At 42.3% G+C, this 71,610-nt stretch overlaps 5 protein-coding genes across 10 annotated transcripts in view; 2 read left to right on the top strand and 3 right to left on the bottom strand.

Moving 5' to 3' along the window:
- The window catches only part of LOC123766446 (phosphatidylinositol 3,4,5-trisphosphate 3-phosphatase TPTE2), a 98,236-nt gene extending 88,295 nt beyond the window's left edge, over window positions 1-9,941 (top strand). For 3 of the 4 annotated variants that reach the window (XM_045755557.2, XM_045755555.2, XM_069308220.1), the window contains exons 10-13: window positions 2,842-3,045; window positions 3,874-3,969; window positions 7,713-7,786; window positions 8,096-8,359. In XM_045755557.2, coding sequence (XP_045611513.2) covers window positions 2,842-3,045; window positions 3,874-3,969; window positions 7,713-7,786; window positions 8,096-8,216 — 495 coding nt within the window. In that variant the 3' untranslated portion in view covers window positions 8,217-8,359. Of the gene's footprint in view, window positions 1-2,841; window positions 3,046-3,873; window positions 3,970-7,712; window positions 7,787-8,095 lie in introns of all 4 variants that reach the window. The other variant, XM_045755556.2, reaches the window with a different exon arrangement.
- Window positions 9,942-16,656: 6,715 nt separating this feature from the next.
- LOC138354330 (piggyBac transposable element-derived protein 4-like) lies at window positions 16,657-27,204 on the bottom strand. Its single transcript, XM_069308481.1, has 3 exons — window positions 27,183-27,204; window positions 21,646-23,193; window positions 16,657-16,670 (listed from the first exon to the last, which is right to left on the bottom strand). Exons 1-3 carry the CDS (start codon window positions 27,202-27,204, stop codon window positions 16,657-16,659), a joined length of 1,584 nt encoding a protein of 527 aa, XP_069164582.1.
- Window positions 24,801-50,777, bottom strand: LOC123766445 (serine-rich adhesin for platelets). Its single transcript, XM_045755554.2, has 6 exons — window positions 50,587-50,777; window positions 46,328-46,515; window positions 42,687-42,824; window positions 34,024-41,750; window positions 31,395-31,625; window positions 24,801-27,992 (listed from the first exon to the last, which is right to left on the bottom strand). Exons 1-6 carry the CDS (start codon window positions 50,679-50,681, stop codon window positions 27,912-27,914), a joined length of 8,460 nt encoding a protein of 2,819 aa, XP_045611510.2. The 5' UTR covers window positions 50,682-50,777; the 3' UTR covers window positions 24,801-27,911.
- A 7,303-nt stretch (window positions 50,778-58,080) lies between these two features.
- Window positions 58,081-65,773, bottom strand: LOC123766356 (uncharacterized). The gene is made up of 4 exons (XM_069308480.1): window positions 65,758-65,773; window positions 63,547-64,125; window positions 63,131-63,225; window positions 58,081-60,799 (listed from the first exon to the last, which is right to left on the bottom strand). The coding sequence occupies exons 1-4, from the start codon at window positions 65,771-65,773 to the stop codon at window positions 58,655-58,657; spliced, it is 2,835 nt and encodes a 944-aa protein (XP_069164581.1). The 3' UTR covers window positions 58,081-58,654.
- A 2,641-nt stretch (window positions 65,774-68,414) lies between these two features.
- Window positions 68,415-71,610, top strand: part of LOC123766444 (mite group 2 allergen Tyr p 2) — a 9,542-nt gene continuing 6,346 nt past the window's right edge. Inside the window, exon 1 of one of the 3 annotated variants that reach the window (XM_069308216.1) lies at window positions 68,415-68,486. In XM_069308216.1, coding sequence (XP_069164317.1) covers window positions 68,430-68,486 — 57 coding nt within the window. In that variant the 5' untranslated portion in view covers window positions 68,415-68,429. Of the gene's footprint in view, window positions 68,487-70,867; window positions 70,940-71,088; window positions 71,320-71,610 lie in introns of those variants that run through there. The other 2 variants (XM_045755553.2, XM_069308218.1) reach the window with 2 other exon arrangements.

Raw genomic sequence — 71,610 nt, 5'->3', positions numbered from 1 at the left:
AAGTTCTGGTTCGTGGTTCCCAGTAGGCAAGAACTCCAATCGACTGACGTCACAGTCAATACATGCATATCAGCCCGGTAAGCTCCAGGGAGCCGTAGGGGCTCCCCACAGAAAATTATATAATTATTACATGATGTTTATTCTTCATAACTATGTGGTTGATTTTACTGAGCATATCTTAAATGATAAATGGAAATTTATCACCTCAGATATGCTCATTTATCATCACCAAATTAACGAAGGTAAACAAGGTCAAAGATTACCCATGTTTACTCCTTACCTTTTCTACAAAATCTGCTGATAAATAGGAATTATTGTAATGTTACATAATAAGGGCTTTCAGATGGATGCATGGACACTCAAAACAAACTCGGCACCTTATTCACCTTCCTCTATTTGATAATAAAAAATGACGGGAAACAAAAATAAAGACTACATACTTTCCATTTAATTGTTTGTGAGCTTCTCTCCAATGGGGACTAAAATGTGTGACCAACATCATATAGATTTATTAGAAGTCAACTGTGAAGAAAATCAAAATAATTTAAGTTACAAAAAAAATTCTAAGTGAAGTACTGTACAGAAAATATCATTAGACTTAGAAATGTTTTTGAATATACAGTATTTGTAAATTGACAAGTGGTAATAAGTACAGTATGTCTACAGAAATGAATGTAGAGAATAACATCTTACTGTGCTGACAACAGAGCTTCTCAGGGAATACATTTCAATATATTGGTACAGTAATTTACTTATTATCCAACAGCTTGGGACTAAAAACTAAGAAATTTGACTATTTGTGGATATTTGCCAAATAAGTATTGACTAATATTTGTTTTTTGTTAGTTCCATATACAGTAGTTTGCCATTGGAAGTTGGAATTTATGAACCACTCTCAGACACATTATTCACTGTGGTGGAGACTGTGAGAGCTACTGTATCAATTAAGAAGGATAATGTGGTTATACAGGGTACTGTTTCATGTTTCTATCCCCCCGGCACTAAGAAAAAAATTTGTTTTCACCCAAATTAATTTTTTAGTTCTATATGACTTGACCCTTAGACAGTGGTTACCATTATATGATTATTTAAACAATAATTATCTAGGTTTTACATGTATGATGTAAATAAGGATATAATAGCTCTATGTGGATATAATGGAGTTTACCTTGACTCGTGAAAAAATCCTGCTACTGTTTCATGGTTATGTTACTGTCTTAATGTGGCTATTATCACAATTGTTTCTCTGTGCATGCGGTACTTGACATTGCATAAAATTCCTTCCTAAGGTGTCAGGTGATTTGAATGTGGCGGCCATTTTAACAGCATTGTCTTCATCACCATCACCATTGCCTTCATCACCGTGTTCATCAGCCCGATCCATCTTCCTGGCAGATTCTCAAGGAGATAAGCCTGCACAGTGAACTTCCAGTGAGGTGGAACCCTATCCTGTTGAAAAATGAAGTGTTCATGTTCATTTGTAATGAGCTCTTCAATTAGCCAATTCTGAAGAATGTGCAGATGAATATCGCCGGTCACATTTCCTTCAAAGAAAAACGGGCCATGAAGATGGTTCTTGGAGATGACGCAGAAAACATTCACTTTTGGAGAGTCCCTTGTGTGCTCAACTGTGGCACTGGGGAGGGGGGGATTTTATTCACCCCCAAATGTGAACATTATGTTTGTTGACTTTGCCATTTGTATGAAATGTGGTCTCGTCACTGAACACAAGACGTTGTTCAAACTCTTCTTCTTCAAGTTTCTCATGCATATCAACACAGAATTACTTGAGCTTTTAATTGTCATCTGTCTGTAAGGCGTGATCGAGCTGCAGCTTGTAGGGTGTCATTAGCAAGCGTTTCCTTGCGACACGCCAAACTGTCATTGGAGGAATCCTGGGTTCCAGACCTGCTCTTCTTATGGATTTCCTGGGGCTCTGCAAAAAATGTTTCCCAAACCCCACTTGACAATCTCTTCCAATACTGGTTGTTGTCCAAATCCTTTTGCCCTGCACAGACAGCCTTCCTCTTTGAACTTTTTTTGTGGCATATCCAAATCTGCAATGCACTTGGTGCATTTTAAGCAAATCTCTCACAAATGCAAACTGCACAGACTTGCTTGACTGTATTCGAGCATACTCTTAACACACACAACAACTTTTCTTTTCCAGTGAATGGCATTTCTATATCTGACAAGAAAAAAACATTAATATAGAATTTTTAGTTATTTCTTCACTTACTATTAAAATTTCAGATCATTTGAATGAGAATTGGTCAAGTTATTAGATTACAAAATTATATGAATTTTTCTGAAACCTTGTATAGTAATAAATAAAAAAAGAAATGCACATTTTATTAATGTGAAACCAAGAAATATCTTTGAAACCTTTCATTTGGTGTGAACAGCTCTTAGCGTAGATACTGGGAGTTAGGCTAAACCAAGTATTTCTCACTTGCCTGGGGAAATACTTGCATGAAAATACGCTGTTACTTTTTGTAGAATTTGAATTGTTTAATAGAGGGATCAGTTCGTTATCAAAATTCAGATGATCCAACCCCTGGTGTTTAATCCAGAGAATCAGAGAATCCAGATATTTATCAATCTGTCTGATCAAGGTTCTCACCACTATTTATTTCATTATGATCTTCCATTGATTTGGCCTATGGATTTGACAACTAACTTGGAGACTGTATTTGAACTGGACAAGTTGCTTTATCCAATGATTCGGATAATTGTGGCCCAGTTAATCTAGAAATCTCTGTACTGTTTAAGTACAGTAAACCAACTATCCTGTAATAAATAATATTTACAAGCAACTGCATTCACATATTTTTATACCAGAGTCGGTATGTTGGCTACTATGAACATGTGGTGCGGGCCGGAGGGCAGCTTCCTCCAGAGATACCAATGGTTGTTACCAGAATAACCTTACATGGTATGCATTCTGTGGGTGCCGGTGATGGATCAGAGTTCTACTTTACTCTTCAGAGTCGATGCCACACCATTCCCTTCCAGGCTAATCTTGCTACTCAAAGAAACTGCAAGGTAAGAAATGTAACATTTATTTTTCGCTTGAAATCTCTTTGCTCTTTAGAGCAGTCTGGCTTCATCATAAAGGATAAAATATAATATTTAACTCGATATAAATTAACACGCTTTTATGTTATTGATAAAGTATTCAATTTCTGTGTCTAGTTGGTGACTATGATGTTATATAATGTGTACCTCATAGATTTTGTACACCCATTAAATGCTTGTGGGTTGTCTGTTTCACGATTCTTTGTCTGCTTCTTGACTTATTTTTCCCACTGTTTACCCATTATTCCCTCAAGTGAAAATCAAATTTTTGGAGAATCCTTGGGAGGAGTTTCTTTTGATTTGATCATGCTTCTGGATGGATGGGTCTTGTAAGCTTTGATTCTGTTTTATTCATGCAGTCTTGATTCATTATCTTGCTATATATATGTAGTATTAGATGAGTCAGGAATTGTCATAACCCACAATTAATTTTAGATTCAATTATGTATGACAGTAACGATGATACTGCAAGTGCCTGATATTGATGTAGTTTTTAAGATTGATAAAATAATGCTAAGCTTTTAGTGTAGTATACACATTTATTTTTTTATTTCATTTCATTTGTATTTAATTATGGTGATGCCATTAGGTGTAATGCTGGAACACCTTTATCATCTTTGAAATAACTGTTACTTTTAACAATAAACTTAGTTACTGTAGTTTTAGATTCACAATTTAATCTGTTAATATCTAGGCTCATAGTGTTCTTGTATATGTAATACATAATAATGTGTATGTATGTATGTATGTATGTATAATATATATGAAACAGTTACGTTTCTTGCATGCTTGCAGGTAACAGTAGAGAAGCTGAATGCTGTAGTGCACATCCAGTTGGTCAATGCCCCGGTTATCCGTGGTGACACTAGAATTATGTTCTTCACTGATAGTGTAAGTAGTTAAAAGAATTATGGTAGAAAAGGTTTAGTACTGTATATAGTGACCTCAAGAACTGAATCCCAAAATTGTTTAACTAAGCAAGTTACAGCATTGTTGAGCCAAGGGTACCCAAGAGATTTCACAAGAAATGCCAGTGAAATTGCTTGAGTAATCATAGGTCAGATTGCACTAGCACACTGGGAAAACACTCCAAAGCATATAAAGCCTCAAGGCATACAAATATTTCAAGCAAACTTATTTTGTATTATAGTACTGTACAGTACAAGTTTAGGTAAACATTTCTAAAATATAAATTTTGAGTAATATAAAAAAAAAATCTTTCTGGAGGAGCCAAATGGTGACTTCCTGTAGCTAGTATTACTGAGATGGCTGCACACGTGAGTCACAACAGCCCTAGCAGTTTACAATAACCTACCTGAGACCAGAGCCAGAGTCTAGCTCCCCTCACAGAGGCACAGGGAGCAGGGAACCAATACAGTCATCCTCACCAAGGAAACCTCCAGAAAGAAAGCTAAGCAAAACAGACAACTGCAAGGTTCACAAAGAAAAGAAATGAAGCAGCAAATGACTGCAAAGGATCCATCCAGTAGGTAGTTCAAACCCTTTAGTTATAGCAGATCACTGATGGGCGGGTATTAGCACTCTGACCTACTGGCTTACCATGTCAACATTACTCAGTCTCACAAAGAAATCATCAATATATATTAATGTGAAAATCATTTGGAGCAATGTTGGGATTTGAACCAGCATTTTAGTGAATCCCAGATGCTTGCCCCAACCCATTCCGCATGTTAGGACATAAGCTATTCAACCCATAACTCTACCGAGTCTACTGGGAGAGTCTGGAGGCCCCAGTCTGATGCCACAACCAGGTGTTTACCAATAGCTCACCTACACTCTGGTCCGTGGGTACTGGTGTTCTCCACTATGCGCCTCTCCTTCTGAAGGAGCAGCATATGATGGAAGTCATTACAATATTCATTCAAATCTCCACGTTGCTCCAAAGGATTTTCACGTTCCTTAGTTGGCATCTATTGTCCAACTGTTTGGATCACTCCTTTTGTTGCAGGCCTTTTGGATCACAATTATTTCTACATTAATGTTACCATCCTTTGGATTCTGTTCTGTGGAGGGGGGGGGGGGTGGAAAGGGAAAAGGGGCATTTGCTTGTGTATTCTATGCTTTAGTGTTAGCTTCACATGCACATGTTTACTAGCCTCACCTGTTTTGTGCATGCTAGAAACTGTTCACTTTCAACTTGCATGTGCTTAGGGAAGTTCTTCACTTAGTACTCACATAGTTGTGGTTGCAGGGGGAAATCTGGAGTCCACCACATCACTGCCTAATGCATTCCATCTGTTAACTACTAGCCTTAACACTACACACGACTTAACTACTAGCCTAACTAGGGTGGCCTTGGGAGCCGCACCCAATTGCTGTGGGACAGGAGAAAGCGGATGAACGGCGGGGTCAACACCCACAGCCAGAGTATGTTATGTAAGTCAGTCCGACCGGCGCAAGTCACAGTCTTAGCACCGTATACTGCATTAAAATCTCTGTGGCGCTCGCGACACCCGTCCCCGACATCTTTCTTTCTTGTCCCCGGTTGCTCAGTGGCTTCCGGCACCCACACCATAGAGAGAGGGAGAGAGCTGGCAAAGACACTGCTCTTCTTGTTGACAGGGCCAGCGCCTGCTACTCTGGCGGCGTCTTGTGCTGGGTTTTCCTTGACACGCTTACCAGTGGGACCTCCCTCCCCTTCACTCTACTGTAAACGTAAATGTACGTGTATGGCAGAGATTGAAAGGGAAGGAAAAACTAAGAGAGATTGAGAGAGAGAAAAAAGCATATCTGTGTCTTCTAACCCAAGTCTAAAAGGAGGCCTGGTCAAGGACCGAGCCGTGGGGACACTAAGCTCTGAAATCATCTCAAGATAACTTCAAAATACTCTGACATTGAAAAAGTTCTTTCTAATATACCATAATTCATTTGGGTACTCAGTTTCAACCTGTGTCCCCTTGTTCACATACCACCCATGTTAAACAGTTTATGCACAAGATGAGTCACAATAACGTAGCTGAAGAATGGTCTTTTATCTACCCTGTCAATTCCTCTGAGAATTTTGTAGGTAGTGATCATGTCCCCCCCTAACTCTTCTGTCTTCCGGTGTCTTGAGGTTCAGTTCCAGTAATGTTCCTTCATAGCTCATTCCTCACAGCTCAGGGAAAGGTGTGCCTGGTGGCACACCTCTGGACCTTTTCTAACTTTGTTTTGTGTTTAACTAGATGTGGACTCCATACTGGAGCCATATATTCCAGTATTGGTCTAACATATGTGGTACAGTATAAAAGGTTCTGATTCTTTACACAAGTTTCTGAAGGCAGTTCATATGTTCACCAGCCTTGCATACACCGCTGATGTTATTCTTTTGATGTGGGCTTTGGGGGACAGATTTAGTGTCCCCCAGATCTTTCTCTCATTCTGACTCCTGAAGGATTTCCTTTCTCAGTTGGTACCTTGTGTTTGGCCTCCCGCTCCCTATCTTCATAACCTTGCACTTGCTCAAGTTAAACTTGAGTAGCCATTTGTTGGACTTGTGCTCATCTAGTTATGCCTTTGCCCTGATGGTAACTTCCTTGGTGAGTTCAGGAATTCATTCCTACTGTGTTCATCTAGAGTAATACAAGAGACATTGACTCCTCTGTGAGGCTCTAAGGATGAGAAAGTTCTAGGGTTCAGGTTCTTGGACATATGGTACACTGCTGACACCCCTTCTTTGTTTCTACTGTTTTGGCTTTGGCAACTTTGCCCAAGTTTCTCACTCCCCCTCCTTCAGGAAGAAGTGGAGACTTATTCCTAACCCTGTTTTTTTACCTCCCCCTTTTCGTCCTTCCTTTTTACTGAGGTGGCCATTTCTCCGGTGCTTTGTGCTGAGGTTGTGCATCATGGCCCTTCAGTCAGGTTCTTTCATAAAGATGTCCTTTCTCTGCTGCTCAAAGAATTTTTTCCTAGGTTAGGGCCTTTCCAGTGATAGGTTGGGGTAGGCTTCTGGTGAAGTGTGAATCTTGGGCTTTAGTGCTTCCCAAAGTGTGTGTCTTCTAGCCAGTGCTGTAGGCTATTATGGACTCCTAGGTCTGATGTGACTCGTGTGTGGTACTACCTCCGTTTGCTAGCTACATGAAGCCACTGAGGCCCAACAGAGTTAATTTAGTTCATTTATTATGCACACCATACCCATCTTGTGGGCGGTAGTGGAAATAGGTTACAGAGGCACATAATGGGCTCAGGGACTGAACCCCAAAATTCATTTAGATAAGCAAGTGGTAGTCTTGATAAGCTAGTTACAGAATTTAATCTATATTGTTACATTATCAATGGGTTGAGACTAACCACAAGTACAGTCTCTAACCTAAGCAACTTACATATCAATTGTGACACTTGCTCACAAGATATGTATATCCTGCACACCACCCTCCCCCCATCCAGTGGGCAGCGATGGATAGGTGTTTCATTACATTTAATACATTTTTATCTTTTAGCAAACATAAAAAAAATGACCTGATGGTAATTATACGACGAACCCGTGATTTCATTGCATATTCCTCCATATTGCTGATTTTTTTTTTTTTTTGTAATCCAACTTCTGGTGAAGCTTGGATTTGGAAGGTTACACAGTAACTTGCTCCACATTGTTTATTTTTCGTACTTTTCTAATTTAATTCTTTATATGACAGAGAAAGATTCCACGTGGGTATGAGAAGAGTCCTTTCTTCTTTTGGTTCCATACTGGATTCATTAGCAATGGCAAGTGAGTATTTTGATGAGTTGAGCTGATTATTTTAAGGCTTTCATAGACCAATGGTACTTTAAATGGTTAGAAAGGTTAATGAAAGTTTTGATACACTGGTAATTGCCTTGCCAAATTTCTTTAATAATGGTCCTATGAGTGAAAATTATTTTTTGGAGCTTTCTTATGAACATATAATACAGTATATTCAATATGTGATAATTTTATCTACAACTATTTTTCACTAGAGCCAGCTCCAAAGCTTTGTAAGGTAAAGTGTCTATGATTATTATGATAAGACACACTGAAAGGCTGTCTTTACACTTTCAGGCTTGAGCTGAGTCGGCAAGAGTTAGACAACCCTCACAAAAGTAAAACGTGGAATGTATTTCAAGAAGACTTTAGTGTTACAGTTGAGCTTGAGCGAGACTCCATGACAAAAGCTTATTAAGAACATTTATGTGGTCTGGATATTAGTGTCAGATTACCTTTGTGTACAAGTCTTGCATAATAGTAAGCTCAGATTGGTAACCATAATGGAAAATGATGGAGTGGCAAGAGTATTTGGGCCTTGAGTATATATGACTTGTGCAACTGATATTTTCAAGTCTTATTATAGGCTGATAATTATTAGTTTTTTAAAGTTTGTTGAGCACTGTATGCTGTTGTTATTACTACTTCCACTAACTTATCCCAACTATGATGATTTTTATGGAATTTTGATGACATAATGCAGGGAAAGAATAAAGCCTAAAAAACTGCTTTTATGAACTGTATTGTATTTTACATAATGTACAACTAAATGGTTAAATTATCATGGATGTCATGGCAGGTGTTGCCATCAGTGTTATAGTAGGTATTGTAATGAATATCAGAGCAGCTGTAGAATATGTTGTACTGTTATCATTCAACTTGATTTCAAAATAGTTACAAATTTGACTATAAAATATAAAGATGATTGCTACTAAAGCTTGCTGATGCTATTTAATTGTGGACAACAATTTGAATATTTCCCACGTTTGAAAACAAATTTATCTGATGGAGTGCATTAGTCTGATGAAGTAATTATCAAAAGAAGGCAACAAGCCAGGAAGGCTATGTAGCACGTAGCATCATCAAAGTTGTAGGGGATTCTATTTCAGAACAAGAGGAGGGGCAAAAGTCTCTTATCACATAGGTCAAAGACTTTCAAAACTTCACAAGTGGGACTTGCCAAGGAGGTAAGGATGGAATGACATGAGGAGATATATTGCCAACACAAACTAAAAGGGAGGCTTGTAAGAGAGACATCTGAATAGAAAAAGGAAGGTGGTGAAAGGGAACAGCCAAAGCACGGAAAAAGCGAGCGAGATTGATTGATGAAGATTAAGCCACCCAAAAGGTGGCATGGGCATGAATAGCCCGTAAGTGGTGGCCCTTTGGAGCCATTACCAGTATCATTAGTTGATACTGGAGATCTGTGGAGGTGTGACTGCACCTTACAGAGAGGTCATGACCTCTCGGAAAGTGAGATAATAGCAAGAACTTTTTTATTGCCAAAAAATATCAATCGTGTACCCAATGAATTTGTGTATACTGTACTGTATTTTGATGATCAAATTGCTTCAACCAGATGATGATAATAGTCTTGGCATATATGTGAAGAGTATGTACATAGTAGTTTGTTTATATTTTTTTTTAATTAGGTAATGTAAAAAATTATTATATACTATGCAGGGTACTATATAAAATATCAGATACTGACTTTTGTATTAATTTTGAAGGAATAAACGTATTTTTTTCATGTATGTTAGAAATATGAAACATTACAAAATAATAGTTTGTAATTTGTATCTGTTGATAAGTAATATGATGCAATTATAGACTCTGCTATTCTGTGAAGTTGATTTACTGTATTTGTACATGTCAATCTTTCACTTCCATCTGTCTTAATAATTTATTAATTTTGTATTAATGTTTTTAAGAATATCTTGGTTTTAGACTTAAGTGTACAACTCTTTTGTAAAAAATTTAGCCCAATTTTTTTTGTAGTTTGCACAATTATGTACTGTACTGTGCTATATATTTATAAATTCTGCTGCTGACTGAACTATTACTGTTTAAATTTGAGTTTATTTATATGTTTCACCAATTTTGTATGCAAAAAAAAGTAAACACAATACTGAAAGTTTTACAAGTTACAGTTTATATATTCCACAACCTGGATGTTACTCACCATCCCCACTCATCCCAGCACTGTATACTGGTCACTGTGCTACATGATGCTCAACAATCTACATTTCAACCTCTTCACTGCATGCCTGTTTCATATGACAACTCATCATATGACAGGTGTGCATGAAAAAGAGAAATTGCAATTTTTAATAGTTAAAATTGTTAAACTAAAATTTGACCTTTGACAAGCCGTCGGCGTCGGCTACTAGGGTTAGTGGCCCTCTGGTAAATCAGGTAAAAAAAAAAATAACTCCCTGATCACAGGAAAATTAAATTTGTAGCTTTGGCTGTGGTGGAGAGAGGAAATCTTGCAATGATGTAATTGATTCACGAGCAATAATGGACAAGATGCCCCAAGGAGGTTGCCCAGGCCATGCAGTAGGTGAGAATTGCTTATAACATACAGTATTTATATGTAATTATTTCAGCATCACTGTTTTGTTTTCACTGGGGTTTTCTATAATAAAATGCATGGAAACATTGATACACACAAATATATTTGTGTCGCTAATATGTGCACAATATATTCCTTGAACAACTAAAATACTGTTGTTGCTATTTTCACGCTGTATACACTTGTTATAGAGAATATAACTTTAGTATCTAAATGTTTATAAACTGCAAACCACTAAGCAGTTCTGGTAGGTGTGATGCAATCTCAGCCTAACCCTGCACACTTTACATGATATTTTAACTGCAAGCATTGAATATACTGTACTGTGTTTTATATTTTTAATGTTTTTACCATTGTTTTCTGGGGGGAGCCCCGTCGGCTCCCCGGAGCTTTACCGGCTGATATGCTAATGTCAGACTTTGGCATCAGTCATGTGTATGGAGTTCTAGGGCCTACCGGGGACCACGAGCCAGAACCTGGCCCCCTCAGAGAGGCAAGGGAAGCAATGGCCTATAGAAACCCCTGTGTGGTTGGAAGTATTCTATGTCTGCCATCGACCGGGTCAAGCATCCAGAAAGGTAAGCATTCCAAAACAAACCCCTATTCTGGTGAAAATTGCTACCTAAGCCGAACTAGTGGATAGAACTCTTCAACAGAAAACAAGGAAACTAGTATGACGTCATACGTCACCGCGCCGCTGTCTGCGCAGCTCCCCCCTCCCCAGGAGGGGGAAGGGGGAGCCCCACACCTCCCACGCCGGCTATCCACCCATCAGTTCGTCGGCTGATGCTATAGGCAATGGTTATGTGCTCCGGCTCCAGTGGTTGTTTCAGCACTGTCCCTAGAGTGTGGTGTCTGTTTTCTAGGTGGTGCGTGAGCCGGGAGTGATTCTTCAGTACTCGGGCTGCATGCGCCTAGGGTTCCCTTCCCTAGGTGCCCTGTAAGTACTGCCCTTGGGGCTTGGGGCCACCTTGCGCAAGTTCCTTGGGTCCTGCCCCTGCTTGGCCGTTTACTGCTTGGTTTTCGGCCGCTCTTTGTGTGCTCGGGTGTTCTGTCTCCCTTGTTCGCCTTAGAGTAAGGGGCAGTGTTTGCACTGGTGGGGCGCGGGGTACTGTGCAGCTTGTCTTTACCAATCATAGTGGCCGGCTCTGTTCCGCTTGGGTACGCTGTCCTCTTGCGGGGTTTTCTTTTTCTTTTTGTTTAATCTACCTGGTGGGGGGGTCTGCCTTCGTTCTTGCCCCTTGTGTCCCTTGTGTTCTGAGTATTTTCTGGTGGTACCCCTGCTAGGTCCCCGTGAGTGTACACGTCCCGGGGGTTCAGCTCTTAGAAAGTTGTTTGGTAGCTTTGGGTGCCGGTTAGCAGTACCCTGCCTGGGATTACCTGAGCGCGAGTCCTCTTAAAGTAAACGCTCGGGACCCTGGGAAACCCCTGGGGGCGCGCGGGTCCGATGGACGTGACCCCAGAGTCCCCCCCTCGCTTCCAGCGAGTTTGAGGGTTGCTCTCACCTTTTGTCTCTGGGTGACTCTCTGTTTTGCCTCCGTCTGCTGCCTGTGGGGTCGGTGACACCTTCGACCCGGAGTCCTGCGAGTTTGGTTGCTCGTTGTGGCTCGGTTACCCAGTTGTGCTAACAAAGCGGGTGCGGGCAGCAGGGGCGTTGCACTTGAGCCTTGGTGGTGGCAACGTTCTCGCGATTTCCTCCCCGGGAGCCCCGGGGCTGCCCCGTTGTAGTTCGTTTTGGGACTTGGGGGTGTTGGTTGCTTCGGTTCCATCCACACCCCCTTGTCTTTCCCCTGGTTCACCCTTCCTGCCTGCATCCGGTTCCTTACCGTCTGTAGGTTCGGAGCGGGATTTTTGGTGGTGTTGAGACTCGGGCAGTCTCGGGGAATTCCCCTTCCGGGGTAGTGACGGGGGCATTTGGGCCTGTTCCTCCAGCCGTGTTGTATGAGTCTGCCAGTGGGCTCCCTTCCTTAGTGTTTTCACGGCTGCCCCGGTTTTCTGGTACGGCCGGGGCTTTGGGGGAACGGCTCGGCCCCGGGGCCTGTCGTGTAGGTTCCCGGGGCTGGGGAGGGGCTGACTTGGGGGGGCCTTGGCCCCGTTAGACCCCGTGGGGTTTTTTATCCCCCTCTAGGCGGGGCTTGTGGTTACGCGGAGTGGGGTCTTTCCTCCCCACTCGCCGTACGTGCTGTTGGACGTCGGCCCCTCCCCGGGCTCGGTTCCTTGGCCTTTGAGTCGGTTGGTTCCGTCCTGTGGGTGGATGTTTCCTCCCCCCCCCTTTTTGGGACGGTGTTTTTGTCATGTTTCCCCGTTCGATGGGGTTCTGCGTGACTTCTGATCTCGGGTGCGCCTTCGTGTGCCTTCGGGACTAGTGTTGGCTTCTGTGTTCTCGAGGGTACGGGAAGGTTTTTCGCTACTTCCCGCATTATTGGAACGTCTGTTGGCTCCTCGTACTTGTCGCCCTGTTGGGCTGCTTGTCGCCCTGTTGGGCTGCTTGTCGCCCTGTTGGGCTGCTTGTCGCCCTGTTGGGCTGCTTGTCGCCCGGTTGGGCTGCTTGTCGCCCGGTTGGGCTGCTTGTCGCCCGGTTGGGCTGCTTGTCGCCCGGTTGGGCTGCTTGTCGCCCGGTTGGGCTGCTTGTCGCCCGGTTGGGCTGCTGTCGCCCGGTTGGGTTCCTTTTTGGGCTCTTTGCTTCTTTGGCCGGTTTTATTGTTCCTGCTTCCTCTTTTGGCTCCTTTTCTCGTGCAGTAGTCCTGGCGGGCGCCTTCCCGCAGGGAAGGTGTGCGGTTCGGCCAGCGTGTTATGTGCATGCGCCGTGGAGTTTGTTTTGGTCTGGGCGGTGTTTCAGTGCTGGGGTTTTGCGCCCTTTTTTGCTACAGTGCTTCGCCTCTCGTTCTTCTCCCTGGCTGCGGTATGTGCCCCTTCGCGCCGGGGGTGTCCTGGTTCCCAGTTGTGGGGAGGACACCATGGTTTTCCCTGTGTCATGGGTGTGGACCGCCTCCTTCGCCTCTCCCTGTTCTCCTGCGGGTCCGGCAGGGTCCGGCTCTGGCGTCTTCACCTGGCGGTGCTCCCAAGTTCTTCTGGGCATGGTTGAGTCGTGTCAAGTTCGTGCCACCCTTCACCAGGTGAGTTTCTGCGGTCTGGCGTCATTTGGCCGGGCACTGGATGCGGCGGTGTTTATATACCTGTCTTTATTTAGGTATATTTTTGTACGACTGAGACCGTTCGCACACCAGTGACTGTCCCTTTATCACCCCTTCCTGTCCCCCTCATGTGCATGTCCAACCCATGCTGGAGTCATTCAGGGGACCCTCCTTTTTTAATGTTGTGAGGTGTGGGGGTTGTAGGGTTGGTTCTGTACTCACCTGGTAAGGCTCCTGGCTGTGCTTGCAGGATTTGAGCTCTGGCTCTTGGGTCCCGCCTATCTGGTAGAACTTGCGGGATAGTACCAGTGGAGTGCAGTGGTGCTATTGGCACTTTTGGGGAACACTGTATTACCATCAGTGGTCTGTGCTTGTTACACGACCTACTTGCAAGCATAAGCCTTCTTGCTGGTTCGTCCGTGGACTTCCAGGGTGCACTGGCCTGTTTTCGTATGGCAGTTCCGGCCCGTCCTGGTTGTGGGGGTATGTGGGCCGGTGGACTGCTCCTAGCAGCTGCCTGATGGGCCATCCTCTGGCTTTCTGGCCTGACCTTGGGCCGGGCTTCAGGTGTAAAAGAGCTCCCAGTACCTCATCCAGCAGGTATCGAGCGGGGTTTCTCCGCCGTCGGTCGCCTGGTGCAGGTTTCTGGGCCTGCAGGGTTTTTGTCGTGTCTCCGTTGGCCCTGTCTGGGGTCTGCCTGCTCCGTTCTCTGCCTTTGCAGAGGGGAGTTGCTATTTGCATGTTGCAGTGGTGCTTGTTGCTGCTGCTGCACGTGTGCATTGGTACCGTGTTTCACGGTGGCGTGTCCTTGTTCCTGTGTCCGGTTGTGGAGTGGCACTTTGCTGCCGTTTTGTGCCTGGGGATTGCGTGGGGTTTTTGTCCCTACCTGATTGTCCACCCCTGGTTGTTCTCCTGGGGTTTTTTGTGCTTCTGCTCTTTCTTCCTGCCTCCTCTGCAGCAGGGATGTTCTGCGTGTGTTCTTAGGCGTTGGTCAGCCTGTGTCCTGTGATGTGCTTCTTTGTCTCGGTCTATTGCAGTTGTTCGTGCCCCTTGGTTCGGGTCCTGTTCTGGCGGCGACCCTTCCGCCTTCTTTGGTTTTCCTAGCTTGCCCTGCCAGTTTTTTTTTTTTTTGGGGGGGGGGTCTTGCGATGTCTCGCGTCGGACCCGTCGTTTCTGAACTCCTGGCGGGCTTGCATGCTTTGGGGAGTTTTTCTGTTCGGCAGACGTTCCATCTCCTTGTGCCGCCTGGGTTTCGGTGGTCGCGCCCGAGATCTTCTCGCGGCTCCGCCTTTTTCCTGGGCTCGGGGGGCCTTGTCGGGGCTGCTTATGTTCTGCCTCGTGGTCTCACCTCCGGTTGGTGGTCGGGTGGCTTCATGGTAGGTGTCCCACCTGCGTGCTTCTCTTGGCGGCAGTATGGGGTCTTTTTGGCGGTCCTTCCTTTTCCTGTCCCTTCTTAGGTGGTTACTCTTGTTAGCTTGGTTTACTCTCGGCTTGGTTTTCTACTGGGGGTTGGGGGCCGTCGTCTTGCCACATACTGTCGCCTCTTTTCGTGCGGCGCGGGCGGAGCCGCTTCAGCTTGCTTTCGGTCTTGGTGTTGCTTCTGCACCGTTAGTCAGCTGTCTTGTGCGTCGTTTCACCTCCGGCCTGTTCGTGCGCCGCTTGCACCATCCTGGTCTCTGGTCAGTGTGCTCTGTCTTTTCCTCGGTTGGTAGTGCCCCTTCGGTTCCGGTGTGTTTTTTCGTCGGCTCTTTCCTTTGGGCCTTTGCCTCTGGGGGTCGGTTCGCTGAGTTTTCTTGCTCCTTCGGTTTTGGCGTTTTGGTTGTTTGATGGCAGCAGTCTCCATCTTTTCTGGCGCGGGGTGGGGCTGCTGCATTCTGGAGGGTTCCAGGGTTTGTTGGTGCTTCGTTGGTCGGGCCGGGGGGGGTGTCGTTTTTGTGTTCAGTGGCGGCCCTCCGCTGTTGTTTGCGTGCCACGGCGTTTGGGTCCGGAGCGCTTTTTGCGTTGATCCGGTTCTGGTCTTCCCGGTTCGCGGGTGATAGTGTCCCGGGTGGTCAGCTGTGTTCTTGCGGCTAAGCTGCCTGTGTTCTTCCCTCATGCCTGTGGCATTCGTGGCTTCGCTGCTCTCGCTGCCGTCTGGGCGACGTGGCCTTGCAGTCTTTCGGGCATGGATTTTTGGTGTTCGTGCAGGGGCCTTGCTGCTCGTGGTTCTCGTGTTGTTCCCGGGATTTTCGGGGCTGTGGCGCCTTGGGTTGGCATTTGCTGCCGGTTGTCTCGCCTCCTTGGGGGGTGCGTGGTGTCCGCCTCCCGGTTTTGTCCCTTTGACCTTCATCTGTGGGTAGTTAGCTCCGGGGAGCTGATGGGGCTCCCCCCAGAAAACCAGGGTTGAATGTAATGAAACGCCATTTTCTGGGTGAGACCCGGAGGCTCCCTGGCAACCCTCCCTCCCTCCGGTCGGCGTTTTTCGCATGTTTTGACATCCAGCCTCAGAACTGATGGGTGGATAGCCGGCGTGGGAGGTCTGGGGCTCCCCCTTCTCCCTCCCGGGGAGGGGGGAGCTGCGCAGACAGCGGCGCGGTGACGTATGACGTCATACTAGTTTCCTTGTTTTCTGTTGAAGAGTTCTATCCACTAGTTCGGCTTAGGTAGCAATTTTCACCAGAATAGGGGTTTGTTTTGGAATGCTTACCTTTCTGGATGCTTGACCCGGTCGATGGCAGACATAGAATACTTCCAACCACACAGGGGTTTCTATAGGCCATTGCTCCCCGTGCCTCTCTGAGGGGGCCAGGTTCTGGCTCGTGGTCCCCGGTAGGCCCTAGAACTCCATACACATGACTGATGCCAAAGTCTGACATTAGCATATCAGCCGGTAAAGCTCTGGGGAGCCTCCAGGTCTCACCCAGAAAATGGCGTTTCATTACATTCAACGCTGGTTTTTTTAAATGTTATCTCTATCACAGATGCTTTTAAATACATGGATGGTGTACTAAAGAAATTGTTCACTACATTTGAGACCAAAACTGGAATATGCAGCAGTTGAATGATGCCCATGCAATAAGTACGTACAAAATAGTAATGAAATCCACAAAATTTATAGGGTAGAATTCCTGAGACCTGGAACTTCAAGAACAAGACATCACAGATTTGAACTAACTAAATAAAGCTGCAAAAGAAATATAAGAAAATTCATTTTAACAGAGTAGTAAACAATTGGAAAAGGTTAGGAGAGAAGGTGGTGGTGATCAAAACAGTCAGTAGTTTCAAAGTGCAGCCCGTCATCCAAAAATGGGGAAGTAAATGTAACGGCACAAGTAAGTGCAATTATGTACTATTCAGAGCAGTCAGGAATTGTACTTATTTTCACTTAGTATTAAACCGTACTGTCAAATATATTGTAAATATTTGAGTTTACCTGAAAAGCTGAATAGAAAACCACAACCTAACCTAACCTTCTTAGTGTTTGAAGATAAGCATTTTATTGCCTCTTAATTACAATTAGTATTTAACCCATAGCTATATTGATACTGTATTAAAGTTTTATAAAACTAATAAAACAAAACTAAAATATATCAATAAATTGTAAAGTAACTCAGGATATTTTCAAATTTTGTATAAAATTTATTGTTTAATAAAACTTAAAAAGAAATTCCTGATATTTAAAACTTGTATATAGCAAATTGAACTTGAAAACTTAATCCTAAAATTCTGAGTGTCTTAACAGAAAATGAGGAGAATAAATGGGGAGGTAACTGTAACAGCCCCATAAGTGCAATTGTGTACTATGTATGACAGTAAGGAAATGTACTCATTACACTTAGTATTAAACCGTACTGCCAATTCGGAGGATGGGTTGCAAAGCGTTATATGACAAAGAGTACTGGGAAGACAGAACACTGCTAGAATAGCTTTCATCCTGTAACTACACTTGAGTAATTACAGAATGTGTAGAACTTCAGTATAAACAGGTATATTTGTGTCACTGATATGTGTATCACAATATAATGTTAGAATACACCAAGTTGTTATTACACTATCTTAAGATGATTTCGGGGCTTTAGTGTCCCCGCGGCCCGGTCCTCGACCAGGCCTCCACCCCCAGGAAGCAGCCCGTGACAGCTGACTAACACCCAGGTACCTATTTTACTGCTAGGTAACAGGGGCATAGGGTGAAAGAAACTCTACCCATTGTTTCTCACCAGCGCCCGGGATCGAACCCGGGACCACAGGATCACAAGTCCAGTGTGCTGTCCACTCAACCGACCGGCTTCCATGACTCCATATGTTCACACAATATATATAATTACATGTTTATTCACTGTTAGAAACCAGTAAACAGTTCTGGTGTGTGTGATAATATCCTAACCATTGATCCAAGCTCACCCTAGCACCCCCACACTCTCCAGGTGCTGAGATCACATGACAAAGCAAAGTGCCGCCCAATATACTACTCGTCTGGTAACACTAGCCAAAACACTGTTATTATTATCAGAATCCTGGTCACAAAATACTGAATATTAAAAAATTTTCACATGTTAATTTGATTTGCTATGATTTGCCTTCCGAGGCAAATTTTCCGAGCAAATCCTTCTTGTATTCCGAAAAACTCATATACAGGGACACTCGTATTCCAAGGTACCACTGTATTGCCGAAGATGGCAGCCAAAGCAGCAAACTTCCTAATGTCATGGGCACAAGGATAGACAGCATGAGAAAGCAAACAATACTGTTTCCTGCCCAAGGCCAAACAAAGGCCACGAAAACCCCAGCTGGCCCCAAGGGCGGGGTAAGAGGCGAGCAGCAAAGACCCCCTACGGAAGTGGTTCCCGAAAGTTCTATGGAAGGGAACCCTAGAACCCAAGGATAGTACTTAAAGTGCGCCCAGGAAAGAGAACCCCGAGTGCATGCAGTCCCAGTACTGCTCAAAGTACACCTGGCCAATGCACCTCACACAGCACAACACCATGAAGGCACAACAGCACAGAAATATGGAGGCCAGAGTCAATGTCCGCCCCCAGACATCAGCCAACAAAGTGGATGGCTTGGGTAGCCAGTATGGGGAGACTTCCCAAGGGGGAAGGGGGGGGGCTACCTACCTTGAGGCTACCTTGAGGTGCTTCCGGGGCCTAGCGTCCCCGCGGCCCGGTCGTCGACCAGGCCTCCTGGTTGCTGGACTGATCAACCAGGCTGTTAGACGCGGCTGCTCGCAGCCTGACGTATGAGTCACAGCCTGGTTGATCAGGTATCCTTTGGAGGTGCTTATCCAGTTCTCTCTTGAACACTGTGAGGGGTTTGCCAGTTATGCCCCTTATGTGTAGTGGAAGCGTGTTGAACGGGGAAGGGGAAGAGCAGTGCAGACAGGCGGCGCGATGATGACGTTTGCTTGTTTCCTCAAGTGGTAGGGTGAATTCTGCCTCCCAGTTCAGTTTTCAGTTGCAATTTCTTACCTAGTGGGGGTTTGTTTTGTTATGCCTACCTTTCTGGGTGCCAATCCAGGTCGATGGCAGACACGAAATGCCCCAACCACATGGGGGTTTCTATAAGCCATTACTTCCTTTGCCTCTCTGAGGGGCCCAGGTTCTGGCTCGTGGTCCCCAGTAGGCTGATCTCCAATTGACTGATGCCCTGGACTAATATAACACATACCAGCCTGATAGCTCCAGGGAGCCGTAGGGGCTCCCCCTCAGAAAAAGAGGTCCCACTGCATGATATGTAGTCACCAGCATCAGGTTCACTGATATCTGAGCCTTGTACATAATCTTTATCACTATTATTATTAAATTATTGCAGTTGATTATTTATTTCACCATGCAGTGATTGCTGTGGGTCCATATGAGGCTGCTGCTATTTATGTCCATATACTGTATATAGGAGCTGCCTCATATGAGCCCATTAGAGGCAGCTCATGTTTATATCAAAATAAGTAGTGGCTGCCTCAAATAGGCCTATTGGAGCATATGAAGCAGCTCATATTTATATTGATATAAATAGGAGTTGCCTTGTATGAGCCAACAGGCCTTCTGTAGTACCTTTATTGTTATGTTCAAATAGTGATTGGTTGACATGGTGTACTGTACTTCATTATAAGCATATGAGTTGAGAAAAGCATATGAATATCATTAATATACTTACCATGTAAATATGATGGAATATACAATGATGATTACAATGATCATCATTGATGATCATATTGATGTACAGTATATTGATAATCATCAATATAAAATGCTGATTACCACATTTGCATAACAACTCTTGTGATGATAACCGCATTCATATAGTAAGGTAAAGAAACAATGACCAAACCACTCATATCAGAAGATGGAGAAATGACGACGTTTCGGTCTGTCCTGGACCATTATCAAGTCCTGCGTGAGGAAGAGAGGATTGATTTATGAAGATTAAGGCCCCACAAGAGATGGTATGGGCATAAGTAGCCCGTAGGTGGTAGATGGTTAGAGTGAATGTGATCTTTGGTCGTGTAACATCTTTAAGTGTTTCTGGGACCTCGGCCCAGGAAGAGAGGAAGAAACAGGCCAATAATTAAGGAAAGAGTGAGGTGAAGAGCTGGCAAGAGAAGAAGGTAATTTCTAAAATAAGGTAAGAGTAAGGTGAATAGGATGAAAGGTAAGAATGGGATGAAGGAAGAATGGGATGAGGTAAGAGAAAGAGGAAGGCAAGGCTTAAGTCAGATCATGTTTGTTAACACTTTCGCGCTCTCGGCGAAGGTCACTCAGCCAACCGTATGTGCGCGCGGCGTTTTTATCGCTTAAGCGTAAATGTGTGTACTCAAAAATGTGTATACTCTTTTTACTTTTCTGACCTTAGTTTTCATGCTACGTATTTCATTTTGGTACCAACGTGTTCGCAATAAAATTCTCTAGAAGAACATCAGTAAAAAAAGTCACGAAAGCTATAGAGATACCAGCATGAAATAAATAACTACGAAGATGAGTCGCCGTGAGCGCTCAACAGCAACAAAATGTTTTTACTCTTGGGATTATTATCACCTCTACAATTGTCCTACAGCCTTAATTTTGGTATCAATGGACTCCCAATAAAATTCCCAACACGGTGATATGAATATAATCGTAGAATAATGGTCCCGGCCCACTCGCAAGAGTGTGGGAAGTGGGCGCACTGTTACCCGGTAACGGTGACCGGACGACACACGCGCGAAACGTTGCTTTGAAAGTTTACACTTATTTCACTGTTCTGATATTATTATTGTATGTATGTCATTCATTTTTGTGGCAATGTTTTCGCAATAGAATGTTCTATGAGCTAAATTATACTACACAAACTTGGACCAAATAGGTGTACTTACCAAGGGAAGGCTGGTTGTGGAACAGTAAGTTGAGCATTTGTTCTTCACTCCACCTTCTTCAGGTTCTTCATTCCTGAAGTTGCTCAACAGATGGTTTGTAGGTGGAGTGAAGCTGTTGCGGGTGGTTACTTCTTCACCACCCAATACACCTGTTTCCGGTGGTAATTGGTGTAGCAGGGAACAACACAGAGTGCAACACCACAGGTCTTGCATCTATAGTTCGTGTCCTTCCTTTTACCGGACCGTGCGCATGCATGACACTTGAGACGTTTGGGCAGTCTGTAAATTTCATGTTTCAGTTTGTAGTTCATGCGATTTTCTGAATCAACAATAGGGCGGCCAGGTCCTCTCACTGGAGGTGTAACAGGAGTTGCAGGAGAGTCAGATTCATCTGACAAAACAGTTTCGTCAACTGGCAGTGTGGCAGACATGTCGGGTTCAGATTCGTTGTCTGCTTCATCTTGAGGTGGTGTAGTGAACAAAGGCCGCCTCACACCAGATGGTCCGGGAGTTGGCATGGCGTCAGCATTGGCAGGAGCTGTGTCATTATTTATGTCTGGAGCGTGCCGCAAGTGTTGAGATGATGATGATGTTTTAGGCCACTCCTCTGTGTCCCAGTGCAATAGGGCCCAGATTGCCACTTCGTGGAACTGTAGCAATGTTAGCTTTTTTCGATCAGTTGTGTTGTATTTGTACAAAACATAGGCATTATGCAATGCCATTTGCTGGAAATAAAAGGTAATCTTTTTGGTCCACTTGTGAGTTTTCCTGGTAAAATGGTAATATTTAACCATTTGATCAAAGTGGTCCACACCTTTCATGAACTTATTGTACTCGCAAATTGCAGTCGGTTTGTTCACTGTTACCTGTTGTATTCCACTTGTTCCGTCTCGGTTGCGAATTCGCTTCCTTCGCTGAACTCGCTGAGTGTCTGCATTGTGGATGTTGACAATGATTGAAACCACTCGCTTGTCTTTCCACAGGAGAATGAAGGTATTATCTTTGCGGCGGTATACTGTGGTATCCAGTGGAAGTTTACCCTTGGCTAGAGCTTGCAATACCTTTGGGGCGCCACGTAGCATTCTAATTGTGCCACATGTGTACACCCCAAGTTCTCTCAATGTTTCTGTCAGGGTAACCGAGTTGTAGTAATTATCCATGTACAAATGGTAACCCTGGTTCAGTAAAGGCTGCATCAACCCCGTTACTGTATCCACTATCGTCTTACCAATACCTGAGTATACGTCAAAGTCATATATGTACCCAGAGACAGATTCAGCAAGCATATAAAGTTTCACACCATACTTGTCTGGTTTGTTTGGATTGTACACTTTGAAGGATAGTCGGCCTCGCCATGCCATTGTACCCTCATCCAAACACAACTCTTTCTTGGGGATGTAAACTTGAGCAAACCTCTCTTTCAAGTAATCCATCACTGGTCTCACTTTTATCAACTTATCACGATTGTTCACGGGCACTGCATTGGTATTGAATGTGTGGAAAAACTGGTTTATATGCTGGAATCGTCTGGACGTCATGAACAAGCTGAAGAAACGAGCATGCCATGGCTTTGCCGTTTGCCAATACATCCTCATAGTTGGGAGCCTAATTATGCCCATCAATATGAACAGTCCTAGGAATCGCGCCATTTCACTCACCTTCACTGGGGTCCAAATATCTGATACATTTTCATTGGCCATCCGGAATAACTGCGAGGCGTACAAATTTGTTTCAACGGTAAAGAACTCAAGGAGGGCACGCGTGATGAACAATTGAATATAAGCCAGTGCACTAGTAGGCTTGGGAATTTTCAGTCCAGGATTTCCAGTAAAATCATCAACAACTGGAGAAATATTGCTACGACTCCAGCCCTCACCAGCCCCAGCCTGCCGAGTACGTACTGTACGTGTACGCCTTTCAGCAGGCTCGAATGAATCCTCATCACTTTCCTCATCACTTATACTTTCAGAATCACTTGGCGCAATTTGTCGTGTGTTCCTACGATGAGTAACATGTCTGGTAGCTACTTTTCTAGGTAGCCTAGATGCACCACGTGTGCGCCGAGATGGAGGAGGAGGAGGGGGTCGCGGTGCCTCCTCTTCCTCGGTGAGGGCCTCAGTCTCCTCATCACTCGTTGCCGTATCATTCCCTCTAGCTCTAGGTACACTATAATCGTTGTGGGTTCCAAAATCTTCCTCCAATACCTCTACATCACCTTCAGCTTCTGATAAATCCTCCACAAGGCCTGGAATTTTCGTTGGTGTGAGCTTCACTCCGCTCCACTTCTTAAAAATTTGGGTTATTTTGTCCACTCTCGATGACCTGGAGGCTTCCTTGGGCGTAGAAGTGCTTGGGCCTTGACCTTGATCCATTTTTTATGAAGTAATTGGGTATAATCCACACGGAAACGGGTAAAAATGCTCGAGTTTGGCGCGCGAGGGGAGCGTGATCGACTCACGACACATGACACGAAAACAATGGGCCCGTCACGTGACCGGGTAGGCCGACGCGCCAGGCGGCCTAGTGGTGAGAAAGAGAACTTCATGGCGCGTTGTTCGAAACAAACCCCAATGAAATCGGATTAAAATTGAATTTTATACAAATATTTTAAAAGAAGACATAACTTTATGTCCACTATGCGTTTACGTTAGACGAAACCGTACGCGCCAGCGCATCCAGATAGCGCGAAAGTGTTAAGAAGGTTGGAGCATTTTACTATGTACTGTGAAAGGGAAGAGTCAACAGCAACAAAGCCAAGACTAAGGTTCATGTTGAGTACGGTGTGTATCAGAGCCAATTCGACAAGATGGCATCTGTGAAGTGTAGTGGCAGGAAAGATTATATTTGAAGAAGACCAATTTATGGGATGATTACAGTTCCCAACATGACAGAAGAAAGAAAGTATTGTTTGTGTGCAGATTTAATATTTCTTTTGTGTTCCTTAAGTCTGTCATTTAGTGTACAGCCAGTTTCACCAAAGTATTGGAGAGAAATCAGCCATTCACGACGGAATCAGGGTAGGAGCCACCAGAGCTCACCCAGTAATTGGTATTTCTTACATTCAACACTAATTTTCTGGGGGTAAGCCCCTTTTGGCTCGCTGAAGCTAACTACTCATGCGGATGAAAAACACAAGGACTTGCCTGGGAGGAGGAGGAACCACAGGCAGTCAACATGAAGACAACAGAACCTGGCCCTCTCACAGAGGTGAGAAATATGAGCCTTGGAACAAGAAACCGAGGAAACAGGATTGACCCACAAAGCATCCACCGAGACAGAATCGATGGTACAAAGTTTGTGGCGGACAGCTGTTACAACATGGCACACTGGTTGAACCAAGCATCAACAACCAAAAGACCTGTCTGGAAGCCAGTGAACTCATTCTTAACCAGAAAAGGAGAAGCTAGTTACAGACAAACATCAACCAGGCCCAGAAGATAAAATAATTTTTACTAACTTAAACAGACACATATCATTTCAAGCTTTGTGTGAGGGAGGGGGAAGGTACCTCCATGTTAAGTTGAACCTTCAAGCTTTCAAGGCACTAGTTAGCAAAAGCCACTTGGCATCACAAGTAGTTTACTACGTGGTTTCTCTGTCATATTATAACACAGTGGTGAAGCGAAGAGAGTGTGCATGTACACAAGTGCTAACACACTCATTTATAAGGTTGAATATTTACCTGGATGTTTATGTCTATGCTGGCTACTATAATGTGTTGCGGCACGTGAACTGAGTGGTAACTTTAATGTTTCAGTTTGGCCTTGCGCTATTACTTATTTTTATACTATAGCCCTCCACTATTATGTCATGAGAGCGGGGAGGGGCTTCACATAGGTTATTCATGGGCATGAATCTATTATGTCATGAGAGCGGGGGAGGGGCTTCACATAGGTTATTCATGGGCATGAATCTATTATGTCATGAGAGCGGGGGAGGGGCTTCACATAGGTTATTCATGGGCACGAATCTATGTAAATATTTATTCATAAATAACAATTATCTATATAACTAAGTGGAGCTTGTTTTATTACATTTACATTAAAGTTTTTATTGTAGTGTTGTACCTATGATCTTTCCTCCAGCATATGTTTATATGATCTGCTGTGATTTATTATAAAATGTTCAACATTTTATACAGGTCTTTCATATGCCAATTTTTGAAAGAAAAACTATTTATATATCAAAATACTTTGTTTGATCTTTCAAAACAACATTTCAGCCCTGCTTTCACATTTTAAACATGAAAAATATTGTATGTGAACGTTCAGAAAATTTACATCAATTTTAATATCAAGGAGCAGTTACAACTTTTTTTCTAAGAATTAATAATATACAAGAAAGAAGAGTAAGATCCTCAAGAAAAGTCAAGACAGAAAGAAGTGTAAGAAGACCAAAAACAAAGAAGTTTGAGAATATAAATAGACATAACAATGGGAGATGATAAATCACTTCTATGATTCAATATATCATTGCCTTAGACTGGTTTAATAAAATCCAACACTAACACCCTTAAACATAGTAATATATATACATATATATTACTATCACAGAACAATTGTTTAAGATAACCTTAGACTCAAAACTCTATACTGTATTGTGTGACTGACAAATGCAGTAGTCTTTCTGTGGAAACACACCATCACAATTACTTCTATACACTGTATACATTTTTTTTTCATTAAGCTGTTTTTTCAAATGCATTTTGCTATACACTGTACTGTATTAACAAATTCCATAAGTCAATCAGAAACATCACCATAAATATAAACATATGTACAGTACAGTATTCCTATAATGTTTCAGTGATGTCAGTTAAACATTAATGAATTCTACCTGGATATGAGAATTGGAAAATACTGCATAATCTGTGAGAGAGACGAGTTACTAGTAATAATTAGTACTGTATTACTAATATCCTCTCAGTTTACATGCAGCCAAAATGCTGCTTCCCAAATATGTCAAGTGTGGTAGTGAAAAGTGTAATGAATAGCTCTCATCTACATATTTAAATATTCATCCTAATTTAATACATTAACCCCATCATTCTTTCTAACACCCCTATACTTGTCACAGTCATTTTTTGTCATGTCTATGTAGCCATACTACCCCATGTTCTATAAATCAATTTGTGGTAAGCATTTTATGCCAAATATCCCTTAACTTACATGCTGGTTGAAAAGTATTGACTTGAAGTACGAGTGTGATATGACAGCAGTGAGAGGAATATATGGAAATTTGTCTGACCACATGTTGATGCAGTTTTTATACCCTGTTTGACACCTTCACAATTTTCTCCAACTTATTTTGCTATTTCCTGCTCCTCATTTAATTTGCATTCTGCTGTGAAATAACTTGTATCCCTTAATTTCGTATTTGGAATTGATCCATATTTTCTAGACACCCATTTTTCTGTGATTGCAATAAAATTATTATTTCAGTATAAACTATTTTTCCTAATACTGTACTCCTACTATTTATATAATATTCCTTTAGTTCATTATAATATTTATTCTTGTGTTCCACTCTATTATCACTGTTTCAAGAATAACTTTTGAAAATCCTAAATCCTCATATCTCTTTTCTTCCACTTTCATAGGTCGGATATCATGTTTACCGACCTCCACTCACTGGAACCCAGATGCTTATCTTTTAGTTTAGTAGTGTACATCCTGACAAATAGCCCCCTCAATCACCTCTGCCCTTGACAGATATACAACATTCCTTCTATACATGTCGTTTTTGTCATAGAAATTGTTTCAATTGTCAATAACAAAATATTGCATTTCATCTGCAATATTTGTCCAGCCAGCAGGTCATACCACTTGAGGGTTGAAGTGGAAAACCAGCAGCTTGTCGACTTGAGCCCCTCAAGGCATCACACATTCCACCCAAGACGCACACTGCGTTCATTTCAAAACTGCATTGAATATACAGTATACTGTAGCATTAGCCATTTCTTCAATATAATAACACTGGTAGAAAAATAAGCTCTTTCATTATGTGGCTATTATAGTGTAGCACTGTGTGCTCTTTATTCAATAATTTATGAAGAGATATTTATAAGTTTGAGAAAGAAATTGTCCACAATTCCATTCCATGTCTCCTATTCATCTGCACTATGTCTACCTACCTGTTGCCTATCTGTTGTTGATTCCGAAAATCAATGTCCCTGCAGCCCGGTATTTGACCAGGCTTTCTGGTTGGCAGTCTGGTCTTAGACACTGCTGCTCGCAGTCTGATATATGAATCACAGCCTAGTTGATCAGGTATCCTTTGGAGGTGTTTATCAAGTACTCTTTTGAACAAGGTTTGGTCCCTTAATGTTGATAGAATTGTCTCATAGCATACCTTTTGCAACTATGCTTTTCATTGGGGCTATTTTGCACTTTCTGCCATGCTTCCTGGTCTCAAGAGCAGTTATTACTGTCTGCAGATTTAGAACCAGTCCCTCTTAACATTTTCCGTGTAAAATATTACCTCCTTTGCATGTACTGTAGAGAATACAGGTTTAGAAATTTTAAACATTCCTAATAATTTATATATTTTATTGAATGGATTTGGGAAGTAAACAATCTCTGAATGTTCTCCAGGTCAACAACTTCTCCAGCTTTGAATGGTGCTGTTAGTGTGCAACAATATTCACACTAACAGTCCCATTCAAAGCTGCAGAAATTGCTGACCTGAAGAATGAGCAGATATCATTTACTGACCGAATCCATTCAATACTAAAATATATAATTACCATCATGTTTTATGCATTGCCTACACTTAACATAGTAATGTAATTCCTCTACAATTCTCAACTCCATAATCATACAGCCAGTAACAGTAGCTTATGTTCAGAACTCTTAACAGTCTTAATACATAACAAACAAATTATTACACAAATTCTTCCCTGTAACTTTCAAGTCTAGAGAAATGATAGAAAAATAATTCCCAAATCCTGGAGAACTGTACATTACCAGAAAAAATTAATAGTTCAACAGAGTGCTTATTTTCTATTGGTTTGCAACAATAAGACGGCCGCACCTGTTCTGTGTAACACCAAACTTTCAGTACCTGGAAATACGACGATAATCAATGGTCGGGTGTTGGGAAGTTGATGCCAGAGAATGTGGTCGGTGGTAATGGTAAGGAGGAGTTCAGGCCTATGCCAACCTAAAAGAAATAAACTTTTATTAGCAACTAGCTAATACTAAAGAGAAATCACTTTTTCATCAGTAAACCCAAAACATTTAAAAGATAATTACCATCATTGAATGTTACCCTATTAATTCTTTTCCTTTAGAGCCTGAAGTAGATACTGTATTTGACAAAAATAAATGAATTTAATGCATAATTTTAATAATTAAATCATATGTTGGTACCAGGTATTCTGAAAATATAACTTTTCTGAACAGTTTTCACATATAACATGGTGTGTGTACTCACCTAATTCACCTAATTGTGCTTGCGAGGTTGAGCTCTGGCTCTTTGGTCCCGCCTCTCAACCGTCAATCAACAGGTGTACAGGTTCCTGAGCCTATTGGGCTCTATCATATATACACTTGAAACTGTGTATGGAGTCAGCCTCCACCACATCACTTCCTAATGCATTCCATTTGTCAACCACTCTGACGCTAAAAAAGTTCTTTCTAATACCTCTGTGGCTCATTTGGGCACTCAGTTTCCACCTGTGTCCCCTAGTGCATGTGCCCCTTGTGTTAAATAGACTGTCTTAATCTACCCTATCAATTTCCTTGAGAATCTTGAATGTGGTGATCATGTTCCCCTAACTCTTCTGTCTTCCAGCGAAGTGAGGTTTAATTCCTGTAGTCTCTCCTCGTAGCTCATACCTCTCAGCTCGGGTACTAGTCTGGTAGCAAACCTTTGAACCTTTTCCAGTTTGGTCTTATCCTTGACTAGATATGGACTCCATACTGGGGCTGCATACTCCAGGATTGGCCTGACATATGTGGTATACAAAGTTCTGAATGATTCCTTAAACAAGTTTCTGAATGCCGTTCTTATGTTGGCCAGCCTGGCATATGCCGCTGATGTTATCCTCTTGATATGGGCTGCAGGAGACAGGTCTGGCGTGATATCAACCCCCCCCAAGTCTTTTTCTTTCTCTGACTCTTGAAGTTATCTTGAGAGGTTATCTTGAGATGATTTCGGGGCTTTAGTGTCCCCGCGGCCCGGTCCTCGACCAGGCCTCCACCCCCAGGAAGCAGCCCGTGACAGCTGACTAACTCCCAGGTACCTATTTACTGCTAGGTAACAGGGGCATTCAGGGTGAAAGAAACTTTGCCCATTTGTTTCTGCCTCGTGCGGGAATCGAACCCGCGCCACAGAATTAAGAGTCCTGCGCGCTATCCACCAGGCTACGAGGCCCCCCTACCAGGCTACGAGAAGTATTTCATCTCCCAGATGATACCCTGTATCTGGCCTCCTGCTCCCTACACCTATCTTCATTACATTACATTTGCTTGGGTTAAACTCTAACAACCATTTGTTTGACCATTCCTTCAGCTTGTCTAGGTCTTCTTGAAGCCTCAAGCAGTCCTCCTCTGTCTTAATCCTTCTCATAATTTTGGCATCGTTCGCAAATATTGAGAGAAATGAATCTATACCCTCCGGGAGATCATTTACATATATCAGAAACAAGATAGGACCGAGTACAGAGCCCTGTGGGGCTTCACTGGTGAATTCACCCCAATCTGAGGTCTCACCCCTCACCGTAACTCGCTGCTTCCTATTGCTCAGGTACTCCCTTATCCACTGGAGCACCTTACCAGCTACACCTGCCTGTCTCTCCAGCTTATGTACCAGCCTCTTATGCGGTACTGTGTCAAAAGCTTTCCAACAATCGGAACACACAACTAGAACACACAACGGAACACACAACACTTACACACACACACAATGTATGTGTGTGTGTGTGTGTGTTTGCACATCCAATGCATTGAGATTTAGAAATTTCATCTATAAATATGGTTTTGAGTAAATATGAAAAGCTCCTCTCCAAGCAATGTCCCCTAAAGTAAGACCTCTTGCCTTCACAAATATTGTGACAGGTGATATTTTTGACATTGACACAGTTGGAAACTTTATAAATGATCCCTGTAGAGTAATTAAAGATGCCAGGGGAAAACTTGGGAGAAACTCTGTAAAACTTGGAATGACTGATACAAGAACAATTCTGTAAGAACTTAAGAGCTGTGTAGAGTTCTCCCTTGTGATTAGATAAGTTGCACTTAGCAGTCCATTACTTATCCAGTAAGCCATTGTGACCAGATGGCAGCACCATCACAACACAGTTCCCTGACCCACAACTCTTCACATTACACATACTGCATTCAGGAGAAAGGAAGAGACCAGCACAACACCCCAGAAACATCCCCCAACATCCCCAGGTGTTTTTTATATTTGCTCATAAAATGCATTCCTGAATGAAATGCCAGTTTTGGGTTGCTTTACATTGCCACTTTAATTAGAACAAGCAAGTGCCTGTTCTAGCTATATTTTGACAAAAATAGTGACATCACTGACCACAATATTAATTATGATTATTGTAAGTATTGAATTCACACCCATTTCCATGGAGGCCATCAGAACAGATCAGTTGACACTGATGTCCTGCAGTGAAGAAAAGGTGCACACATGAGGAGCCTCGACATGGCTCTGTTGAGTCAAGCAGTTCACCACAACCACCACAACAGTCAAGCAGTTCACCACAACCACCACAACAGTCAAGCAGTCCACCACAACCACCACAACAGTCAAGCAGTCCACGTGTGGTGGCTATGGGGGCCACCACAATCCCATAGAATTGGCAAGACCAAGCCCACACAATATACAACGGACAGTAGCAAAAGAGGAACCCCAAGAACATTTATGGACCTGGAAGATATTAATGACGAGGAGAAATCTATTACAAATAGTTAACTTGAAAATCTTGGAATTTGATGTTTTCAATATTTCTTCAGCTCACTGCAATCAAACTAAAATTACTAAAAAAAAATTCCTACCACCAGAAAGAAATGAGTTTGAAAGGAAAATTTTTTTTATATTTTTTTTATGTACCCCAGAAAACTGACCCAATTTAGGGTGTGCAGTTAGAGCATTAAAGAACAGGTGGAAATGAGATCAAGAACTAATCATATAAATCATGAACAAAGAAAGGCACACCACAGAGCAACAGAATAAAGCCAAGAGAATCCTTAATCACTACCCAAGCATAATCCCAAAATGCACAAATCACGAACCCTACACGAGTGGCCTTTCTTAGAAGTTGGTGTACCTGAAAGCATAGAACTTACTAAACACATCCAACATCAAAGCAGTATACTACAGTATCTCTGGAAAATCAGATGTAATCCTTGAAATTTACAATATTGCATCAGAACTAAGTTCTGCAGGAACTAGAACTGAAGTTCCTAAGTTCTGCAGGAACTTAGAACTTCAATCCACTGTAGGTTACTTCTAGGTGCATAAGCAATGTAGATCAGCATGATTGTAATGACTTTAAATCGTACTTTGTTAGCTTATTCTCAACCCAATAAACTGCCTCTAGCCTACCTGATGATGTGGAGGATGGGTGAAGATATTATTCATAGAGTTGTTAAGCACAGCTGGAGGTAATCTATTTGTATCTGACTGAAGGCCCTTAAGTGGCTCAGAAGGCGGCAGGAGTGATGAAGGCATCGGAGGAAGGCGTGCTTGACTTGGTATAGTTGCACTAAGTACCTCATTGTTTCCAAGTCCTCCCCCACGAGACGATGATGCCATACTTCCACTATTATCTCCACTCTGAAACATGCCAGAATTTCTATAAACTTTTGTATAATTTCCCAAATTATATGACAAGTTATCCATGACTTGTGAAAGATTATTCATAAATATCAGTAGAATATTTCAAAACATTTAATATTATGCAGACAATGAGTCACAATAACGTGGCTGAAGAAATGATGACGAAACCACAACTCAGAAGATAGGAAAGCGACGACACTTAAGTCTATCCAGGACCATTACCAAGTCGTGAAATGTTGTCACTGCTCCATCTTCCGAGTTGTTTGGTCATCATTTAATATTATGGTATGTTAAAATATAGAAACCAGCATCGAATGTAATGAAATAACAATTTCTGGGTGAACCCCAGTGACTCCCTGAAGCTATATGTTGAGATGGTTACCATCTACTGGGTCAATCAGCTGTAGAGTTCGAGGCCTACTGGGTACTGGAGCCAGAACCCGGCCCCCTCACAGAGGCACAGGGAGCAGCAACATTTATTTTCACCACCTCACTGGGATAGGCAACTAGAGTGTTGGAGTTAAAACAAACAAATGCTGGATTAAAAGAGACCAATCTTGAGGTTATCTTGAGATGATTTCGGGGCTTTTTAGTGTCCCCGCGGCCCGGTCCTCGACCAGGCTTCCACCCCCAGGAAGCAGCCCATGACAGCTGACTAACACCCAGGTACCTATTTTTACTGCTAGGTAACAGGGGCATAGGGTGAAAGAAACTGCCCATTGTTTCTCGCCGGCGCCTGGGATCGAACTCAGGACCACAAGATCACAAGTCCAGTGTGCTGTCCGCTCGGCCGCTCGGCCGACCAAAGCCTCAAAACCACCTAAAAAACCTCCCCCAACTATGTAAACAATCGAATTCCCTCAGAACTAGTGCAAACTCGTTCACCCCACCTCCCCCCATTTATTTGGGGGGAGAGGGAAAGTAGCTCACCATTTGCCCAGGCCTGAGCTCCCAGTTCTAGAGCAGAGCTAGCCACTGGGGCTCTCCTAGAAATTGATGTTTCATTACATTCAACTCTGGTTTTCTAGAGGGATCCTCTTGTGGCTCCCTGATGCTAAATACCCATGGAAAAGGAAGAAAACCTGAAAACTTATCAGGGAAGAGCAAGCCCTACAGGAATCAGGACAGTGTCCAGACTCTTGGTGGAGAGACATGACCCAAGTCCACACAAGAGCGCTGAGGCCTGGTAACATTCAGCAAATACTGGGCCACCAGAACCCTATTTGACCTCCAAAACTATTGAGGTCAAATATCAGCCCAGGAAATGTTTGCAAACACAGCCAAAAGAGTGATATACTTTCTAACATCATGGGCACCAGGGTTGATTGCAGGCTGACTAGACTTAATAACACTGCAGATGACCAGGGGAAATATGGACTCTGGAACAGGGAACCAAAGAAACAGGATCAAACCACAAGGCAGCCACCAGAGCAGAATTGGTGGCTGGAAGGTAGCAGCAGAGAGCTGCCATTGAATGCAACACACGATGCACTCCTGGTTGAACCACCCAATTATCAATAACCACAGGATTCCCCTCCAGAAGCCAACCAACTTGGTCTTTGCCAGAAAAGAAAGATCTGGCTGCAAATGAACATAATGCCACCAGGGACAAAAGAACAAAAACCCCGTTTTCAGAGGACAGCATTAAGCTCCTCAACCAAACAACTGGAGGACAGAGAAACCAAAAATAAAGCCACAGAAAAAGAATCATGGACAGAAGGGGGAGACAGTGATTGGCCAAACATGACATGTGACAGCGGGAAAATAGTGCCAAAATAGTACTGACACTGAGCACAAGCTGTATCGGCTCTGCCAGTGCTGCATGGAGGGCCACATCAAGCAAGGATCCCTAAGGGAGTGACCCCAGAACACACCAGGGAAGAGAACTCTTGTCAGAGCAAAGACAGTGCTAGGGTACACCCAGGGAAGAGAATCCTGAGCACATGCAGCTACAAGTACACTGGAAACCTGGCTCATGTTACACTGTAGTGTAAGGCAACACCACACCACTTGGGTGAAAAAAACAGGACACAGGAGCCAGTATGGGAAAGAGGGGATGCATTAACCGCTACATCACCACTAGAACCGAGCTTGGGGACACTGGCTGGCAATAGGCTGCCTACCCCTTCCTGCAAATGAGTTAGGGAGGTGGGGTGAACAAGCTTGTGCTAGTTCTGAGAGATTTTGATATGTCACAATTCCCATGAAAGCAATAATGATAACCAACAGCATTTCCAACTAAAGCTATCTTGATGAATTTTGATGCTACTGAATAAGACATAAAGAGCACTAGTTTATCTTGTGTGTTAATATATTGATGTAATTTTATTTTCATCATAATTTTATATAAATAAAATGCTGTCTTGTTTTCAGACAGAAAAATCTTAAAACTCACCTTCCCATCTATTTCTGGAATGATGCTTGTTAAGTTGAAGTTTGACAACGATGAGGAAAGATGTGGAGCAGCAGGAGGTGCCATATTAACCTGCTGGCGATCCATCATGCGTAAGGGGCTGAAAGGAACATGTCCAGGTGCCCCAGGTGGTAGAACTACAGATGAGCTGGTTCGTGTTCCTGGAGGCCCAGCTACTCCTGCTCCTAGCTGACTAGTGCCACCTGCTCCAGTTCCACTGCTGCTTCCAGGATACTGACCAGTGTTTATAGGCATGAGGTTATCAGGGCCCAAAAGGAAGTTGCCTTGATGACGAGGCCCAGTTCCAGGAAAGAGATTTGAGTGGACCAGTGTTGGATCATCACAAGGTGGTGTAAAAGAATGGAGAGAGATATGAGAGAGTGCCCCACCTTCTAAAAGATTGGAAGATCCCCCCATTCCCCCACCCACCATGTTAGTATCTCCATAACGTGGTCGTTTGCTACTGACTCCGCTGCTACTTCCAATTCCATGATTACTAGAGCTGCTAATACTTCCTCCAATACTAGTACTTGAACCAATGTTGCCACTACTGCGGTTTGAATTTGATCTTGAGTAAGCTACAGATGATGAAACTGAAGATGAAGGAACCAGCTGCATGTCGGCATGGGGGGCACGAACAGACATGGCACCACTGGCTCCCATCAGTCCTCCTCCACTGCACACATCTTGTGGATCTAGAGGTAGTGAGAATGTTGGATTTGGAGGAAAATTACTTTGGTCAGCTGGAAACTCATGAAAGCGATGGTATGACCCCGTTGGATGAGGTGGTGCCATAATCTCTCCCGACAGCATTGACGATGACGACGATGGCAGGTTTTGGTATGGATAGCCAGTGGTCATGTAAGCCATGTTACCAGTGTATGCTAGTGATCCCGATGACTGTGTGTGAAGTTGAAAATTATAATCAGGGTTACATCCACTTTGACCACTTCTATCATGACCTGTGTATCCAAATGATGTATTTGGTACAAAATTTTTCATTTGCTGTGGTGAGTAATTACTCTGATACATTTGATTAGGAGTCATTATAGGATAATTTTGATTTGCAGGAGGACGATGAGTAGCTCGACCATAGTTCTGTGTACTAAGAAGGGCTTCTGCAGAGTAATTGTGCCCTTGTTTGTGGGCCGATGAAGACTTATTTCCCCACATCACTGTTGATACCGAACTAGTGTTGCCCTGCTGGGAGCCTCTAGCAGGACTTCTACGGCGAGACTGAGAATCAGTCTGAGAGCTGTTTTTGGCACTTCCATTTCCACGAGACTTGCTCTCCGACTTCCTGGTACTGGACTTGCTACGTGGCGAATCTTTAGATTTATCTTCAGACTGAGATCCTGAACTGTCTTTTTGCTGTCCATTGACTGATCCCTTGCGGGGTTCACTAGCTTGACTAACCAAATGACTTACAGAGAAGCATCGAACATGTTCAGAAGCTGGCTCAGGACGCATTGGTGTGTGATCATCAGTAGCTTCTATGAAAGTTCCTGGCATTGGCATGGGTGGGTTGTGTGGAAGGCGGGGATCAGGCATCATAGTAGGGTCAGGAGGTAACAAATCACCATGCTGGTATTGATGCTGTTTCCCATAACCATAGCATTGATGACGTCCCTCAGATCTTGGCGAGTGGGGCATCTTGCGGCAATAAGTATTATAGTCATAGGTAGGTGGTTGCATATAACTAGGAGCAGAGACCATGGGGGGATGATAAGGCATTGAAACCATTCCGGGTTGTTGTGATGCCTGCATCACTGCTCCCGGTAGTGAACCTGTTGTGCTCTTGTCACCTAAAACATCTGCAACTTCCCCTACAATAGAGGTACCTATGCCAGGTACGATATTACTATTATGGGAAATAAGTGGATGCCCACCCACTTGCTGTTGCTGAACAGCAGCATTTTGCTGTTGTCGCTGTTGCTGTGCCAATTGCTGTGTTTGAGACTGTTGATGTTTCTGAAGATTCTGATTCATATGAGACTGGCTGTGAGTTGCAGTGGTATGTTGTTGTGCTCTATGATGTCCTGGATGTTGATGTTGTTGTTGTTGTTGTTGCTGGAGTTGCTGCTGTTGCTGTTGATGCTGCTGCTGTTGTTGCTGCTGCTGTTGTTGTTGTTGTTGCTGTTGCTGCTGCTGCTGCTTTTGTTGTTGTTGTTGTTGTTGTTGTTGTTGTTGTTGTTGCTGTTGTTGTTGTTGGTGTTGTTGGTGCTGTTGTTGGTGCTGCTGTTGTTGCTGGGTATTACTTGCAGGCTGCTGTGGTCCCTGTTTATGATTAGCTTGATATTTAACAATAGACTGCTGGTGTTGAGAATGAGTCTGAGGTGGTATTGTCTGTGTATTAGCTGGAGATCTCTGGGATACAACCGAGTCATTTGTCTGTTGTGGCTGTTGATGGTTAAGTTGTTGTTGCTGATGTTGTTGTTGCTGCTGTTGTTGTTGCTGCTGCTGCGGCTGTTGTTGTTGCTGCTGCTGTTGTGGTTGTTGCTGCTGCTGCTGTGGTTGCTTCTGCTGTTGCTGAGGATGTTGCTGATGCGATGAAATAGATTTTGAATGAGTTCCCAGTTGAATTTGACTTAGCTTGTCACATTCATGTCTAGGGCTGGCAACAACTTGGTCATGCTTTCTAGGATACGGGACTCCATTGCTGCTAACTTGAGGACTCTGTTGTTGTGCATTTGTACTTGATAATTGTTGCCCGAATTCATGCTGTGATGATGCAGATGTAGAAGCGGAAATGACTATGGCTGGTTGAGATGAACTATCCAGTGTTTGTGAAGATGAAGCTGGTTTAGGTTGCTGCATAGAGAGTGAATTGTCTGCCAAATGAGGTGGACTTTGTGAACTTGGTTGCTGCTTCTCTGATCTGGCCTGTATATGTTCATCTATTGAGGCAATGTTTCTTCCTATGTGCTCTCCAGGTACAAATTTATCTGAATGGATAGCTACTTTTGCCTCCATTGTTTTATGGTTGGATTGGTCAGACTCCTCTTGTGGGCAATTTTGCATGCCATGAAGATTTGTGCTAGATGTAATCTTTTTTTTATAGCTTTCAGATATTTGCTGTATAGTGTGCATACTGTAATCATTAGCAGACTTCTCTTTAGTTCCTCGTTGATCTTTATCAAGTTTGTGTGCAGCAACATCTCTCTTTGAACTTTGAACTAGATGCTCAACTGACTCTTTGTCCAAATTTAACATTGTTTGAGTATTCCCGTCATTTGCCAAAGAAACCGATGAAGGACTTTTAGAAATAGATCCAGCATGATGTTCAATAATTTTTGAAACTGCAGCAGGGGTCTTTCCTTGGTATTCCTGTATCTTACCTTGAATGTCATCTACCTCTGGCACAGCTTGGGCAGTAAATGTTGACGTTTGTTCCTGGAGACCATTTGATGAATGTGATACTACGGAAGATCCTAATGAAGTATGAGTTATAGAAACTGGAGTTTGATTGATTGAGAACAGTTTACTATGATGCTTGGGCTGACTGTTACTAATTTTGACTACAGGTGTTTGTTTCTCTCTCTCACTGGAGTGTGTCAGTGAAGATGAGGATACTGTGCCATGACCCCTAGTTGCTCCACAAAAAGAACCATTACCGACATATTTTTCCAAAACAGTGGGTTTAGTTTCTTCACTTTTTAACCGAGCTATACTGGATGACTCTGGCTGGTGTATTGGCAATGTAGGGTTTACAAGCGAGTCGAGGGTTACGGCTATCAATTGTGCAGCACTGTGAGAAACAGAATTTTCATTATTTGCTGGCATGATTGATTCATTAACTTTTTTTTTGTTAATGACTGATCTTGAACTGTTGTCATCTTCCATTCCTATAAGAGACTTCATTTGTGGCAACACAGGCATTAAGGAACTAGCAAATGATGAAGTCACAGGAAGAGTACAATTTGAGGCAATATCTAGAGATGAAGAAGACACCTCAGGAAAGTGAGGCAGGGTACTATAAGAGGAACCTAGAGAATTTGACTTTACAGCATCGTGTACTTTGTTTCCTAGTGTAGGAAACATTGGAGAAGCATGAGGAAAGCTCTCAAACCCATAAGGATCTGAACATAAGGTTGGCACAGTGGAGAGAGCTTGTGGTGCTACTGAAGTGGTAAACGTAGTCCCAGAGCACGACAGAAGAGATCCAGCAGATGAAGTCCCTCCGGGGAGAAGACTTAAGGGATCATGTGCTGTACTAGGCAAGGGACTAGGAGCATAAGTGTTAGTGGAAGATAATGACTGCAAAAATGATGCAGAGAAAATTGAAGAGGTTGAAAGAGGCAAACTTGATGGTGATGAGAATACCACTGGAGTACATGTTGCACCAGGTGTTACAGTGGTAGTTGAGCAGGGTAAACTCCAAGATGATGATGTCGAGGGGGCTGTTAATGAAAATGAAAATGAAGCTGGAGAAGCCATCTGATAGGAGGAAGAGAGTGGCATCGAGACTGAAGAAGGTAGTGAGAGTGATGCAGATGATGGGAGAGAATGTGGAATAGATGATGAGAGTGAAATTGGGGCAGATGATGATAATGATAATGGGTTAGATGATGGGTGTGTAACTGAGATTGGAGAAGGGAGTGACAGTGGAACAGATGATGACAATGAAATATGAGCAGTGGATGAAGATGAAACTGGGATAGATGATGAGATTGGCATGGAAAGAGGTGGTGCTAGTGTAATGGGGAGAGCAGATGAAAGTGAGGCTGAAATAGATGATGGCAATGATATTTGAGCAGAGGCTGTCAATGGAACAGAGTTAGAGGAAACATGTGTAACATGAGCAGTTGATGCTAGTGACCTGGGCACAGATGATGACTGTGAGGCATGGACAGTATGTGAAAATGATGTACAAACAGAAGGTAAAATTAAGGTAGGGATAGATGATGAATGTGAAGCAGGAACAGACATTGAAGGTAGTGACATAGAATTACCTGTGGGTGATGACAAAGCAGTTGAAAGTGAAGATGACAATGATATAGGAATAGGAGGAGATGGCAAAGAGATTGGGACTGTGTGTGTGGTAGTGAACAGACTAGGGAGTGTCATATGAGTCACGGTATTACTGCCAGTGACTGCTTTAGATGGATTAGAAGGCATACAGGCTACAGTAGAGTTTGCAGTAGTTAAAGATATGGATGGTGATGAGAGAATTCCTGATGAGTAATGATCTGTTGAGAGGGATGGAAGATGTGGGACAGGCATGGGTGGAAGAGCTAAAGGAAGAGAGTGGGCATTAGATGACAAAACTGATGGAGGTCTATGAAAAATGGATGGTGGTGGAAGAGCTGCTGGTATTGACAATTGACATATGGTTGGTGCTGAAGATGCCTTTGGTAAATTTTCTCGTGAGAGTAACTGTGTAGTCGCAGAAGAATATGCCATATTAGGAAGTATTAAAGGAGTAGAAACTCTAGTATGAGCACCAGTCATAACTGATGATGTTATCATGGAAGAATGTGCTTCAGAAAGACCATCTGGTAATTCAGATGCAAAGGGATTGTTAGAGGTAGATATGGAATGAGTAGAAATGACCCTGAGAGGTGAATCTACATCTTCTGCCGGTCGAGAAGACAGACAAAGAGCTGTAATACTGTAAGAACTACTACTAAGAGAATTGTCTGTGGACCCCCGGGAGCTGACTGGACATCCCAAGTGATTAAGCTCTTCAGTAACTGCTGCAGATTCTTCAGGTGTTTGTAAGGATGCAAGTTTAGCTTCATTAGATGCGTTGTCATTAGATGGCCCTAGAGTTACTTCATTCTCACTCCTTGTGTGAGCATCATTTACATGATCTTCTACATCACCTTGATCTTGTGACTGCAACTCTTTAGTTGGCTTCAGTAAACTTTCTGAAGTTGTTACAGGGGAAGCTGGTGGAGAAAAATCACAGGATCTTGGGTCACTCTCTATTGATCGCAGCATTTCTACAAGCCTATCATCCGCAGGACTGCTAGTTTCCATAGTGGCTCCACGAATGTTTTCTGCAATAACACATGGCATGTCAACTCGAATATCCATAATATTTCCCAGTGGATCTTCTTCATCACAATCCATTATTCCTGCTGAGTGTACCAAACCAGTTAGAGTAGAAGTAGATATTTCTTGAAGATCTTGACCTTGTTCATCTGAAATTTCTACCTGGTTGGCTGATACAGATTTTGTAGTTGGATCAATTGGTGGTAAAGTATTCAAAGGATTAAATTTTGAAACTGTTGGTACACCCGAGTCACAATCAACCTTATTACGCTTTGTTGGTTTATCACATTTTTCTAAGGGTAGGAAACGCTTCGATTTTGACGATGTTCTAGAACTGGCCTGGACTCCTTCCTTTTTAGTGGGAGAAACTAGAGTCTTTAAAGTAGAATTCACAAATGTTGATGAGCCACCAGTTGATGCAATGTGAGATTGGCAGGTGGAAACAGCTTTACATGAACAAGGTTTGGGTGCTATTGGTTTGAGCCTTGGTGTCTGATGCACTGGTGTAATGATGGGCTGAGATGGGAGAAGAAGCAATGGGGAAGAATTCATCATCTTCATAATCTTTCCCCTATGAAGAATTGGTGGCGGAACTCCAGTGGACATGATGGGCACCCTCGAGAGAGAAGGAGTGACATACGTAAGCTGGGAATTATCTGCAATAGGTGGTACCAGCTGAATTGTACCTGACCCAGGATTACCACACTGCAACAAAACAACCTTTTGTCCTTTATTATTTAATTTGTCACCACCGCCTTGCACCTTGAAGGTTACCATTTGTGGCTGATTGCTAAAGGAATTAGATACTTGGGCTGGAAATTGGGGTACAGCAGGTACTGGATTATTCTGAGTGTCTGATTGTATTGTGACTTGTTGCACATCTTGCACAACTAAACATGCTTCAGATGATGGCAGCAAAAGCTCCTTACTTGCAGTGGATATTTTTGAAGAGCGCTCCATTTCCATTTTTACATTTCTTGTTAGTGATAAAGGCTTTCCAGAAGAGTTACTAGTAATGTCTTCTTGATCTTCAATAATATTTACAGTAACTGTACCATTGTTAACAACTCCATCTACAATAATTTTTTCCTTGGAATTATAATTTCCCTGTGATCCAAGTTCTCTTACACAATTTTGAGGCAAAACAGAAATTTGTTCTTTTAAGTAATTAAGTGGTAAATTTGATTCCCTTTTGGTTGTAGGGTCCTGAGGTACAAGTCTCACTGTATCAATGCTTCCCACTCCATTTGGTTTATTGTCACAATTATGTGGTAAAATTGTAACTGGGTTGCCTTTGTTATTAATAATAGGTATAGCAATATTACTGTTAGTTTCCTGTCCAATCGAGGGTGTCACAATTTGGGATGCTCTATTCAAATTTGATAAAGTTGCTTTATTTTTTGTTTGTAGATTATCATTTAAAATAGCATTAGTAACATTTACGCTGTCTAAACCACTCTGAACTGTGGAATTCCTATTTTCCCCCTCATGAATAATAGGAGGAACTCTAGCATCATTGCCTGATACAAATTTTTCAGCAGGCAGTGTTCCATTTCTCTGAATATTTTCAACATTAGAGCTTTCATTAGAGTCATCTCCAAATGCAGGCTCAAGACAATCGGACGCTGGATCACTTTCCACCACAGGAACATGCTGGCCACAAGTCACCTTCCTTACCTCTGCATTTCTACAGTCATTCTGAACACATGTCCCTGTTGATGAGGGGAAGAAAAAACATATACAGAAATAAGACTACCAAAATAAAGTGCAGAAAGGTAAACAAAGTTTCCTGTAAGATTTAATATGAGGAACTAACCAGGTGTATCAGTATGTACAGTATATTCCAAAATGGCTTTCTGCCCACTACACACGACTGTGGCTCACAACGATGCAAGCTTCATCAATACACATTCTCTCACACACAGTATACAGTAGTCCCTATCTCGGCCCTTACACTTCAACCCTATTTAGGTATTTTTCTCCACGCACACATATATTCTCTCCAGCGGATAATTTATTGAAGAGTACCCTTTTTTCATTCAATATTTAGTAAACAAAACATTCTTTAAGAGTCTTGTTTAGAATTCGTATCCACTCTGAGAATCTCCTTGTACATCCTTTATATGATTGACCTCATATTTACCTTAAGTCCAATTCAGCCCTTGGGTATATTACACAATCACTTGCGGGAGTCAAACAATGCTGTGTCTTTGCTATCATAAGTGATTAATGTGCTAAATATAACATTGAGAATGACAATTGTACCATCACTACAATCATTAAACTCTGTACAATATCTTGATCAGTTTCAAAGGCAGAACCACAATTCATTAGTCATATATGATGTAATAAACATAATTCAAAGACACAATCATTTTGCCCATAATGATGCCAGTATAATGGGTATACAGCTCTTACATTCAACAATGTAAACCTATATTATTTTTATAAAGACTTAAAATGATTACCTGAAAGAAATACTAAAATATATGATGAAAAATGCTAAAATCCATAATGAAACAAATGTTCTAATCAGTGAACTCGTACACAGTATAATGTCACAATGTTGAATAAATACAATTTACCTCCACCTCCCTCTACTGATATAAAATGCTGGGTAATTAAGCATAACATGCATGATACTTTACCATGGATAGTGTACAAAATTTCTCCATTTCCGTCATCTGTTTCAAAACGAAGACCAGTTTCCTGCAATATCTTCACAAGCAGGGCATTTCGCTTCTTTAATGCTGTTACTTGCTTCATCAGCCGCCTTATTTCTTTTTCTGTGGAATAGGCATAATAAGTACTGGCACAACAGGTACACTATTTGGCACTCAAAATGTCTATTAAACATCATCCCACCATTTGTGGATGATTTCAACAGCATATCCACCCTCATAGCCTGATCTGAGACCAGGCTCCCATGATGACTACTAAATTTTCTGGGATGTTCTTATGTGCAGTTCACATGCTAAGACATGTACTTTCTAAAGACACTTCTCCTGCTTGTTGTTTAAAACATAATCTTTAGAACATAAAAAAACCCAGTGTTGAATGTAATGAAATGCCAATTTCTGGGTTAACCCTGGTGGCTCCCTAAAGTTACGATGCTGATACGGTGCCATACTACTAGGTGCCATCAATTGTGGAGTTTTCTTTTTGGCCCACCAGGGACCATGAGCCAGAACATGCCCCCCCCCCCCCCTTCCCTGTAGAGAGATGCAGAGAACAGTGGCATTATGATAAAATTGTCAGTGAATTTTAATCATATCTGCCACCAACAGAGCAGCACCCACAAAGTCAGCAAAACAAAACAGACCACTGCTGGTTATAAAGAAGATTGATGCCTCAAACTTACCAAAAGAATTCCCCAACAATGTAAATAAATTATCAAAAATTCATGAAACTAACGCAAGCTCGTTTGCCTCACCTCCCCACTTCATATGGGGGGGGGGGAGGGAGGCAGATCAGGTCAGCCGATTGCTCCACCCTCAATTTCATGATGATGGAAAGACCACTCCTGACTCCTGGAAGAGAGAGGGTGTCAGGGAGCCACTGGAGCTCACTCAGAAATAGTCATTTCATTACATTCATTGTTGGATCTCTGGAAGGAACTCCTTGTAGCTTCCTGAAGCTACGAGCCCACTGAGAAAGCAAAGAAGGGGACTCACCAAGGAGAAGGAAGCATCTCAGGTATCACAACAAAGAAGAAACCACAGACCAAGACACATAAGCCAAGGCCATCCAAAGCCAATGAGGACTAGGAACAATCATGATATACTTGGTGGCCAGGACCCAGCTCGATTGCTAAAACCACCGTGCCCATACATCAGCCCAAGACATATAGGCAAACACAGCCGAAAGCGGCAAATATACGAATAGCATGGGCAGGAGGTTAGACCACATGCTGGCTAGACTCAAGAACACTGCGGACAACCTGAGAAACACGAGCCTTGGAACAGGGAACAAGGGAAACCAGATCAACTCACAATGAATCCACCAAAGCAGAAGTGGGCATACAAAAGCAGTAAAGAGCTGCCCCCGGACAAAGAATATAAAGCACCCTCAGCCGAACCAACCAAGCATCAAACATCAATGGAAGCCAACCAACTCATTCTTTGCCAGAAAAGAAGAAGCCAGCTGTAGACAAATAAAACACCCCCCAAGACTGAAGGAAGAAACACTCAATGCTGAAGAAGAGCAAGAAGTTCCCCTACACAACAACTGGAGGCGAGGGAGACTAAACAAAGCCTTATGAAAAAAATCACAGACTGAAGGGGACACTGCAAAACGAGCAGAAGAAACCACGTCAGCCTCCCCCCCCCCCACTGCCCTAACAAAGGGGTGAACTGCAAAAAAGCCAATACAAACCCCTTGAACCGGACTTCGGAGGAGCGAGCACTGTGCCATCTGAACGAAGGAAGTGCATGCAACCTAGCCACTGACTCTACCACTGACTCTGAAGGAAGAGGTGGTGCAGAGGGAACCACAGTTGAATTAACCAACACCTCCAAATATGAGTCCTTTAACACCAACCAGGGCAGCTCTGGGGCATCCAACCGGCTACTCAACCTAGAATATTGTAAACCAGAAAACCTCAAGCATAAAGCAATCATTGCCCCAAAAACATGAACATCAACACATGGGTTTCTTAGGCTAGTAATGTGCGGAGAACAAGTCCCACACAACTTGGGGTCAAAGTTGTCACTGACCCAGCTAGCAGTACAGCAGAGGAAGACGGTAGGAGTATCGTCATGTGGCACAGACCCTATACAATTATCAAACTCACACACGGCAAGAGCAGGTTCAGTTGGACCATTGGACCACCATACATGCAGGGGTTTCCCAGGATCTGCAGGGAATAGCCCTACAGGAAACCCAAGCACTGGGATCACTATACCAGAACCCTAATTAGGAATCAGGTCTCCCTCCCCCCCATTATTAAGAAGGGAAGTCTCATTTATATTGAAAGACAAATGGAATAGAGTCCAAAGGAAATTTGAATGAATATAAGTAGGCCAACCCAGCTCACCTAAGGCTGAGATGCCGTGGGTAGATGCGATCCCAGTGCGCCCCACCAACCAAAACTTGTTCCTGACCCAAGGGAAAGACAGAAAGCCAAAAATAAACTGACTTTCCCCAGGGCAAGGACTACCACAAGTGAGGAAGTCCTGTAGCCCCCCAGGGAAGAGAACTCTAGCAGTATAAGGATGGTGCTAGGGAAGCTAACAGGGTATATAACCCTAAGAATATGCAGCAGCAAGTGCCCTATACTCCTGGTTCACACAGCACTAACATGCACTGGAACAGACACAAAGGCAAAAACCACCACTTAGCTAAATCAGAAAATGGAAGTCAGAGTGCCACATAGGTCACCAAACACTGTCTACTGTCAGCAAAGAACCGAGGGTGAAACAGCTGGCTGGCTGATCCGGTCTGCCTCCCACCTCCCCTCACATGAGGGGGGGGAGGTGGGACAAACAAGCCTCCTCTAGTGTCATGAATTTTCAATCGTTTGTTTACATTGTTGGGGGGAGTTCTTTTGGCAATTTTGAGACATCAATCTTCCTTATAAGTTCAGTCAGTGGTCTGTTTTGTTTCACTGACTTTGTAGGTGCTTTCCTGATGGTGGCAGACATGATTAAAATTCACTGACAATTTTATCATAATGCCACCGCTCTCTGCACCGCTCTAGGGGGGGGGGTGAGGGGGGGCAGGTTCTAGCTTGTGATAATGAGTAGACCTAAAAAACTCCACGACTGATGGTACCTAAGGGAAAAAATACATGATGAAGCAATTACTACAAGACTCAAATACTGTCATGTGGCGTGTGCATTAGAGGAAAAAAATCACAAACTGTAGTGCCATCCAGTACTGTATACACAATCTTTACCTGTCCATCCAACCTATGTACATAAAGTATGATTACAAACACCCAAGTAAACCCCTCAAATTTGACAGTACAATATTGTGTTCAGAATATAAAGTTAATATTGATTGATAATATAATTTGCATAAGTTATATCTGGGTTTATTTTAAAGGTTTAATTTTTAAGCCTTTAACCCATGGGTCACAGGTATATTTTCATTGGACCGAAAGTGTTTGTTCCAAGCTGTACTTCATTCCATGTCATCAGGTCAATGTGAAATTGCACACTAAAGTTTTTAAATCCCAGGATAAAATCACAAAATATTGTACTCTTTACAGTAATGATATTTTCATAATTATAATTCTAAACGCTTCAGTTTCTGAAAAAGAAAATTGTAAATTTAAGGACATACTTACTCAGCTCTTGTGCTTCATTACTGGTTAATATGCTCTCTTTCAGTGCTTTGCAATCCTGGATGTATTCGATAGCAGTTTGAATGATATCTACTTTTGCTTTTGGCCCACAGTCTGGTAGCTCTTGCCGTAGCTTTTCTATAATGTTATTAAAACGATGGCGACGGGCTGCTTCCCACTGTCTTAATTGCCTATAAAGAAGAAATAATGCTGAGAGAAATGCAAGAAGTATTTAAGAAGGAACAGGCAGCCTTTGATTTGAACAAATGTGGATAACATGAATTTGCCTAAACATGATTCTGGTTTTAAACAAAAAATTTAAAATTTCAAAAATGTTGATCAACACTTACAAAAGTGTAGAAGTCCCGGGTAGACGGGACTTGATAGCCTTGGAAGGCAGCTTATCTAGGGGAAGGAAAACCCTGATTTCAAACCTCCGCTGCCTTGCGGCCATACCCCTCTTTTGGGAAAGGCTTCAGGAGTCAACCTCGAGGAAAAATCCGGAGTTGGAGCCCCTAAGGCAGTTCGTTGTTGACTTTGACCTCGTTCTAGCAGCTCCTGCGACGGTGCTGGAACCATGTGTATTGGCATTTGCCTTTCCATTGGATAATTTCAGCAACGTAGAGAGGGGGAGATCTGCTGCATAGGTAACAGCTTCTCCATATTGACCTACCCAGGCATTGCACCCAAGAGATTGACAACCAGAGTGGAGCTCCATAGTCTCTCCAGACTGAAGGATGCCTACTACACTTACAAAAATTAATGTTACTCACAGCTCAAGGAGAATACAAAACTCATCCATGTTTGTAATGGCATGTTAGCCCTTTCTATTTGCTTTCCTACTGTCAGGGACAAGAAGACTGTTAGGCACATCAGAGTCCAATGACTAACCTATCCAATGACTCACCTTCCCTACAATACAACTGACAACAATCAACTAACTCTCAGGTACCTATTTACTACTAATGTGGACAGAGGCTTCAGTTGTACAGAAATGTGACCAAAGTCTCCCAACTACCTCTCAAGAGTGGGTGATCCCTTGAAAGTTGTTAAAATAAAAGATGCTGTTGAGCCTTTCCTTATTCAATAGGCCTTTTGAATTTTTCATATGGTTCCCAGGGTTGCTTGTAACAAAACTGAAAAGGTGGCAGCTACAAAGATGACCAAAGAGAAGCAACATGTCAAGATAATTGCTGGGAAGTTGAAGATGATTGATTTTTAAAGGCAGTTTGCCTAATATTGTCATTGTTCGCATTTTACACTTATAAAGTGACAACAAGGTATCCTACAATTGCATCATTTGAGGGTACTGTATTTTGGTCCAAGAAGACTATGTTCTCTTGGACCCAAATACTAAGAACTAAGAGTTTCTTTCCAGGTGCCAGTATGAAAATTCTCTCTTCTTTCTTCACTCTTTGGATAGGGTGAAGAATGACATACATGCACACAGCTGCAGATAATAAACAAAACTGGCAAAGAGCAAAAAAAAACAAAAAAAAACATGAAACTCAACCTAATTTAATTGGTTACATGGGGCTTGTGGGGCTCATTTTGACTACACCTTTGACTTCAAGGAAATGACCTGACATGCCCGCATTTGAACTACTGTATCCAAGGATAGATACAGTCATCTCATTTTCTAGTGTGTGCTTTAGTCTTCATATCTTCAGCCACGTTATTGTGACTCGGCGTCTGCACAAGCATGGACATACCTGCTTTGGAAAAAGTTCAACACTGGGCAACAAAAATCATCCCAGAATTATGTCAACTCTCATACCAGGATGGGTTGAGGGCCACAGGACTAAAACTGTAAACCAGACATAAGAGGGCTGATCTCACTGAAACTTTTAAAATACTGAACAAGTTGGAGGATAATGATCCAGACCACTACTTTAAAAGATCAAATTTTGCATATACAGGTATAAGAAGTAATGGCATCAAGGCCAACAAGCCAAAATGAAGGTCAGGAACAAAAAATGCTCTTTCTCCCATAAGATTGTAAAATCATGAAACTGCCTATCTGCCTAAGCCTTAAATGCCAAGGCATTGCTATAGTTTAAAATCCAGCTGGATAAAATCATCAGGAAAATAGGGGAACCTTTGATAAGCCATTGGGTTCTTGTTCCTGTCAAGGCCACTAGAGATGGTGGGGCTCCCCAGATACACACATACAATTATTATATAATAACTGTATGATGAGTAGACCATGCAGTGCATCATACTGAACCAATATCATATATTCTATATTTTCTATTCCTCTAGTGGGTTTTCTTTTGTTTTATGTTAATCTACTGAACATAAGAGTTAGGATCCCATTGACAGTGCATTCCAGTCACAGCTAAAAAGTTGCAGGCTTTCCTAACTATGAAAAAGCCCAATACTGTACAGTACAGAAAAATGTTGCATCAAAATTTCCACATAGTTCAATCCTAACACCTTATCTATTGAGCAAATTTGCAGGAGCCGTGATGAGGGTTTGAACCTATGCACTAGGTGTTCCCAGGCACACACACTAGACAACTATGCCAAGACATGTTGCCTGGGAACACCTAGCGCATAGGTTCCAACCCTGGTTGATACCTGGTTGGTTGTCTCATCACGGTTCCAACGGATTTGCTCTAATGCATCACTATAGTATGATTACTCTCTGTGTACCTTACCTAATCTTCTTTACCCTAGCCAACCTACCTGAGTACAGTCACTTCATGAAGGTACTGGTATGGTTATCAATTTCAAAACTTAATTCCCTAATATACAAAAAAGAATGTGTGAAGTACATTGTATAGTGTGGGTTTATAAAACAGTAATAAACCCATGTAAAACCCACACTTGTGTATATGTGATATTTTTGTAAGGAATTTACACCAAGTCTTTCCCACTCTCCTGAGTACTTTATCAAGGTCTGAGTATGTGGTTAGGACGAGACTTAAATCTCAACAACTAATAAGGCTGCCATCCTGGGTCCAGTCCTCTTCTCCTTCTTGACCCCTTGACCAGGTCACCACTATTCCCGACTGGCGCTGTACTTGCGGTAATGTCTTCCACAGAAATATGGTTATGTGTCCTTTCTGTAATCCTGCTATTCTGGGAACTGGAGTTGTTATTAATAGAGGCGTTCATCTGGATGTTATCCCTCGCAACCCTCTCCATACCCCCAAAGTGGCTAATGGGACTGCTTTTAGTCCCAGAAATAAAGCTTTTGTTACCAACGAAAATATTTAGAGTATTTATTAGAACTCCTTCCACTACTCTTCTAGTTCTAATATTATGGCTGTACAAGAATGTAAGAATTCTTGTACATATCAATAAATAAACAAAAATTTAAAAAATCAGGTTGCGAGTAATCATGTCCAACAGCCTGGTTGACCAATCCAGCAATGAGGAGGCCTGGTCGAACATTGAGTTGCAGGGATGTCGAGCCCTGAAATCATCGCAAGGTAATTGCAAGGTAGCATATGTTATGTCCGAATTGCTCTACATATTAGTGGCTTTAGACAATGTAATTACATATTCATTTTTTTATACATACAAGAGTTCTTACATTCTTGTAAAGAAGCTAGCACGCATAGAATTTTGAGCAGGTCCTTAATCCTAATTTTCCCCAGAATATGACTTGCCAAATCATTTAAACAGGTACTCATTCACTGCTGGGGTGAACAGAGGCTACAGTTAAGGATTGGCCCTCAGTCAATCCTCCCCGGCCAGGCTACAAACCCAGGCCAAAGCGCTCGCGAAGCGCCGGGCGAGTGTCTTACCACTGTGCCAGAGACTGCCACTATACTTGTCTTACCTATGAATTCTCCACTATTCATGTCTTTTATGTATGTACTCCAGCTTAAATGACATATTATTATTGTTTATAAAACATGAATTCAGCCTATGTACAAAATTACCATTATACAGAAAATATATGATTGGACTGGATTTCTACCTAGTCTTGCCTAACACAGTTTATACAATAGTATATTGATTTATATGTAATAATAAATGTCATATAATCATGTACTTCCTCTTTCATGTCAGTTTTCCTTGCAATATCAAGACATTTTTGGTTTGCAATCTTTGATATTCCTTCCTCATCCCAAAAAGAAAAGAGAATGTCATCGTTTGTAAACTTAACAATAATGATAACTACTACAAAAAGTTCTTGCCACACTACCACTAAGTTAATATTAATTAATTAAAACCAAAATATACACAAAAAAATAAAGCAAAACAAACCCAGACACTTAAAAAGAGTCAAGACAAGACTGGATACTTACTTCTTAGCACATCCATTGGTCTTTTTCTCAGCATCACAGTTCTTTTTGTCTTGGCTATCAGTCTTAGTATGCGGTTTACTTTTATTTCGAGTCATATTATATACTTGTATTAGAGGAGAGAATCAATAGCCTCCGCCTGGCTATCACCAACTTGTAAACAAAACCTCCACAGAAAACGAAGTCGTAAACTCACTTTTTAAGGGGGAGGCTCATTATTTATTTTTGCACATTTATTTATTAATTATTTATTATGTATTTATTTTGTATTTATATACAAGAAAGTACATACATTGGTGGTTGAGTGTTACAGTCTTGCAAAGCCACTAACACATATAGCGTTTCGGGCAGCAGGTCCTCAGCTCAGTGTGGCCAGTGGGCTACAAATAGCGAATTGGGCTACTTTTGAGAGCCCCGCGCTCCCAAATTTTTAACTTCGCTACTTGCTTCTTTTTGGGCTAATTTAAAAGCAAGATGTGCTAATTTGGGTATATTCTTTCACGACCACAAAGATCACATTACGGGAGACATCTCCCGTCACGCAGGGTGTAGTCGCACCTCCACAGATCTCCAGTATCATCTATTGATACTGGTAATGGCTCAAAAGGGCCACCCCTCACGGGCTATTCATGCCCGTGCCACCTTTTGGGTGGCTTAATCTTCATCAATCAATCAATCAATCAAGATCACATCCACTCCAAAAAAAACTTCCACTTACGGGCTATTCATGCCCGTGCCACCTCTTGGGTGGCTTAATCTAAATTAATCAATCACAAATAAGCAGTTACAGCCCCGCTCCTGTGTCAAGAACGGTTGTGTGCAGTGTGATTGACAAATGTGTCAATCAATCATCGGGAAGAATGTACGATTGCGAGTTACATGAAAGTAACTAAGCTATAAATAATTGTAATTAATAATAATTGTAAATATTAATTAATACTAAATAATATTATTTAATAAATTAGTCCCAATTCAATGCAGAGTTTTCTTCCAAGCACAGAAACTTGTAAATATAAATACAAGATAATAGATAGATCGATAAATAAATAGACAACTTTCAAATATTGCACCAAGTAATGGCGAGAGGAAAAAAACTAGACAGTGTACATTACATTTGAAATTAATAATGGATGAATGGTAATAAATTGGTGTATGTTTGTATGTATACCAGACAAAGTCCATTTAATGACAGAATTTAGCCATTTTGTGTAAAAACTTTTATATCTCATATTATTAATTATAACAGTAATCGAAAAAAGTCATAGTTTGTATATACAAGAGATGAAACAGAGAGCCATGAGCTAGAGCGATGTGCTGAGTCCATAAGGAGGCCGAGCTGCCAGAAATACCTTCCTGTGATGTTGCGGGGAATACCAACACTCTTTTATGAATAAAATTTAAACTAAGAAATAGGTCCTTGTGCACAACAATAAGGTTGTTGTGAAAAAGAACAACAATTTCTGTTTTACACCTGACAGAAATCTCTATCTAACTGAATAATTTACTCGAATAAGAGGGCAGAGCAGTGTATCATTATTTGTGTCGAGGCAACCCCCCAATAATGACGTCACAAGTTAGGTAGCCAGCCCATTCTTATATAACATCTGTTATATCCTGCAATATTTAATTATCACTTTATTAACACTTTAAATAATTAACATTTCACTTTTTTGGGTAAATTAAAAGTTAAAGCAGAATTCCATAAGCAGGACTGGTGGGCTGAACTAAGATGATTTACTAAGTGGATGGCACCTAGAGCTGATCCCTTCCTGTGATTGGCTGTTGTGTGAATGTCAACAAAGAGTTTCTAGGCTGGGATTTATTTCTCGAAAAGTTAGCAATAAAATACGCTTTCTAGTTCTTTATTTTTAAAATTAAGACTAGGGATTCTGTCTAACGAAGCTGCAAGCTAAAACACCGTTATCCTATAATGTTCATCTGAAGCTTGACCCTAAATACGCGTTTATTAAACGAATTTATTGTTAGAGTTCATTAGGAATCAACTTTGTTGAAGGCAGAGTTTCCAACAAATACCTTCCTGTGATTGGTTGTTGCGGGGAATGCCAACGCTTATATGAATAAAATGCAAACTAAGAAATACGTCCTTTTGCTCAATAACCTAGTTGTTGTACAAAAGAACAACAATTTCTGTTTTATACAAGACAGAAATTTCCATCTAACTGAATAATGTAGACCAATAAGAGGGCGGAGGCATTGTATCGCTGATATTATTTGTGTGAGGCAACTCCCACTGATGACGTCACAAGTTAGGTAGTCAGCCCATGTTTCTGTAACACTCGTTACATCCTGCAGTATTTAATTATCACTATATTAATACTTTTAAATACCTAACATTTCACTTTTTAGGTAGATTCAAGTTGAAGCAGAATGTTATAAGCAAGGATGGTGTGCTGAATAAAGATGATTTATTACGTGGCTGGAGCCTTTAGCTGAGCCCTTCCTGTGATTGGCTGTTGTGTGAATGTCAACAAAGAAAATCTACCAATGATATGCCATTTATTATGCACACCATACCATCTGTGGGCGGAGCTTGGAACCTCCTACCCGAGCACAACAACCCACCTTATGGGTTGCTGTTTGGCTATTTATAGTGCGTTGGAAAAAAAAGAGATGGCGCTAGTTGTATTTCGTGGGGTAATTTGTTATAAGTGTAATTTGATGTCAACAGATGGCGTAAGCTGTATCTTATGGCCACTATTGACCAGCCAGTTGATAGTGTTCTCTTCTGCCGACAGATGGCATCAGCTGTGTTATTATTACTTCCGAATTCCCTTTTAAACACTGATCTACAAATACCTTAATGGCTTATGATAAGGTTTTATACCATTTATGATAAGTATTAGATAATTGGAGTTCCGCAATTACTTTTATTTATCAACTGTTCAGGATATCATCATATAACGTCTGGTTAGGATGCACTGCTCTCAATTGATGAAGATTAAGCCACCCAAGAGGTGGCACGGGCATGAATAGCCCGTAAATACTGCTCTCGTAATATTATTCAGGGGGTGGGGGAACTATCAAGTGAAAGCGCCAAGCCATTACAACTAGATAGCACTCGGAAGGGATCAGGATACGGATTTGGGATGGAACGGGGGAAAGGAATGGTGCTCAACCTCTTGGGAGGTCGGGGATTGAACGCGGACCTGTAGGAAACGAGACCGTCGCTCTACCGTCCAGCCCATGTGGTTAAGCGTAATATTATTAATACAACAATTTATGCATATAATAACAGCATTTCACACTAAAAATACTTGGATATATTGAAATTTGGTAGTGAATTCCAATCTAGGAATCTCCTATGACTAAACTGTACTTTTTAATCATTTTTATATACTTACTACTTATTATTAAATTATTAAGTACTTACTATAATAATTAAATAAATTATTTTATTTAATATTTAAATAAAATGATAAAATAGTAGGTAATAATAAATCATTGTGTAAGGGGACAGGCAGCCAGTGTATATATACATGTTAGGTTTATACCAAGGTGCCACAAAGGTGCCACAAAGGTGCCAAATTAAAGACTGGGAGCTGCCGGGGCGGGCCCAAGGGCTGCTGGCGGCCCTGGCCAGGCTGAACTTCCGCGCCCTTATAATCACCATTGTTTAATAATCTTCACAGGGAGAAACAACTGTAAATATAGGAATAGTTTATTACAACATACACGGTAAAGAAAACAGCTCGGAAACTAAGGAAATAAAGCTGCCGAAAAAACATTCAAGTCCACTTCAAGTTCAAATATGTTTATTGTCGGTTCGTTCATGCTAGGCTTGCAGTTACACAACTGGTCGGGGTCCGCTTACACAACTGGTCGGGGTCCGCTTACACAACTGGTTGGGGTTCGGGGTGCACAATAAACCACCACTCACTGGTTGAATAGGGGATGCTTAATGAACTATCCACCCCTGGCGGCAAAAAATCAATATATATATATATATATATATATATATATATATATATATATATATATATATATATATATATATATATATATATATATATATATATATATACTTATATATAAAATGTGTGTGTGTGCATGTGCAGAAATAATATTAATAAAACAATTAACATCGTGTAGTGTACACTATGTATCAAAATATATTACTTTGAAACCCATATCATTCACTAAAAAAAATTGGGCTACTCTTATTACAAATTCGCTACTTTTTGGCCGTCAGCTCGCTACTTTCCGCAATTTGGATCTGGCAACCCTGCCTCAGCTAATTGTAATCCACACAGAAATCACACTAACGTGATATATATAAATGAGAAATGCTGCATGTCGTCTTCTTCGAGGTCGAGGGTCCCTACAAACGCAACCAGAGGTGATACCCCCATATATATAAATGAGAAAATATATATTTTCATATATATTTCCGTAATACATTGCGGCTGACAATGCCTTAATGGTTGCAGGTTCGCGTCGCCTCACGGCCCCAGTGGATTTTCTCAATAAATGTAATAATAAGTAAATTTTACAAATTTACCTATTATTGGTACTCTAGTGGCTAATACTCTTAATATTCTAATGGCCTCGACAAGAACAGGAAGCCGGTGGCTTGTCAAAGGTCCCTGGCCATATGCCTTGATGTTTTTATCTAGCTGGATTTTTAAATTGAACAGTTTTTCCCTTTTACGGCTTCGGCGGGTAGGATGTTCCATGGGTTTTATCTGAATTTACGTAAGGGCCACGAACACTCTAGTGATCTCGATGAGTAGTAGTAGTAGTGGTAGTTTTTTCTACTACAAAAACTGTAGAAGTTTTAATAGAACTACAAAAAATAAGTAGTTTTACCACCACACGGTTTATAACCCTGTTGGAATAAAAGCATCTCCTGTTTTCAGTCCTACATTGTGGATTGTTGAGCTTGAAGTCGTTGATCTTTGCTTGTGTTACATTTGACCTTTTGAAGAACTTTTCAGTATCAACATCCTCCAAATTGTTCAGTATTTTAGGTTTCAATTAGATCCGCCTCTATCATGCCTGGTTTTGCAGTGTTGTTAGCCTTGTGGCCTTTAACCGTTCCTGATACGTAAGTTGACTTATGTTACGTACCTCTATAAGATACGTAATTAAATAAATTAATATGTACCTTTATAATTGTGTATAAATTACAAGTATGTATATTGATATACTTATATGTTCTATGTAAAATAATTTCATGTTACATTGTTGGCGTTAGGCCCAACGTATCGTGGGAATGATTGTTTTATTTCTTTGTGTACTCAGTTTCCCATGGGAACTAATGATTTATATGTGATCATATGTGGGTAACATAGGTGAATAATAATTGTGTGAACTGTATCTGGCAAATTGTCGTGGGATAGTCCGTTGCTGGATGAGCATGCCATCATTCCCCTTTGTATGTGTATTTTAATTACTATGTAAAGCAATAATTACCTTATTTTTGTTATACCAATATGTATTGACCATTCATTAAGTTAGTTTAAGATTACTCTTGTCACAATGTATTGCTCCATTGTAGAATTAATAAATATTGTAACTGACAATTGTTCGCGGGGCAGAAGATTTGCGGGGCAGATTTTGACTCCCGCAGATATGGAGCTCAGTAGCTGATACGGGTCAGGAGAGATCACATCTTTGTAGAGTTAAGTCTGTAACATTCATGTTGTGCCATATTTTATTATATTATATTATGTGAGAGACAATACTTTTTGTTTGGTTGTATAAGTTAACTTTACCATCTGTTTTATATTATACTTTATTGATTATGTTGAATTGAATATATATATATATATATATATATATAAATTTTATATGTATTCCTTCAGTCCTAAAGGAAAATTTTAACAAAGTGCTCATTACTTATTAAGGGGTTACACTGGTGACCCGCTCTTGTGAACAGCAGTTTTAGTAACCCTAGACCTTTTTTAAAGTTGGCTGTTGTAGGGTCACGAGTCGTAACGAACGATAAGTAACAACTTAGTTCTGGAATGACTTGTTGCCCAGTATTGCACTTTCTCCAGACCAGCTATATCCTTCTGAAGATAAGGTCTCCATGCTTGGATACAGTAATCCAAATGTATCCAAATCGCACCAGAGACTTATACAATTGAATCATTATCTTCTTTTCCTTGAAGTCGAAAGTACGCTTAATTATTTCAAGTGTTTGGTTAGCTTTTTTGAACGCTGCCCCCACCGGCTGTACAACTTTCATGGAATGGTGGATTTAGACTTCAAGGTCATTTTCTTCATCAGTCTGAGTGTAATGTTATTAATTAGGTAATTGTGGCGTGGGTTGTTATGCCCCACATGCAGGGTCTTGCATTTGTCAATATTAAAAAGCAGTTGCCAGTCATCTGAACATTTATGGAGTTCCTGCAGATGTCTTTGTAAGGCTTTAACATCAGTATTATTCCCCACTTTGCCATAAATCTTTGTGTCATTGCAAATTTGATGATGAGTGTGTAGCACAAGATACTGTGAGTTAGTAACACAAGATGGGAAACTATATAAAGACGAAATTACATCTTTCCGAAAATTGTACTATTCAATAATTAATAGCATGCGGCTTATTCATAACGATGTAATCAGTTTCCGCTACTGATAATTCTCCTGGCACGCAATTTCCTGGATAGACATTTCTTTTGGGTGTTTTCTCACCGTAAATAGTCGTAATTTCAAACCTGCAAATATGTGCAGAGAGAGAGAGAATTTCGCTCCAAAATATGGCTCAGGAGTCAGATTTGGGATATTTTGAAAACTGCAGGGGGGTTTGGGCAAAATGTGACCCATCGCCGTTATCAGTAATAGGCATATTTTCGGTATAAAAAGTCGTAATTTCAAACTGCAAATGTGCAGAGAGTCAGAATTTGGCTCCAAAATATGGCCCAGGAGTCAGATTTGGGATATTTTGAAAACTGCAGGGGGGTTTGGGCAAAATGTGACCCATCGTCATTTTCAGTAATTAGCATATTTTCGGTATAAAAAATCGTAATTTCAAACTGCAAATTTGTGCAGAGAGTCAGAATTTGACTCCAAAATATAGTTCAGGAATCAGATTTGAGATATTTGGGATATTTTGAAAACTGCAGGGGGGTTTGGGCAAAATGTGACCCATCACCGTTTTCAGTAATTGGCATATTTTCGGCAAGTCAGTTTGGGTCAGAATGCGAATTTCCTTAAAAATATATAAATTTAAAACAAAATATGTACAATAATCCCTCAATTACGCTTAAAAAACACTAAAGCATAACATATCAAATATTTCATATTACAAATATACATCTTATTTTTTAACCTGCAGCTCTGTTTGGGTAAAATACAAAAAAAACTCCATTTTCTCTTACGTTCAAATTTTCTTATAAAATTACTAAATATAAAATTTAAAACATGAAATCACCTTCCATTACGCTGAAAAATAGCATTCAAGCATAATATGTTATATATTCATCGTATTTTTTAAAATGCATATCAATTTGGGTACAATGAAAATATCTCTGCTTATATTTATGGTAAAATTTCCTTCTAAAAATTATTAAATATAAAACTTCAAATATGTGGAATCACCCTCATTTACGCTCACAAATAGCACTTAAGCATAATATTTTAAATATCCACCGTATTTTTCAAATTGTTGGTCAGTTTGGGTAAAATGCACAAAATCTCCGTTTTTTCCTTATGGTCAAATTTTCTTATAAAATTGCTAAAATTAAAACTACAAATATATACAATCATCTTGAACTACGTTTAAAAATGGCAATCAAGCATAATTTTGTAAATATCCGTCTTATTTTTCGAACTGGAGGTCAATTTGGGTATGATGCGAAGTCTCTGTTTTTCCTTGTAGTCAAATTTCCTTATTAACTGACTAAAGTTAGGACTTCAAATATGAAACGCCTCGAGTTCGGAAATTAAATCCTGGAATAATTTATTGCGATCGTTGCATAACATCAACATGACAACAGGTTACAGTGTGTTGTTGTTGTTACTGAAGACAGTTAATTTGCGTCCGGGTGGGTTAGTTTAACTACGTTATTACAATAGTTATGGCTTGGAGGCGAGAGGCACAGCTGGGTCAGATGTCTGTGGATGTATCGTGTTTGTGGCTGGTCGCTCGTCGAGGCAGCCTTGGGGCTTTGGGCGTTTGCCTGCTGGAGGTGGCAAAGTTACTGCTTCGGCACAAACCCGGGTCTTGAGCCGCCAAGCGAGTCTCACTGGTTCCTGTTGGACCACTGTCGGATTTTCTTGTGAAACTCCGAGCTAACGTTCCTAACCCTGATATTGCTTTCCGGAAGGACCCGGGCCGTCGATCAGGTAGTCTCTGGAAGGGTACCTCTTGTTCCACTCTTGATATATTCAGAGACACAGAACGACGGACTAGCGCTGACCTGAGGCGGGGGATGCACATCGACTCTTTTCCTGCAGGCTCCACGAAGGATGTCGAGGCCACTTCATCTGAAGAAATGGTAGTATTTTTGAGAGGTAATTCCACTGCCTTCGTCTGCTCTTTCCCGCCTTGCAACGATTGCTGTAGTCTTTCTGACTTGATTGTATCAGTGTCGTCGTTGGCCTTGACTTTCTCGAATAAACCAGGCCCACTCTGCATAGTCAGTACTGCCTTAGAATATATCGGAGAAACAGGGTCCACTAACTTCCCGTAGTCGACAGTGCTAATCCGGCGACTGACTGAACTGATAACACGTTTACTGGCTCGACGTCCACGCTGTGAATACGTCCGCACCAGCATTGCCTTGTAATTTCCTGTAGTATATACTTCCCTGCGCTGTTCCACGTCCAGAATACTCTTCTCGTGATCTTCTGAGGGCGGCGCAGACACTGGGGGAGTCTCAGGAGTCTGGCAATTACTTTGGTTCGCTTCATATACATCGTGTGTGCCTGCCGAAATAATGTCAAATGTTTCATCTGAATTGAGGTCCAAATTCTCCATAGATCCATCAAATGTGATCCAGTGTTCCCGACGTGTGCTGTCATTCACGAGTAGATCAGCTGGAGGCTGAGTGCCGCCATCAGTGGTGGTGCCAGGCACTGAGGTGGACGAGTAAGGGGAAGCATGAAAAGTATCTTCCGTGGTATTCTTGTTGTCTTCACCATCATCAGATGCTTCACTATATTGTCTAGAGCTAAGCGGATCTTTGATGATGATGGAAGCTCCGGGGTTTACTTCACTGTGGCTACCTCTATATACAAAATTATTGCACAACTGAATGTTTCTGTTTTCGGTTGGGTTTTCAGAGTGAAAGTAAACATGTGAGGTGTCTTGGAGAGTCTCACATAGGTGAGCCTCTAAACATGGCCCTGGTGTCTCTTGCATGTCGCTATTTGCTGCGTCTTTCATATTTCTATCGCAAACTGAAAATGTGTTAGAACTGAAATTGCATGAAGAGGTGGCGGGAGGAGTCATGGAAGGTGAACTAGAGGAAGATACTGGTGCCACATCTGAGGTGGTTAAGGATAATTTTCGAATATAAGATTCAGGGGTAATGTTTTCAACTTTTTCATTAAGTTCTGTAAAATCGAATGCATTTGCCGCTTCAGGTTGATGAATGATTCTACGGTTAGGCCACCTTGGTCGATCAGAGATGGGGCTGTCAATTATTACTGGTGTATGACTATTCATAACCTTCGTGGACTCTTTTATAACAAAAGCTGGGCAAAATGCATCCCTATCAGTATGTTTAATGTCACCATCGTGCATCACGTCCTCCCATCCTGGGGGTATCTTCTTCAACTGATTCAGTGAACGCCCTTTATTTTGGCCCCTTAGCGAGTCCCACCTTGTTTCAAATGTAGGGTTATTGTCAGGAGTTGGATTTTCCTTTCGTGTTATGCAATCGTGTGAGCAATGAGTGAACATGGCGTTGCTTCCCACCAGCACGAAAGGCAGCATGTTCCTGTCGCTGTCGAGGTCCGGGGCGTGGCCTGGCAACCTGAAGGACCTGCGGGAATGAGCCTCATGACACCATCTCTTCCCAGCGGCTGGTGACTCCGGAGGTCTGTCGCCAGTGGTGTTGGCCGTGTATGTCCCTTCACTGGGAGATTGATGGAGCAGCGGTCTCACCCTGGAAGCGTCGCTGGCTCCAGCAGTGTGTCTGCTGGTTCCCGGTGGCTCTCGTCCCTCACCCTCGCCTCGTGGCCTCCTTTCAGCCTTCTTGCTCCGATCTGAAAACGAAATTACATTAAAATCTAGGTAGCGTGAAGACTATACATTGTCAGTGTTAAAAATACTCTCACGCTTCGCAATGTGCACTGTCTTAAATCTGAGATAACTGGGCGATCAGTCACTGAATGTTCGTATTAATTTAACAAATGGTTCTTATGACTATAAAGAATTTTCATATGAGTAACTTGCCCCAAATATGTGGAGGAAACAAATTAGCGATAAACAATTTATGAAGCTTGAAGCGTCTGCCATTCTTGGGCGATTTTATGAAGGACTGAAACCATTTGAACATGCTGGCAGGTGTCGTAGCCACCTGTCCGCTTACAAATTACATTTGAATTTGGCCGTTTGTCCGTATGGCCGTAAATGAACGTAATTTGAAAATGAAAAATAATTGAAAATAAATTTTGGATTGTTTCCAAAACAGCAAGTTAAGGGTCCTCTGGTAGGTTAGGAGGGCAGGAAGTTCTCCTAAAGTTTCAAAATGTCATGAAAACCGTTAATTGAAATTTTTTTCTAACCTAACCGAGTAAGCCGAAGGACTCAAAACAAAAAACGGGACAGTACGTTACTTTTGTGACCCGATTTAATTTCAAATTACGTCCATTTTTAGCTATAACGCGCATACGAGCGAAAAAGAGACGTAATTTCAAGATGACAGGTTGCTGAGCTTAACTTGTTCAAAGTCCACTCGCATTAGTGTAGTTCTGCCAACAAAATAACCAGCAGCACCGCCAGCTCCAGGAACAGACAGTGCCAGCAGCAGCAGCATTAGTGCTAACATAAGACTGATGCGTGCAGTAATTTGGATGAGAAGGGATGAGTGAGGTGGGAGATGGAGGGTGGCGGACCAACACACCTGGTGGAGGGATGAGGCTAGCCATGCTCCCAGCCATCCCTGCCCGCCCCGCCGTGCTCTAATGCCTGTCAAACCACACGAGCGCACGTTAGTGATCACCTCAAGGCTTATAATACACAAAAAATTGAATACAAACGTTCTCCCAATCATCTCTACATTCCCTTGGCATTAGTATTAATTTTATCTTTATTAAAACAATTTATCAACTATAATTAAGCGTATCAGTTTTAGTGCGAGCAAAAGTTCTGATATTTATTTTCTGCAGCTCCGCCAGACTGTGTATTAGTCACTTTGTTAGCTCTAAGACTGGCTAGAAATTGTGAATGTAATTAGCGACTCTACAGACTGCACGTACATTGGCTAGAAATTGTGAATGTAATTAGCGACTCTACAGACTGCACGTACATTGGCTAGAAATTGTGAATGTAATTAGCGACTCTACAGACTGCACGTACATTGGCTAGAAATTGTGAATGTAATTAGCGACTCTACAGACTGCACGTACATTGGCTAGAAATTGTGAATGTAATTAGCGACTCTACAGACTGCACGTACATTGGCTAGAAATTGTGAATGTAATTAGCGACTCTACAGACTGCACGTACATTGGCTAGAAATTGTGAATGTAATTAGCGACTCTACAGACTGCACGTACATTGGCTAGAAATTGTGAATGTAATTAGCGACTCTACAGACTGCACGTACATGTCCCTTCAACACTGTCTGTATTACACATTACGATAACGCGTGTTAGTGTCATATGTTTATATCAGTAACAATTCAATTTAATTTCTTTATTATGCACCCCATACCCATCATGTGGGCGGTGGTGTAAAGGTTTACAGAGGCACACAATCGGTTCAGGAACTGTCACTATCGTGCTAGGGGGTTCAGGAACTGAACCCCCTAGTTCGTTAACTGCTGACCAGTTGGACCATTTTGCGTGTGGTGGTGGGGGGGGGGTCAGCGTGACGGATGCTATTTTCCAAAGTGCAAGTCCTGAAGTGCGAAGTTGAAACTAGTCTTGTTCACTGTATACATGACCGACACAGACACACGAGTGTGCAAATACTTGCAAGGTTACTTTAGGTTCCTGTGGCGGAGTGGTAAAACACTCGCCTGTGCGCTTCGCAAGCAATTTGGCCTGGGTTCGTATTCTGGCCGGGGAGGGTTGACTGGGAGCCAATCCTTAACTGTAGCCTCTGCTCGCCCAGCGGTGAATGGGTTGTTATGGTAGCTGTGGTGGGCTGCACGGTATTAAACGATTTGGCGGGTCGTATTCCGGGGAAAATTAGGATTAAGGACCTGCCCGAAACGCTATGAGTGCTAGTGGCTGTACAAGAATGTAAGAACTCTTGTATATAAATAAAACAAAAACTTGGTGACTTATACGGCTTCCCTCTCAGTGTATTACTGTGGCCAACCCACCAGGACTTCCTTCTCCCACCCACGTCACCAGCTCCCACCCCACTCTAACCCACGTCACCAGCTCCCACCCCACTCTAACCCACGTCACCAGCTCCCACCCCACTCTCACCCACGTCACCAGCTCCCACCCCACTCTCACCCACGTCACCAGCTCCCACTCCACGCTCACCCACGTCACCTATAGTGTCACACAAGGATATTCATTGTGACACGCAGATGCAAAAATACATATTTACTATGGAGAAAGTCAACTGTAGCAGCAAAGCAAGGGAGCTACTGTAGGACAAGAGAGACTACTTTAGTAACAGGTCAAGGGCGCTACTGCAGCACAGGTGGGACTATGGTAGAAGAGGGACTACTATATTAACAGATCATGGCAGCTACAGTAGGAGGAGGCCTGTTGAAATATTTACAGCTATAAATTTTAAGAGGCGGGGCGACGCAGGTGTGAGCAGTTCGTTTTTCAGTCTGTTCTTCTACAAGCTCCCCTTGGCCTTACAAAGATGGTGTCCACATTCACACTTGCCCTCACAAGGGCGGGGTTCGAAAGCCACCTTGGCCTCACAAGGGCGGGGTTCGAAAGCCATCTTGGCCTCACAAGGGTAGGGATCCTTGGCCTCACAAGGGTAGGGATCCTTGGCTTCACAAGGGTAGGGATCCTTGGCCTCACAAGGATAGGAATCCTTGGCCTCACAAGGATAGGGATCCTTGGCTTCACAAGGGTAGGGATCCTTGGCCTCACAAGGATAGGGATCCTTGGCTTCACAAGGGTAGGGATCCTTGGCCTCACAAGGATAGGGATCCTTGGCCTCACAAGGATAGGGATCCTTGGCTTCACAAGGGTAGGGATCCTTGGCCTCACAAGGATAGGGATCCTTGGCCTCACAAGGATAGGGATCCTTGGTCTCACAAGGGTAGGGATCCTTGGTCTCACAAGGGTAGGGATCCTTGGTCTCACAAGGGGTGGGGTTCCTTAGTTTCACAAAGATGGTGTGCACAAGTAGCTTTGGTGCGTGAGTGGGGCATTGACGACCTCGTAATTCCTCATTTGAAGCCTTCCATAACACTGGCTGACGCACTAGTTATAATTTGTCTACAACAGATTACATATATATTTTGGGTTCGTTGTGGGAGAGTGATGAGGGCGTGGTGGAGGTGTGGGAGGCTCTAGTCCTGTGTCTTACCTGTGTGTTGTGGGGCGACGACAGTGGCTAGGCTATCCTCACCGAGGGGCCCACCTTCACTTCCTAGGCTTCCTTCCCCCTCCCTCCCGATGTCGCCATCTTCTTATTATTCCCTTTAGTCCTCCTAATCCTCTTTTCCTTCCTTCTTATCCTCCCCCCTCCCATTCCTCTTCATCTATCCTTTCTCCTCCGGTACCTAAGCCTTGAGGCACAAATTATTTGATAGCATTCCACCAAACCTAAAGCCACACACGAACCTGAAATCAGCTGAGAAGCCTAATATTGATCTCGTGAGTATTAACGTAGATTACTGGCGAGTCTAACCATTTCCTGGCTGTTCTTTGCATGTATACTCATTTTTTTTAGTTTACCCACCAACTGGTCTCTCCGTATAGACACACAGGTTCCCTATATGTTGAGCATAAGATCATACCAATTAACTACAGAATAGTGTGTAAGGTAGCCATCATAACAAATCCAATAACAAGCTTAATGTTTAATTTTGATTCTAAATATCTGAAGAGAGTATGCATTGATGGCTGATTATATATAGCATATTGCTTATGGATAAATTATATATATATATATATATATATATATATATATATATATATATATATATATATATATATATATATATATATATTTATTTATTTATTTATTTATTTGTTTATGGGTTGATTATACATATAGTTTATGGATAGAGAAACGACAAGGTTTAATGAATATATACTAGATAAATATTTCATCATAAATTATAATATTTTGTGACAACTTGTCGTTTAAATTTATGTCTATGATATATGTAAACATATATACATGGTAAGTGGTGATATTTATTATTTAAATAATTTAATATAATACGAGAGTAAATGTGAAAGAATTCATTGCAGAAACCACATAACAAATTTTTTACTACCAACTTAAAACGTTAAGAAAGGTTTTGTATGTTTACTAGAAAAAAAAATACGGTCTTCACAAGATATTTAAAGAATCTAAAAGACAAAACATAATTTTATATAAAAAAAACACATGATTGTGTTGTTACAGCAAAGTTACATACTTAAAATAATGGCCACGAGAATATGTCCGGGAGACACACATTTTTTTTACAATCTTAGGTAAACACAGCAATGTGCTGCTGCCCTAATCTATATGAAAGATTACACAGTGTAGATAAAAAACTAGCTATAAGTTAATCTAATATTCCCCATCTCACATGATGGTTAGTCATATATGGAATCAAGGCAGCAAATCTCAGCCTCAATACAAAAACAAATCAACTCTGACTAAAAATCAGGAGAGAACATGAAATGTAAGGCTTTAGCCTCCACTAGCAAAATTTGGTTACAACACAAGAATATCTTCCAATATTCCTGAGTGTAGGAAGTAATTACAGAGCTCAAAGTACATGATGGAGTTCCAGAGGCTGGAATGCATGGAAGTGAGGTGGTGATAATCCACTCCAGACTCAAACAGAAAACGGAACAGTACGTCACTTGTGAGTCGATTGCATTTCAAATTACGTCCAAATTTGGCCATAGCGCATACCAGCGAAAAGTGACGTTATTTTTAAGAGGACCGGTTGATGAGTATAATAGGCTGCACAATAAACTACCACTCACATGAGGAGTGTAGGCTGCACAATAAACGTCGCCGCCCGGGTCGTCAGTGTCGCCGCCATGATAGTCTAGAGAGAGAGTTCAAAGTGTGTGTGACCATCTCTTGACTCCTGACACTAACACGGAGGGTCAACTAATAATAGTGAACTAAACACTCAGCTCTTCATATGTTTAGTGTTTGCGTAACTAAAGGCGCTAGAGGGACTCGCTACCAACCCCTGGGTTATCTTGAGATGATTTCGGAGCTCAGCGTCCCCGCGGCCCGGTCATCGACCAGGCCAACTTTTTGTTACACACCTCCGAGGAAGTAGCCCGTAGCAGCAGTCTAACTCCCATGTACCTATTTACTACTAGGTGAAGAGGAGCATCAGGGTGTAAGAAACTGCCCCTTTGTTTCCGCTTCCGCTGGGGATCGAACCCGGAACCTTAGGACTACGAATCCCGAGCGCTGTCCATTGAACCGACAGGCTCCCGTTCTGGATCCTCAGTATCTCGCCTCCTTATCATAGCCAAGGCTCCAATAAGGCAGACTTCTCAATTAACTTAACACTTCCTGCTGCGTTATCAAGAGCAGACTTGTCTTGCAGCGTTATCTGCTGTGACCTAGAGCTGAGAGAGAGAGAGATAAGTGTGCACAGATGTCTGGGCTCACACCACCGCCGCCCACCGGTGCGTGGCCGAGTGGTAGTAGAGAGTACAATGATGGGAACAAACACCAAGATTATGACAGACTTTATTTAGTGATGACGTCTTGGCCGGTGATTTTTTAAATTTTGCCCCGAGGGGCGAGTTTATTGGGCAGCGCCACTCATCCTGTGAGTGGACACACCGCCATAGCAGCATGTACAACACTCCCCAATAGGAAGAAAACCCGCTGGGTTGTTCATCCTGTCACTTGTACCCAGACACAGCTGGGACTTGCTTAACTGTCTCAAGTGAACAGCTCCTCAAACAAGAAGATTAACATTTATCAACCCTTAAAAGCTTACGTTATCTTGCGGGTGCAAAATGGGGAAATCTTTTAAGAACAGTATCAATATTTGACAAATAGTGTTTTCTTAACTCAAACAATGTGGGGTTTATTATTCTACAGTTATTCCTAATGTCTCTCAGGTGTTCACATTCACGTAGATAGTGGTCAAGGCGGTGTCCATCACTCTCACCACAGATTCTGCAACTTCGCTGATATAAAGGGAACACGCACACGGCTCACGTCAGACACACCACACATTATGTTCAAATAAATAATTTAGCAACTGTTGGGGGTTGCAATGCAAGCAGTAAGTTGTTGATCAGTAATCGACAATGTTGACCCAACGTTACTCCAGCATGTTTGGCTCATTAGTAGAGAGAACGTAATAAATCCCTGAACTATATGTTTAACACATCTCTAACCCTGTCCATGGAGGACAGAAGAAAATGTATATATGCTGGTTAGCATTGTAAATGTCTGGCCACGTCTGTGGTAGAAAAATAATATTGAAACAAAAATCGCCAATTTTGCAGGCTGTGATTCCTGTAGTCTTTCTAATTACTTCGAGCCTCTCAGCTCGGGGTCCAGTGCGGTGTGAAGAACTTCCGCCTTTACGTTGTAAGCCTACGTAGCGTAGTGTACTTGACTCCTGGGGTCAAGTTTATGAAGACGGTCCTAGGGCTTCTCAGCTGTCTCCTAGTTCCGGCCGTCAGCTGGGATGCTTTAATTTTCCCTCTTCCCAGCACTGTCCTAGCCCCGGACGTCATCGGGGATGCTTCTTCCACCTTCCCCTTCCCAGCACTGTCCCAGCCATGGCGCGTCAGCTGTGATTTTTCCAAGGATGGATGCTGTCACCTAGGACCCAACAGCTGATGGTCTGACGCTACACTTGTTGCCACGTGTAGCTCATGCTGTATGTGGCCCCCCCCCCTCCCTTCACCCAGCACCCCCCCCCTTCCCTACCCCAGCACCCCCTCCCTACCCCTAGCACCCCTTCCCCCAACCACAACACCCCCCTCCCTACACTTGCACCCCCCCCCTCACACCGGGGCTCCACCGTGGTATCTATACCTAGACAAGCATAAGACGAAGTTAGAAAACGTTCATAGGAATGCTAGACTAGTCCCAGACCTGAGAGGTATGAGTTACGAGCAAAGACTACAGGAATTAAACCTAATGTCGCTGGAAGACAGAAGAGTTAGTGGAGACATCATTACCACATACAAAATTCTCAGTGAAATTGATAAGATAGATATGTGAAGACAGGCTATTTAGCACGGGAGGTAGGCGAACAAGAGGACACATGTGGAAACTGAGTACCCAAATGAGCCACAGATACGTTAGAAAGAACCTTTTCAGTGTCAGTAGTTAACAGGTGGAATGCATTAGGAAGTGATGTGGTGGAGGCTGACTCCATGCACAGTTTCAATTGTAGATATGATAGAGCCCAGTAGGCTCAGGAACCTGTACACCTGTTGACTGACAGTTGAGAGGCGGGACCAAAGAGCCAGAGTTTAACTCCCGCAAGCACCACCCTCCACACACACTCTACACCACTTACACCACCCTCTACACTACCTCTACAGGTTACACCAAATGATGGATGGTTGAGAGGCGGGACCAAAGAACCGAAGCTCAACCCACCCTCAAGCACATCCATGTGAGTACGGTCGTTAGTTTATTAATATCAGAAATCTGTGAACGCTCTAAAAATATATTTTGGTTCATACCTGAGGTAATCTGTATCTTATTATTATTATTATTATTATTATTATTATTATTATTATTATTATTATTATTATTATTATTATACACCCAAACCTACACATCTGTCTCTATATGAATTATCTGTAAAACGACAATGCTGCTTGTCTGTTTGAGGGTTGAGGCTGACGGTTGCTGTTAGCCTCACACAATTGTCCATGGTGAATTGTGACTGTATGGCGAGTGTCATACGGTGGTGGATATCGACCCCTATGGTCTATCATAGATAGACCATAGGTCTATTGATATGGTCTATGATTGATATCGACCCCTTACGCAGGATTGGCTCCTATTGCGACAACCAACGACTTTTATGAAGTCTAAAATGTATCCATAGAGTAAAGTGATTGTCCATAGAATGTTTACTACCATATTTCTCAGCTATTATCGCCAAGACTATATTGTTCCAAACACTCAGGTTTGATAGAGAAATTGCTGACTCCCAACGACCTCGTCGACCAGACTGTGCGACACAGTGGTTTCTAGGATCAGACTGGGTTACCGTTACCTGTGGCAGGTGGCTACATGTGACTGTGGCAGGTGGCTACAGGTGACTGTGGCAGGTGGCTACATGTGACTGTGGCAGGTGGCTACAGGTGATTGAGGCAGGTGGCTACAGGTGACGGATCTCCCAATCCTGAGCACTCCAGGTGCAAACTCTGTGAGCAGGAACTGCGGCATGATCTCCCACACTACCAGATACCCCGTTTAGTTGGCATAGAATGCCAGACCAAAAGAGAATGTCTGTCTGTCTGGTTTTGGAAGGCTGGAAGCCAGAGGCCTGGGGCCAGCCTCACACAGCTTAGCATGATGACACTGCCCACTGACCCACACCAGACAACTCCTCTTTATATCCACCCAAACATTATCGCCGTGTGTAGGATAAATGTACTCTGCCTGGGTTATATTGTAGTAGTTGCTAGTGTCTCTCATCCATTGTTGATGTGACGACTTATACTGAATTGTGTAACTAACTCATCAAGATTGTAACTTGCTTAGCTAAACGACTAAAACTCTCACCGGCTTGCTTGTAGCGTTGCTTGTGAATCAGTGCAGAGCTCTGCACCTTTGGTGTCTCCTTTAAGGAATCTTAACGAGTATTTAAGTGTCATTATAAATATGTGTAGAATTATAAACCCCACATATTGTTTGAGTTAGGAAAATACTATTTGTCAAATATAGATACTGGTCTTAAAAGGTTCCCTTATTTTGCACCCGCAGGGTAAAGTAAGTATTTAAGGGTTGACAAATGTTAATCTTTTTGTTTGAGAAGCTGTTCACTTGAGACAGTTAAGCAAATCCCAGCTGTGTCTGGGTACAAGTGACAGGATGAACAACCCAGCGGGTTTTCTTCCTGTTGGCGAGTGTTGTACATGCTGCTATGGAAGTTATGTCCACCCACTGCTATGTCCACTCACAGGACGAGTGGCGCTGCCCAATAAACTCGCCCCTCGGGGCAAAATTTAAATTTAATCTGCTTGTTACACCTGGCTGTTGTGGCCGTTGCTCAGTTGTTAGGGTTGCTTGGGGTGGTGGCGGCAGGGTCTGATGGAGAACCATCAAGAAATAACAATAACACTTCCCACTCATCACTGAGCCTCGACATAGTGCAACATTAATGTGCTTCCTGGAACGACCCACTAGAGCGTGATTACCAACTGTCATAACACGCCCTTCAAGATTAGAGATAATTAACTCAGTTCAACATTTTAGAACAGGTGGAGGCCTTGTGAAACCTGTTGTTGTTGTTGTTGTTTATGATTCAGCTACTGGGAAAGACAAAGTTCCAAGTAGCACGGACTATGGTGAGCCCGTAGTGGACTTACCTGGCACAGGAGCGATGCTATAACTTTGTGAAACCTTAACAGGAGACAAGTTCAAGTTCAAGTATGTTTATTGAGACAAGAAAAAATACATCTCAAAGGGATAGAGTAGCTTAGGCTATATCTACCCCCCTTTTTGGCAGCCTGTACATGACAGGAGACTAGCTATAGAAGACTACTTTTTTTATCTTTAAGAAAATACAATATAAATCACATATACATAAGTTTTACAAGGCAATTATACATTACAATTCTTAGTGAACAAGTGTTTCAGTAGTACAGAACATGATCTTTAAAAAAAAAAAACCCTGAATGTTATACTTATTTACCTATAAACAATTTACCAAAAATGGAGAATAAATTTACATTAATATATAGAAGACTACTGATAAGGTGAGAAGAGTTGCGTAGCGCCGGAGCCACCTGTCCACTCCCACATCCGCCCAGGGGACGCCTCTGTGCTCACTGTGTATATAACCCGCTCTCAGTCCCGCCTCTCACACCACACCTGCTCCTCCTCCCACAGGTATATACGTCCTCCAGGTTCTCTGTGCCCACACACACTGCTCCACACCTGCTGCTGTTGACCTCCAGTTGTCTCCACAGTGTTGGGCTCCAGTGTTGACCTCCAGTTGTCTCCACAGTGTTGGGCTCCAGTGTTGACCTCCAGTTGTCTCCACAGTGTTGACCTCCAGTTGTGAAGGGCAGGAAGTAGACCACACTGGGTCTCACTACTGTGAAGGGCAGGAAGTACACGACACTGGGTCTCACTACTGTGAAGGGCAGGAAGTACACGACACTGGGTCTCACTACTGTGAAGGGCAGGAAGTACACGACACTGGGTCTCACTACTGTGAAGGGCAGGAAGTACACGACACTGGGTCTCACTACTGTGAAGGGCAGGAAGTACACGACACTGGGCCCCACTACTGTGAAGGGCAGGAAGTACACGACACTGGGTCCCACAACTGTGAAGGGCAGGAAGTACACGACACTGGGCCCCACTACTGTGAAGGGCAGGAAGTACACGACACTGGGCCCCACTACTGTGAAGGGCAGGAAGCACACGACACTGGGCCCCACTACTGTGAAGGGCAGGAAGTACACGACACTGGGCCCCACTACTGTGAAGGGCAGGAAGCACACGACACTGGGCCCCACTACTGTGAAGGGCAGGAAGTACACGACACTGGGCCC

Source organism: Procambarus clarkii, chromosome 62 (assembly GCF_040958095.1).
Source record: "Procambarus clarkii isolate CNS0578487 chromosome 62, FALCON_Pclarkii_2.0, whole genome shotgun sequence".
NCBI classification, from domain to species: Eukaryota; Metazoa; Arthropoda; class Malacostraca; order Decapoda; family Cambaridae; genus Procambarus; species Procambarus clarkii.
The sequence above is the reverse complement of the archived record's forward strand: the minus strand, read 5'-3'. Positions and strand labels throughout refer to the sequence as shown.

What these genes read in the sequence shown, in the direction of transcription:
- LOC138354330 (XM_069308481.1), bottom strand. Translation starts at nt 27,204, where the DNA reads ATGAAAAGCATAGTTGCAAAAG. An exon ending in GAAAAGCATAGTTGCAAAAG is followed by an intron (nt 23,194 to 27,182) that starts GTATGCTATGAG and finishes AAATGGATCAAG; the next exon opens with GTCAAGGCCCAAGCACTTCT.
- LOC123766356 (XM_069308480.1), bottom strand. An exon ending in TGAATGTGGACACCATCTTT is followed by an intron (nt 63,226 to 63,546) that starts GTAAGGCCAAGG and finishes GTGACACTATAG; the next exon opens with GTGACGTGGGTGAGCGTGGA. An exon ending in GTGGGGTGGGAGCTGGTGAC is followed by an intron (nt 60,800 to 63,130) that starts GTGGGTTAGAGT and finishes GACAATGTATAG; the next exon opens with TCTTCACGCTACCTAGATTT.
- LOC123766445 (XM_045755554.2), bottom strand. Translation starts at nt 50,681, where the DNA reads ATGACTCGAAATAAAAGTAAACCGCATACTAAGACTGATAGCCAAGAC. An exon ending in AATTTTGTACACTATCCATG is followed by an intron (nt 41,751 to 42,686) that starts GTAAAGTATCAT and finishes CCTCATCAACAG; the next exon opens with GGACATGTGTTCAGAATGAC. An exon ending in CCCATCCTCCACATCATCAG is followed by an intron (nt 27,993 to 31,394) that starts GTAGGCTAGAGG and finishes TATTTCTTTTAG; the next exon opens with GTTGGCATAGGCCTGAACTC.